The sequence below is a fragment of the Gopherus evgoodei genome, unplaced genomic scaffold (genome assembly GCF_007399415.2).
Source record: "Gopherus evgoodei ecotype Sinaloan lineage unplaced genomic scaffold, rGopEvg1_v1.p scaffold_37_arrow_ctg1, whole genome shotgun sequence".
Classification (NCBI taxonomy): domain Eukaryota; kingdom Metazoa; phylum Chordata; order Testudines; family Testudinidae; genus Gopherus; species Gopherus evgoodei.
In genome coordinates, this window is record NW_022060049.1 from 1,361,361 (window position 1) to 1,432,293 (window position 70,933).

The following is a 70,933-nucleotide window of genomic DNA, read 5'->3' on the forward strand; positions in this document are numbered from 1 at the left end:
GGCTTGATGGTTGGCCACCCTGAGCTGGAAATTCACTGAGGAATAAACCTTCTTACCAAACATATCCAGTCTCCTGGCATCCTTGTCTTTGGGGGTGGGTGTGGGTTGACTATGACGTTCCTGGTGGTTCACTGATTCCACCACCAGGGAGTTAGGTGCCAGGTGGGAATACAGGTGCTCATGGTCCTTAGCTGGCACGAAGTATTTCCTCTCCACTTTCTTGGAGATGGGGGCCAAGGAAGCTGGGGTTTGCCACAGCATAGTCGAGATATTGGCTACCCCCTCGTGGAGAGGCAGGGCCACCCGGCCTGGTGCCGAGGACGAGAGCACATTAAAAAGAGAGTCAGACAGCACCTCCATCTCCTCAGCCCGGAGCTGGAGATTGGATGCCTCCCACTTAAGGAGCTCCTGGTGAGCCTTGAAGTCCTCCTGTGGGACAGGCGGCGGTGCCGTTATGGCCTCCTCTGGTGCTGGCAAGGAGACTGGCACGGTGCCTAGGGCGTCGCGGTGTACTGGTGGGTCGATGCCCAGGTCAGAGTTTGGGTGCGGTGCCATCGGCTCGAGACCTGTTGACTTTTCCCTCTGCTGAAGAGGGGAGGCTGAAGGAGCCTGAGACGCTCCAGCCGCTGAGCAAGATCTCGCCTGGGGAGGCATCTGCGGACACGGTGCCCATTGACACCACTGCTCCTGCCACAGTATGCCATGCCACTGACCAGCTTGGGGGCTGGGTGGCGCAGTTTGTTCTCGCTGAGCCGCATGACTTGGAGACTGGTGGCTGGGTGCTGATGCTGAGGTCACTGTTGACCGTACGGTACCGTAAGAGTAGCGAGAGTGACGGTGCTTGCGACGGTGCCTTCCATGTGACCAGGACCTTGACGGTGAGGATTGGTAACCGTCCAAGAAGCTGCTCCTGTACTCGCCCTGGCGGCTGGAGCTATGATGTGCTGGTGCCAGTGGACTGCGAGAGGAGTCCCATGTGCGATGTCTGGTAGAGCGAGAACTCGAGTCGGAGCATCGACGTTGGTGTGAAGGAGCCCTGAGGTTCCCGTGCAGGCGGTGAGCCGGTCAGCCTGAGTGAGGTTGAGGGCTGGCATGAGCTGCGGGAAGACCGTGTCGAGCGAGTCAGCAAGTGGCCCTCGGAGCGGGGACTGTGCCATGTCGGGGAAGTCTCTTGTGGCAGCTTCCCTCGAGATCGAGGGCCCGTCTCGGGCGGTGCCCCAGGTACTGGGAGGGTTAGGATGTCATGTGTGGCCTGTGCAGCCTCTGGTGTTGACGGCATCCTCACCACAGGGGAGGCACGTTCAGACAGAACTGGGCTGCTCCACTCAACTCGAGTTGGAGTCCTGGGTCCCTCCCGAGGGGGATCGCAGGCAGTCCAGCTCGGGTCCGGCCTCACCCCTTTCCTTCTTTTGGCGCAGCTGAGTCTTCCCTTGTTTCTTGGAGGGAGCGCGGTGCCAGCTAGTGGAGGGGACTTCACGCCGCATCAAGGACGTGGTGCCAGGCGCCAAGTCTGTTAGGCGTGCCCGTGCCGATTCCATTAGGAGAGCACAAAGCCTAATGTCCCTCCTCTTCTTAGTTTGTGGCTAGAATGATCTACAGATCCTGCAGTGCTCACTTACCTGAGTTTTGCCCAAGCAGCGGAGACACTGAGTATGCAGGTCATTTCCTGGCATAGAACTGCAACAGGAGTCGCACGACTTGAAGCCTGGGGCACAGGGCTAACTAACTTAAGAAACTATTGGAACAACTGTACTACTAAGGCTAACTAGAGAAGCTGCAGCAAGGCTGGAGCATGAAGTTCTGACTGACCTTCACTGGTGGCAAGAAGGAACTAGGGGGGGGGGGGTGTGCACGGCTCCCCTTATAGCGTGATATGGAGGTGCCACTCCAGGGGTCACAGTGGTGTTCCCCCCGTACGGGCACTGCTAAGGGAAAAACTTCTGGCACAGGTGCACATGGCAAGCACACACCCTACTGTGGAATACACCTGAGAAATCACTTGAAGAAGAACTGCATTTTCTCCCTCTGTCTGTCTCCCACCCACGGCAGCCCCCAGCTGGGTTGGGAAGCAACCGCCTGCCCTCCCTCCCGTGAATGAGCCAGGGGCACTGGGCTTGAAGGGGTGCTAGCCTAAACGTGGCCTAGGCCAGGCCCGGATGATCACAAACAGGGTGCACCCAGCCAGGCCATCCCTGCGCCAAACCTGGCTCAGCCCAGGCCCCAACCCACAGCTGCATGGCCAAGTCAGTGCCCTCCAGCCCCTGCCCTCCCCAACTGCTTGCAACAGCAGTGCTGCTCTCCTCCCCTCACTGGCCTGGCTGGGACATTGCAGGTCTGGGCGGGGGTAGGGGGTAGGTGGCGGTTCATAGACTCATAGACTTTAAGGTCAGAAGAGACCATTATGATCATCTAGTCTGACCTCCTGCACAATGCAGGCCCCAGAATCTCACCCACCCACTCCTGTAACAAACCCCTAACCTATGTCTGAGTTATTGAAGTCCTCAGATTGTGGTTTGAAGACCTCAAGCTGCAGAGAATCCTCCAGCAAGTGACCCGTGCCCCATGCTGCAGAGGTAGGCGAAAAACCCTCAGGGCCTCTGCCAATCTGCCCTGGAGGAAAATTCCTTCCTGATCCCAAATATGGCAATCAGTTAAACCCTGAGCATGTGGGCAAGACTCACCAGCCAGCATCCAGGAAAGAATTCTCTGTAGTAACTCAGATCCCACCCCATCTAACATCCCATCACAGACCACTGGGCATACATACCTGCTGGTAATCAAAGATCAATTGCCAAATTAATTGCCAAAATTAAGCTATCCTATCATACCACCCCTCCATAAACTTGTCAAGCTTAGTCTTAAAGCCAGATATGTCTTTTGCCCTCACTACTCCCCTTAGAAGGCTGTTCCAGAACTTCACTCCTCTAATGGTCAGAAACCTTCATCTAATTTAAGTCTAAATTTCCTAGTGTCCAGTTTATATCCATTTGTTCTTGTGTCCACATTGGTACTAAGCTTAAATAATTCCTCTCCCTCCCTAATATTTATCCCTCTGATATATTTATAAAGAGCCATCATATCCCCCCTCAGCCTTCTTTTGGTTAGGCTAAACAAGCCCAGCTCTTTGAGCTTCCTTTCCTAAGATAGGTTCACAGGCAACTAGAGCCACTCAGTGACTCTGTGCATCACCAAAATCTCCCGGGACCTGGGTAAGGCAGGTTTAGTCCTTGGCACAGCACAGCTCACAGGCCTGGAGCCTCCCTCCCACCTCCTGGGGTGCGTGACCATGTGTGGCTGGCTGAGTGCCCCCTGGGCACCAAGGGAGCAGGGGATGGGCTGGGGGAGGGCAGGAGAGGCCACAGCCTGCAAGCAGGTGGAGAGGAGAAGTTAGACAACCCCCAACCCTCATGAGTGATGGGTCTGATCACGTGCTAGAGTCACCCCTGGTCTGGGCCCTGATCCCCCATATCCCTCCAGGACCTGGGGCAGGTCCTTGACGTGGCATTGGTCTCTCACTGTCTCCAGCTGGTAGGGGGTGGGGTGGGGTTGCTGATGGCGCTAACCCCCATGCTCAGTGACTACAGAGGCAGGGCCAGTCTCCGAGTTAAGCCGGGGAAGCAGGGTGTGGGAAGGGTAGGAGACTAGGGCTCTTTCACAGCCCCTCTTTGTCTCCTTTCACCCTCCACTGCATCCCCAGCTGCTGGCACAGGCTAGAGGGTGCCAGAGGGAAAGGCCTGGCCTGGCTGGCGGGACAAGCCTACAGCAGCTGCTCACACAATGCAGGTGCCAGCACAGGAACAGGGCCCCAAGGGCTTGGGGGCCAGCAGCAGCCGGGGTGGCAGGACCCTGGGGCAGCTCTAAGCACAGGAGGATGGAGGAGGTGGGGGTTGGGGCAAAGGCCAGGCCCTAGAGAGGGAGCAAGGAGGCAGGTGTTCTGTCCCAGATCTAAGTGGGAAGCAAGGGCTAGTGGTTAGAGCAGGGGCTGGGACGCAGGGTGCTGAGTTCCAGCATTGATTCTGGGAGGAGCAGAGGCTGAGTGGGTATGGTTCCCTGTGGGGGCCAGCCTGGGGGCTGGGCCCTGGTGCTCGCTCAGTGCCCTAACATCACACTTCATGGGGACCCTATAGCTGGCTTGGGGGGACTCCTGGGGCTTCCTGCTGGTCCCTCTGGCACACAGACCAGAGAGGCAGAACAAGGGAGTCGGGGCAGCGAGACATGGGGAACTGTGGGGGCACGGCTGAGTGAGCCAGCACTGCACCAGCAGGGGGTGTCCACAGGCCAGAGCGGAGCTGCCCCCAGACCCTGGTACAACAGTGAAAGGAGCAGCCACTGCCCCACCCTGCTCCCGGATGCAGGGAGGCAGCGCTGGCAGGTGACTCGGAGCCAGGTGCCTGGGACCCAGGGGTGGCTCCAGGCCCCAGCACGCCAAGCATGTGCTTGGGGCGGCAAGCCGCAGGGGGCGCTCTGCTGGCGCCGCGAGGGTGGCAGGCAGCTGCCTCCGGCGGTTTGCCTGCGGCGGGTCCACTGGTCCCGCAGCTTCAGCGGACCTCCTGCAGGCAAACCGCCGGAGGCAGCCTGCCTGCCGTGCTTGGGGCGGCAAAATCCCTAGAACCGCTCCTGCTGGGACCTGCAGCAGGGCCGGAGGGGGAGCTGGGGAGATCCTGCTCCCTGGGCCCTCAGCCACACGCCCCGCCCTGTCCCTCCCTTCGTCCACCTGTGAACAGCAGCAAAGACCTCAGCCAGCCTTTGGCTGGCCCAGGCACACGTCCAGCAGGGTAGTAGCCGTAGCCGGGGGCAGGGCCAGCACTGACTGTGTGATAATGGGTGGGGGGGGAGGGGGGCTCAGAGCTGCGAACAAACAAACCCCCCCCCCCCCCGGCAGGTCACTCCCAGTAAAAGAGGTCACTGCCTTTACCTGGGGTCACTCCTGCCAGCGCTTGCCCCAGCACAGCCCTGCCGGCGGGTAAGAGGGAGGGGGCCTCTAAGGCCCATGGGATGCAGGGGGTGAGGGTAGGCTCAGGGCTTGATCAGATCCAAGGGGGCTGGAGCTGGCTGCCTCAGATGGTGCTGGGGCTCCAGGTGCTCAGGGGCTGGCTCTAATGGGCAGGGGCATTTGATCCAGGCCTATCGGGGTGGTGAGCCCATCCTGCGGGGCCCTAGATGCAGCCCGGCTCTGCCCAGCTGCTAGAGTGACCAGACAGCAAGTGTGAAAAATCGGGACAAGGGGTGGGGGTGGGGGTAATAGGAGCCTACATAAGAAAAAGCTCCAAATATCAGGACTCCCCTATAAAACTGGGACATCTGGTCACCCTACCTGCTGCTGACCAACCCTGGATGGGCCTCCTATGCAGTCCTGGCTCCACCTCCACTTACTTGGGCACTCTGACTGCAACTCCTCCTAGGACCCCTCCCCATTTCTGGAGCTGAGGTCCCCACTGGAGGACAGCCGAGAGGCCAGGATGCCAGGCTGTGGTGGGAGGGTTGCAGGGAGCCAGGACTGGGTAAAGGGGGATGACATGGGGGCAGAAGGGGGGTTTCTCTTTAACCCTTTGCAGACTGGACAGACACAGCCTGGGGCTCAGTGGCTGGCTCACATCCCCCCAAAGCCAGATGCTGGTAGCAGCCTCTGTGCGCCCCCCATCACTGGCAGAGGGGTGACAGGAGGGAGAGGTGGAGGGGCTGTGCTTTGGGTCCCAGGCAGGGGAGGTAGGTATGGCTGAAGCTGTTAGATAATGGAGCCTGACTCTTCCCCTATACCATCGGGGGCAGGGTGGCCATGGGGCACAAAGGGTGACAACCCTTGATGCTGTGCCAGGGGGAGGGAGCCTGACCTGCCCCCTTCCCTAACAGCCAAGGAGCCTGGAGGTACTGCCCCCCCCCCCACCAAGAACCGACACCGCAGTCAGGAGTAGGGGGGAAGGTGCCTTGTTGAAAAGAGCAGGTGGAGCTGGGGGCAGCGAGCTGTGGGGGGTAGAGTCTCTGGGGGAAGGGGCTGCTTCTAGGCCTCTTTGGGGGTCAGCTGGTCAAGGGTTTGGACGTCATCCAGGAAGCGCTTGGGGGTCAGGATGTGACTGGAACCTGGAGGGGGAGAGAGGTCGTTGGCAGCGGTGGGCACAGTGGGGCAGGCATGAGGTTGGCATCACCCTCTCCCCCATCCTTGCAGCTGGACCCTGCTCTAGTGCAGGAGGGGAGGGGCTGTCTCCTGCCCCCCACGGCCTGGCACCGCACCCCTAGTGCCGCTGTACCCTGCATGGCCAGGCAAGAATCTACTCACTGACAGCGTTCCTCACCCTTGGTGTGTGGAGGGCGTGAGTCATATCCCTATGGGCGTTACTCAAGGTGTCTCACTGGGCCCCCACACATGCTCCCTAAGCAAGGAGAGCCCTGGGGAGTCAGGGGCCAGGAGATCAGGAGGCTAGATACAAGCCATGTGGGGCTGTGGGCAGGTGGGGCAAGCACATCTGTTCCCAGGTCCCTTGGTGTAGGAGGACAGAGGGTGACATGGGCACCCTGTGGGTGCTGGGCAGGCAGTTCTAGGGTCTCCCCCTCCCAGAGGGTCCCGACTGTCCCTGACTCAGGCATTCCAGCCACCCTCCCCCCAGGACTTACCCCACTCACCGATCACCACCTCCCACTTGCCCTCACTGGCCTGGGTCACTTCGTAGGCGCAGCGCATCTCAGACATGGACACTCCATTCAGCACGTAGATGATGAGGCACGGGCCCGTCGGGTACTCGACCGCTGGCTTGTTCTTGTGCCAATGCCTGAAGTAGGGGCTGGGAAGAGAGAAGGGCAGTGTGGATACCAGGGGCTCGCTGAGGGAATGCCAGGCAGAGGGGTGGGCACTGCCCACAGCCAAGAGGAGCAGTGTGGATACCAGGGGCTCGCTGAGGGAATGCCAGGCAGAGGGATGGGCACTGCCCGAAGCAGGCACTGAGGGAGAGAGGGGCAATGTGGATACCAGGGGCTCGCTGAGGGAATGCCAGGCAGAGGGGTGGGCACTGCCCGAAGCAGGCACTGAGGGAGAGAGGGGCAGTGTGGATACCAGGGGCTCGCTGAGGGAATGCCAGGCAGAGGGGTGGGCACTGCCCGAAGCAGGCACTGAGGGAGAGAGGGGCAGTGTGGATACCAGGGGCTCGCTGAGGGAATGCCAGGCAGAGGGGTGGGCACTGCCCGAAGCAGGCACTGAGGGAGAGAGGGGCAGTGTGGATACCAGGGGCTCGCTGAGGGAATGCCAGATGGAAGGGTGGGGCCTGGAGGAGGCTGGGGGGCAGGCCCTGCCCAAGGCAGTGGGACAGGAGCCCCAAAGCAGCCAAGAGGGAGTAGGGGAGGGTGGCACCTGCCCTGGGCTGGGGATGCTGTCTACAGCCCAGCCAGTCCCTTCCCTCCATCCTGGGCCCTGGTGTGTTGAGGGACTGCTGGGGGGCGGGAGACATGGTGAGAGGGGTCCAGGGCTCCAGGCTCTTGGGCATCCCCTCCCCTGTAGAGGACAGGGTCCTGGCCACGCACAGAGGCTCCTACACCCTCGGGGGTGGGGGAGTGTCAGGGCTCTGACCCTGGCTGGGCTGTGGGGGGCAGTCTTACCTGACAGCAGCCTGGGAGCTGGCTGTAGGGACCAGATCCAACATGAAGGGCCACAGCTTCTTGTCCAGTCTGTCCTCAGTGATGTCCTGCGGATGGGGGGGTGAGGCAGTGGGGGAGGACAGGTCAGCAGGGGCCAAGCAGCAGTAACCTCGGATCTGGTGGCCAAGCGAGACCCCTTGGGGGGGAGGGGTTGGGACAGCACCTCACTGAATGATTGACAACCTCTGGGGGGGGGGCAGCCTGGGGCCCCCTTTCCAGGGAGGGGCATGGGGAGCCAGCAAAGACCACGCTGACTCCTCCTGTGATGCCCCCACATCTCCGCACATCCCCATCAGCTGCTCAGTGCCCTGCTGTGAACTCCCCACTCATCCATCCTTATGGGGAGGGCAGAGACATCTTGCAGCTGGATCCGGGGCCCCGCACTTGGGAAGGGGGGAAGCAGGGGGCTGCCCTCAGTGCCCCTTCCCTGCTGCGGGCAGATCCAGGCCCTGCCTCTTGCCCCATGAGGTGTGTCCTGGTCACGCAGAGGGCCCAGGCTATGATACATCCGAATGCCACATAATAGGGGCTTTTACATTAATCCGCTGGGTTGACTTGTACAGGGAAGCTTAAGGCCTGACGATCTGCGGTTGGCGCGGGGGGGGGGGGGGCGCCCCTGATTGGATTAGGCATGGGATTGAGGCTACCACACCTGCCTGCCCCAAAATCCCACAGGAGGAACCATCACAGCGCTGGAGCAGGGGCCTGGGAGCCTCCTGCCTGTGATCTTTCAGGGACAGGACTCGGGCAGCGGGGTTAATTCTTGGCCTGGAGGAGCCCCAAGCCAGTAGGTTGAAGGCAACTAAATGTGCTCCCCTCACCCCCTCGAGGAATGCCCCACAGGCAGGGCGATGAGGGGTTCAGCCACCAGCAAGATTGGAGGGGAAGAAGTGACCATGTCACCGCTCACAAGCTAAGCAGTTTTGGGCCCAGACAGCGCTTGGACAGGAGACCTCTAAGGAAAAGCCAGTGGAGGGGTGCTAGTGAGTCAGCAGAGGTGCTCTATGATGCCAGTGCGGCACTAGGGGGCGCTGTACTGCAAGGAGTGGGCGGCAGGGGCTCAGCAGAGGGTGCTCTCCCCTGGCAGTCAGTGTTGGCCCCAGTGCGGTGCTAGGGGGTGCTGCACTGCAGGGAGCAGGGGTGGGGGGGCTCTGCAGGGGGTGCTCTCCCGGGACAGTCAGTGACCAGTACTGTGTGCAGGACTTCATCCTTCAGATGAACAACAAACAGCTGCTCCTCACTGGAGTTTAGGCCAAGGACCCTGCTGGCCATTCAGATTCCAGTGCCAGTCACGACAGTGTGCTGCCTGGACCCCTGCACTTCCAGCCCCACACACTGATCCCCTCCTGCCCTAGATTCTCAGGCTGTGCGGCTGTTAACAGCTGCCTGCCACTCCTCAGGAAGAATTCAGCCCCAGTGAGGGACCCCTATATAAACCGCCCGTGCCCCACCCCAGAGGTGGCAGCATCTCAGCACCGGGTAACAACTCCCCTGCACTCTTGTCTATGATTTAAGACCCCTAAGGATGGCAGCAGGAGAGGACTCTCTGATGAGCCTCTCACATGGCTAGATCCTTGCGCAGATACAGAAATGTGGATGTGCATCAGCCTGGGATCCACTAGCCGTCTTTTACCTGTATCCGCATCCTCACTGGCAGCAGCAAGCCCTCACAAGGGCTGGGGGGCGGGGAAGGGGTCCTGCAAGGAAGAGGCAGTGAGGGTAGGTACTGGGGGTAAGAGGCAGGGTGGAGGGGGCAGGGTCTTGAGGGGAAGGGGGAGTGGGGGGGTCTTGAGAAGGGGCAGCGTGGGGGCAGGGACTTGAGGAGAAGGGGCAGCATGGAGGGGGTGGGGGCTGAGGGGAAGGGGTGTCTCATCACGTGCTGCTCCTGGGGGGTTACGAGCAGCGACGACACATGTCAGCAGCAGAGCGTGTTGCATCACAGTGGGGTGGAGGGGTGGGGTGCCGAGGCCCCACCCACTCCAATCCCAAATCCTGCTGCCCAGGAGCTGGAGGGGACACTGGTGCTGCTCAAGCTGCTGGACAGGAAGCAGCATGGCGAGGCGAGTGGGTGCTGGACAGCCCCGACTCCGACCTGTCGCCCAGCCGCTGGCCCTGAGCGTGCTGTGTCCCCCGGGCTGCCTGAGCTGGACGCCACAGGTCAGGTGCTGCTGGGGAGTAGAGCCCTGCATGGTTGTGTCTGCAGCCGATGCACTATCCGCAGAAATGGTGCACGGATATGCAGGGGTCTACACATGGCTGACCTCAAACCAACCCCTCCACCTTGGGCCCAGCCTGCCAGGTGTGACCCCCACCCCCAAGGCCAGGAAGCAGATGGCCAGGTACCTCCATGACGTCCTTGAGCCTGGGGGTCCAGCAGGAGAGCCGGTAGGTGGACTCCAGCCACAACTTCCTTTCGGGTCGCAGCTGCCCCCTCTGGAGGAGGAAGGGAGAGGGGGTGAGAGGCAGCAGGCAGGGGGTGCAGGGTGGGAACGGAGGCAGACAGGGAGAGCGCGGCCTACCTGAGTCGCTCCAGCCGGGCTGGCAGGGGAGAGGCAGAGAAAAGAACAGAATGGATCACTGAGCAAGAGAGAGAGACTGATGGGAGGACAGAGCTGCTTCCCCTTATTCGCCGCAGATGCTCAGGATGGCAGTGGTCACCAGCTCCAGCTCCCTGGCGATCTGAGGTCCTGACCCCCAGGGTCCTCTGTAATGGCAGAAGAGGTCATCCCAGATGGGTCAAGTATCAGAGGGTAGCCGTGTTAGTCTGGATCTGTAAAAGCAGCAAAGAATCCTGTGGCACCTTATAGACTAACAGACGTTTTGGAGCATGAGCTTTCGTGGGTGAATACCCACTTCCTCAGATGCATCTTCCTCACATGCATCTGAGGAAGTGGGTATTCACCCACGAAAGCTCATGCTCCAAAACATCTGTTAGTCTATAAGGTGCCACAGGATTCTTTGCTGCTTTCCCAGATGGGGAGTAACTCAGGGGTCACCCTCATATCGGGAGGTTGTCACCCACTGTACAGGGACAGAGGTCACCTCTGTGCTGGGAGTAGGTCACTGCTATAGGGGGCACCCCAGGATGGCCTGGGTTCCCCTGTGCAGCACAGCCAGAGGCGTAGCGAGCGCCCTCCGTACCCTCCGACCAGAGGGGGCCCCGCAAGGAAGGGGGCCCCTAAAAGTGGCAAAAAAAAGTAAGGTATAACTAGGTAAGTGACATTTGACGCTATTGCACAATCCATGTCGGTTTTACTGACAAATCCGTGAAGTCATTATGATACATCATAATGCTATTGGCTACATCAGTTGTCTGTCGGTCAGTTTCGAATTTTAGTTGGACCCATTCAAAGAATGTATATTTGCGTTCATAATGGCGGTCGGCGGATAAATGTTATTAATTTAGTTGTTTAGTTTTTTTTCATTTCTGCATTGTAAGGGGCCCCGGACATATGTTTGGAGGGGGCCACGTTCTTTGTTGCTACGGCTCTGCACAGATCTGCCCCCTGGCATGGGTACAGCTGCTGGCCCCTGGCCCCAGTCCCTTACCCCAGGCGTGAGGGAGGTGCCCAGGAGCTGCATGTTGTGGATGATGTCGCTCTGCTGCTGGATGTTGGCATGCTGGATCAGCTTGCTGAGGATCTCCTCACTCACACCTGCATGGGGAGAGACAGGTCAGCACTAGCACCCCTGGGATGCACCCACAGCCCAGGCACATTCAGTCCGTGGCCCCAGGAGTCCCAGTTCCCTGATCAAACTCTGAGATCCTGCTCTTCCCACCCCTCTCAGAGCTGGGGGCAGAACCCAGGAGTCCTGGCTTCCAGCCCACCTCTAACCACTAGATCCCACTGCCCTCCCAGAGCTGAGAATAGAACCCAGGAGTCCTGGCTCCCAACACCATCCTCTCTAACCCCTGGGATCCCATGCAGTTAATGATCAAATTTAGGTTCTTGCTGCTCCTCTCTCCACAGGTTCTCTCGGGCGCTGGGGGCAAAGGTTTCTCTAGTTCCCCCTGGCAGTGCAGCGGGAGCCTCCCCTCTCCATAATCTGGGCTCCCCCTTCTGTGGCCAGCCAGGTGCAGTGTCAGAGCCGAGGCCTGGCTCTTTAAGCCTGTGAGGACTTGAGCTGGAGGGAAGGCAACTCCCCCCAAATCATTTACTGCTGCTTAGTGCAGAGGGGGAGGCCTGGCAACTCCACACACCCCCTGGCCAGGAAACTGGGCAGCCAGAGGAGCCACATGAGGGCACCTGGCCTGGGCAATGGGCACGGGGCAGTACCTGAGCAGGGTTACAGGAAGGGCCCCGGAGCAGGGCCCTGCCCCACTGAGCCAGCATGGGGCAGGAACTGATGGGGGAAGAGGGACTGTGCCAATGTCAGGGTCAGGGAGGTTCCCCAGGCCCTGGTGAGCTGGGGGAAGGGGCTGGATGCAGAAAGAAGCAGGGAGCTGGTCCAAGAATGGCACAAGGGGTGGACAGGGAACTGGTCGCAGGGGGCTCAGAGGCAGAACATGATATCTGAACAGCCTGCAGGAAGGGAGAGATGTTCCCTCTCCCTGCAGAGAATGGGCCGGGGGCTGCTCCGGGTGTGTGTCTCCATTTCCCCTCCCTGCAGAGAATGGGCCGGGGGGGCCGCTCCGGGTGTGTCTCCATCCTGCCTCCCTGCAGAGAACGGGCTGGGGGACTGCTCCGGGTGTGTGTCTCCATTTCCCCTCCCTGCAGAGAACGGGCTGGGGGGCTGCTCCGGGTGTGTGTCTCCATTTCCCCTCCCTGCAGAGAACGGGCAGGCAGGAGCGTGGAGGGTGGACACTGTGTGGGAAGGCAGCAGCAGGGAGCAAAGGCCGCATTGTCCGGCTCGCAGGCACCGAGAGGTGGGCAGAGGGGAGACAGGGCCGTAGAGCCTGGCTGGACACAGGCCCCGGGAAGCGGTTGGCCAGGAGGCGCCCTGCATGGCTGGGGAGGCGTGTCAGTCTGAGCAGTGCTATTCTCCCAGCCCCACAAGCCTGAGTACCGCCTCTAGGAGCACCCCCTGCAGCAGCAGCCCCCGCCCCCAGTGCTGCCCCCTGCAGGCCTGTGGCGTTACCGTTCTTCAGGAAGATATAGAGCAGGATGATTCGGAGCTTGTCATAGGCCTGCACGCTGGGGTCCAGCAGGATGGGCATGATGATCTTCATGGGGTCCTTGATCTTCTTTCCATCCATGTCAGTCCCCATGGCCAGGTCCTGGGGGGGAAGGGGAGCGCACACACAAGGCCCAGGTCAGGCCGCTCTGCTTCCTCCCATCCTGGCAGCAGAATGGGAGACACGATGGCCCCACGACCCACAGCTCGCCTACTCCCTGTGCCAGGGCCTCCTCCTCCCTGGGGTCGGCTCCCCATGGGGTGAGCAACGGGTCCCCAGGGAGTAACCCGAGCCCCATGTCCCTTTTCTGCACCCCCTGTGCTGCATGGGGGGGCTGGCCCTGGCTCCAGCGAGCTGCGGGTCTGAGACCCCTCTCTCCGGGCTGAGTCCATGAGCCAGACTCTGCCCCCCAGCCAGGCTCTTCCCACAGACTCTTTTGGTTACATGCTTCACTGGGGTCTGTACAGCACCTGGCACACAGACCCACCTGCTCCACACTGCACAGCTTCTGTTCACCCAAGGACTACTCCTTTTTCAGAGATATTGGCTAGTGTCGTTCGGTTGCACAGTCCAAGGAGCAGTTACATGCCTTTTGGTTACATGCTTCACTGGGGTCTGTACAGCACCTGGCATAATGGGGGCCTGGCCCATGACTGGGGCTCTTGGGTGCTACCATAACACAATTCATGGCAGCCCCTCTTGATTGAAAGACATCAGCAAATGTCTCTAAACCCAGACAGTGGCAAAGCCCAAATCCTAACTGGCCTCTGCCCTAAATCAGATGCCTGCATGTGCAAATGGGCCAAATCCTGAAGGTCGTCAACTCAGGATGTTCCTCTGTTCTGCTACAGACACCCTATCCAATAGACTGGCTCCCAGGGGGTTGTCTGGGGAGGGGTGGCCTGGCAACAAAGGCACCTGGTTGAGATCTGGGATCACCGGGGGAGGCTGAAGCAGGTGACACCAGGGCTGGAAGGTTACAGAGAGCCAGAGCTGATCTATTTTGTGTCTTTGTACATTTTCACCAGCTAAAGAAGCTCCCCAGAGCTCCCCCACCCCCAGTTGCTGCAGGATCTCAATGTGGTGAGGGGGACCCTGTGACCTGAACCTAGACAGACCCCGAAGGACTCCCAAGGGACAGGTGAGCTGGTGAGCGACACTGCGGTTGGGGGATGGTTGTTTCCTTTATGATCTGGGCTCTGTTAAGTGAAAAGCAATGGGACTAGACCCCTGCACATGCTGTCCATGTGCTCCATGCTACACTGACCACCTGACCCCTGGAAGAGGGAACCCAGCCGGCCCACATCTTCAGGGGGAGTTCTGGGAGAAGGGGGTTTTAAGCTGTGGAGCTACTTGGGGGTCAGTGCTGGGCCTACGGCCTAAGGCAGGTGGGCTGCGGGGCTCCATTTCTGTGAGGGGGTAACAGACAGAGTCAGTGCCCAGGAAATGGGACCCCAAAGCCTTTGGGGGGTGGGGGGGGTTAACAGCAGTCCTCCACCTGCTGCAGTGGTCATCCACACCCCAAAGTCTAACCCCTTCCATCAGGGGTATGGTGTAGTTCAATATGGCCACTTCCCATGGCCAAGTGCAATATGAGGGAGAAAAGGGGGGGACCCAGGCCCACCCGCTACTCCAGGTCCCGACCCTGGGACTCTCTAACAGCAGCCTCCCTGCCCTCCTTCTCTCCCCTTGCTTGCTGTCTGGTCTCCCTGGGTCACTACACCTCTAACCCTTTGCTTTAGGCCCTTCCCTCAGGGCCTATAGCCTAGCAGTAGGGTGACCAGATGTCTCAATTTTATAGGGACAGTCCTGATTTTTGGTCTTTTTCTTATATAGGCGCCTATTACCCCTGACCCCCATCCTGATTTCTCACACTTGCTGTCTGGTCACCCTACCTGGCAAGTAGCTGGCTAGAGTTCGAGTTCGAGTTCGAGTTCCCTGCCCCTGCCCCTGCCCCTGCCCCTGCCCCTGCCCCTGCCCCTGCCGGACCTCCCCTGTTGGATGTCTGGGAGGGACAGCCTGCTCCTTTCCTAGGCAGCCTTTATATATGGCTGAGCCTGGTCCTGACTGGCCGCCACTTGCTCAGCCCTCATTGGCTCTCCCACAGTCCTTCCCTGATTGGCTGCCTCTTGAAGCAGCTGCTCTGGCCTGCCCTACCCCAATCTCTCATAGGGGTGGGACAGCTGCCCCACCACAATTACCTTACAATATGGGCTACAGCTATAAGTGAGGTTAACACATACAGCAACTTACAAGCATTCCATAAAGTCTAAACACAGAGAACATTTTTATAACCATGTGACTGAGGTCCCGGGGGAGGGGAGCATGCTGCAGCTACTCAGTTAGGGCAAACTGCAAAGAATGGGGCAGACAATCCCCCAAATTAGCAGTTATTCTAATACTTAGATTCACCAAGCCAGCAACAAAACAGCTTCCCCAATACCTTACTGGTTACCCAGAAGCCAGAAATACAGTTCCCTTATAGCAACCCAGCCTTGAGCTTCCACCCAGGCAGCCAAGTCAAATATGATGAGAATTACTGAAAATTTAGTTCGTTATATAAAAAGTTTTATCAGTCCTAAAGGATCGAGCACATTACCCACCACGTTAATGAATATTTCAGATCTTACTCAAATCCATGCTAACAGCCAATTCTTATGAACTAAACTAAAATGTATTAAAAAAGAAAGAGAAAGTATTGGGTAGAGATCATTATACATACAGATATGAATAGAGTTCTTAAGTCAGTTTCATAGCAGAGATGGTGAGCTTTAGAGTTGCAAAAAGTACTTTCAGAATTAATCCATAAATTATAGTCCAGTGTCCAATAGACCTTAGAATTGTGACTCAAACTTCCCCTGACGAAGCTTAAGCAGATCTGAGATGAGAGGCTCAGGGCCCTACAGTTCTTTTTATAGTTTCCTAGCAGCCTCTTGACAGCGTGCAGTCCTTGGCTGAATAATAGGCAATTATCCTAGCTTTGAGTATTCCCTGAGCCTCACCGATAATTAGCTACATGGATTAACAAAAGGCAACGGCCCATCGTCAGCCATTCACAGGTAGTTTACTACAAACTTCAGAGAGAAATAAGGACAATGATATTACTACATTCACAGTTCATCTAAATGTTAACATTTCCTTTTGATCTCTGAATTAACAGAATACAGCGATAGACAGGAACCATTTGGTTACATTGTCAACCTCTAACAATATACATGTAATTTGTAAACACACAAAAAACACAGTAATTATCCACTAATATGTCTTTAAAGGTTGAATCTGGGTCAATTAGCCTGCTAGTTGTGTAACCCATTCTGGCCCTGTGTGAAAAACCCTAATACCTAGTTTAACAACACTAACAGCCAGGTGAGCCAGACTGGCTCCAGCTGTCTTTGTCAGGCTTCAGTTGAGGCCTAGAGGCCTTGACATGAGCTGACACTTGGTCTGCCAGCATCACAGTCTGTATTCCCAGACAGTGTGATCCCGTCTGTTGTAATTTTCCTTTTTTTATACCTCCAAGAGGTTTCAGTTGTTTGCAGTTCTCTCTGATGGTTTTCCATGGATAGTCTTAGGATGGAGCAAGGCCGGACAATGGAGCCTTGCATTACATCACCGACTAACCAGGGCAGGTATAACTCCCTCCTGCTTGAACAGGCCATCACTGAGACATATTATCCCTGGTGACTGACTTTTACTCCAAGTTTATACAGCATGTTGTCAATATAAAAACATCATTCCTTAAATATTACCTGTACATATGTATGTCCTTTAATGAGTACGAATCTTGACAAGTTATGAGCTTTCTATAGATACCTTATACATTACTGTTTATGAGCAATATCCTGCAAGTCTTGGTTGGTGTAGAGAGTTTGTCGGGTCAGAGGTGAAAGATGTTTGCAAAGAACAAAGGACCCTTTGCCAAGGAGTCTCTATGTCACACCTCCCCTTTCATTATTACCACCCCTTGGTGCTGCTCGTGTAATTCCACTAGCAGCCATTTCTGTAAGGTTTCTGGTATCATTACTCATAGGCCCCATGGCAAACAACCATTCTCCGTGGATAACTCCACTTTCCTGAAATAGCACGGGCCAAGCTGATTGTGTGATTTGGCCACCCTGAAAGTGCTTAGTGTATCGCCTTAACTAAAGCAGGGTCTGTGCTTGTTACCAGAGCAATTTCCTGAGCTGTAATAGGGAGGTGATGTAGGAAAGAGATTGTATCACAGGGTTTCCCACTCTCTTTCTCTGTGTAAAGAAGCAAATGGGACAGTGCATCAGATGGGTGTATGTGTGACACTATGTACCCCGGGGGAACACCCTGCACCCCCATGTTCATCCTTATAGGATTGTGCGGTTTATTCTACCTGACGCAGTGTATTTGGTTGAAGCGTGTCAGAGATTCCCCTGGGGATAACAAGCCTGGTACATATCAATTTCTTTGTTAAATTGATGAACTCATATAAGCTTGCAGCGTCCAGCAGGCATAACTGGACACTGCAAAATGGAGGTTCCTAGGGTTGTGTTTGGGACCAGAGATATTGGCTAGTGTCATTCGGTTGCACAGTCCAAGGAGATGTTACATGCCAGAGGCTGTGCATGAACAGCCCCGGAGTGGGGGTTATCACAGCAGAGCAGGGTGAGGCTGGCTCCCAGAGTCGAGGATTGGAGTGACCTAGCAGATCACTGGTCCAGATAACACCAGAGGGGAACATCACAGTATGATAAACATCATGCTGGTAGGTAGCTGAGATCACAGCCCATCTCTGAAGCTTAGCTGCCTCTAGCAGTGAACACCTGCCTTTGGGCCTAGGGTTTATGATCAGTGATGAGGTCAAATGTGTCTAAATAGGCCCTCATGGAGTTTAAGTCCCCCCCCAATGGTGCCGAAAGCCTCTTTTTCTATTTCTGAATAGTTTCTCTCAGCCTTTGAGAACATTCTGCAGTGAATGCTCTGGGGTTTTCACTCCCATCTTTACCAGTGTGTGCAGTGACAGCCCCAGCGCCTACAGGAGAGGCCTCACTCACAGACCAGCACTAGGGGGATCTCAGACTGAAATGTTCCAGGAGCCTGGAACGACTCCGCTTCTTTTTTGTGACCTCAAAACCCTTGTTTTCCTTTTCTGTCCAAACCGGCTTCATGTTTTTCCTTAACAGCATGGACATCAGACTGCTTAATGTGGCTACATTTGGAAGTAGCCTTCCACAGTAGTTTAACGTGGCCTGAAACAATCTATGCTCCAAGACATTCTGTGCTAGTGGTGCATTCTCAGTGGCTTCTCTTTTAATAGGTTTACCCTTCTCCACCTCTACAATGCTCCAAGTGAGTAACCCGATTTTGAAACATGTTCACTTATCTTTGCAAAAATATAACATTAGAGTTAACAATCTCTGTAGAACCTCCTCTAGCCTTTCTAAAAGTTCATAACAGACATCACCATTCACCCCCTGCAGCGCCTGACCACTACTCTTTGATACACAGCAGGTGCACTCCCCGCAAGGGGTCATAAGGTCATCGTTCACACCCAATAGCCCCTTCTGTGGCTTCACTGTCAAGTATTTTTTAATCTGGTTCCAGCACCCCCTGCTGGTAGGCTTGAGACAAGTCTATTTTGGAAACATCACTCCTGCTGCCAGTTCTGCAAATAAATCTTGTTGTTTAGCAATTGGATATGGGTCCTCTTTCAGCCTGGGGTTTATGGTGATGTTATAGTCTCCACACATCCTTATGTTGCCATCACTCTTTGGGGTTCACACAACTGGGGCAGCCCATTCAGTGAATTTGAACTTACACCGTTTTGCAATTTCTCCATTTGGTTTTCTTCTGTCTGTCGCAGAGCATATGGCACAGGTCTCTGTCACCAATCCACAGGACCAGTGCTATGAGCCCAGCTTTGCAACAGTCTCTGGGAGAACTCTTTCAGTGAGCCAGATCCCTTAGTGGCTTCACTCTTCCTCCAGGGAAAGCACATGGCTTCACCACCTCCTTAGGCTGGACCTCTGGGCCTTCAGCACCCTGCTTTGCACTGAGTGCTCCACTCAGCAAGTCCAACTGAGGCAGATAGCTGAGGGGGACTTGTACTATCTTAGGGAGCAATGCTTCTCCTCCACTAGCATCCGCAGGGACACCCAGCCCGTGCTGTCACACAGAAGAGTTTATTAGTTGGCTGGAACACAGCAAAGGAAGTCCTTGGTTAGCACAGAGAAAAGGAAGTTACAGCAGAGTCCATCCTGGTCAGCACAGAGCCCAAAGTTCTGTGTTTCCAATTGCTCTGTCCCAGTTCAGGTGTGTGACCAGAAGCCCTCAGAAGCCAACACTTAATCACCCCCGGCACCTCCCCAGTCCTTTGTTCTCCAGCTGGGCAAACACTGCTTGCTTCCTGCAGAGAAGTGAGCCATCCATGGTCATTGGTATCAAAGTCTCAGTGACTGGGTTTGCCATTGTCTTCTTGAGAACTCCACTGATATGGGACCCAAGCCCCAGACAACTAGGAGCCATTCACACCAGAGTCTCTGAGCCTCTGCAGAGAGCAAACAAACCTTTTTACCCCTTAGGGTAACTCTGAAACTCATAGGGGAAACTGAGGCACACATAGGCTTCATAAAATATATTACAGAAAATTCCCACTTTGTCACAGTCTAGCCTTCAGGAGTTTAGAAATGGCCTTGTCAGATGCAACCAGCCTTGCTGCCGTGCCTTCTACCAATCCCATGTCTGTACTACATACAGCTTTGTAGTTTTCCTTCAGTTCCTTCTCTCTGTCTGGCATGTGGTGCACCACACTCCAAGCTAGTCAAACATTGGAGACTCACTTTCTGCCCATCAACGGGGGACCATTTCCTTCTGTTACAATTAACTCTAATGGGGAACAGCTACTTTTATATTGCAGTGACTGGGAGACTGCCTAATACTCCTGTCTGCCCATTATTGTAATTCTGCAAAAGCACCTCAGTGTCTTTCAATCATCCCCTGGGCGATTTGTAACCCCCTGAGTGACCACAGGCATTGCCGCTCCTGTATCTAGTTCCAGGGTCAATGTCACATCATTTCCTTTTGCATTAAGATAACAAGGGAGATGATATGACCAAGCCTGTGTCATTATCATCCTCACCTCCTGCAGAAGCCCTTCTTCCTAGCAGGGCCGGCTCCAGGCACCAGCCAAGCAAGCTGGTGCTTGGGGCAGCAGATTCCAAGGGGTGGCATTCTGCCCAATCCTTTTTTTTTTTTTTGAGCTTCGCCACTTCCGCCGCCTCTGCAGGTTTTTTTCTTTTGGTTTGTTGCTCCTGTCACCCTGTAGGGGGTGGTGGCGTGTGTCACGGAGTCCCCGGGCGATGCTCTGGAACTGCTCCCCACAAGCCAGGCAGGACTTTGGGGAGCCTCCTCTCCCTTGGAGCAGACTTGTTCAGGGCAAGAAGCTCACACGTCTTCACCTCTTGGGTCTCTCCTTGGAGCATTCAGCATCCTCCGCCCCTCCGTGCACTTCCCACAGCGAGTCCGCCCCAGTGGGGTCCTGGGGAAGCCACCGGGTCCTGCACCCCCACTTCGCAGTCAGACGTGACTCTCAGCCAGCCAGTAAAACAGAGGTTTATTCGATGACAGGAACAGGGTCTAAAACAGAGCTTGTAGATACAGCGAACCGGACCCCTCGGCCAGGTCCATTCTGGGGGTCAGTGAGCCAGACCTTACGTCTGCACTTCACTCCTCGTCCCCAGCCAGCTCCAGACTATCAACCCCTCCAGCCCCTCCTCCTCTGCTCAGCCCCTTTCCCGGGCCAGGAGATCACCTGATCTCTTTATCTCCAACACCTTCAGTTGGCACCTTTGCAGAGGAGGAGCCCAGGCCATCAGTTGCTAGGAGACAGAGGGTCAGGCATTTAGGTGCATTGGCCCTTTGCTCTGCCAGATACTTAAGAACTGCCATGGGGATACTGAGGCACCAACACAGTATTCAGAGAAAACATTAAGAACATTCCTAGTTCATCACAGCGTGGAGAAGGGGAGCTGCTGGGAGTGGTGCCAGGTGTGCAGCAAGCCCGGCACACAGACCATGTCCTTCTCTGCCTGCCCACCGGAGCAGCGCGGTGCCCTCCCAGCAGGTGGTGCAGCAGGAGGGGCCGCATAGCGAGCGCCCCGCTTAAGGAAGCTCTGGCCGCCCCCTTCTCTCTCCTCCCACTCCCCGCTAGCTGGGGTGTGCACACCGCTGCCTGGGGTCTGCAGGGCTGGGAGTCCCCCTGCACCCGTGCTCCCGCCGCCCCGCAGGTATTTTTTTCCTTTTTGTTTTCTTGTTTTTTCTTCCCTTCGCTGTTCCAGCTGGCCAGCAGGCAGGTTTGATTCGTGCCCCCCCATTGCTCCGACCAGCCAGCAGGTTTCCCAGAATTCCCACCCTCCCTTTGCTGCTCCAGCCAAGAGACAGGTTGGTTTCCCGCCCCCACCGTCGCCTTTGCTGATCCGGCTGCTGCGCCAGTGTTTTGGGGTTTTTTCGCTTGGCGCGGCAAAAAAGCCAGAGCCGGCCCTGAGCCCAGGTCACAGAGAGACAGGGCAGGGCGCCGGGATCACACAGGCACATATAGCCCGGGTCACACAGACAGGGCCGGCTCCAGGCCACAGCGCGCCAAGCGCGTGCTTGGGGCAGCACGCTGCGGGGGGGCGCTCTGCCAGTTGCTGGGAGGGCAGCAGGCGGCTCCAGTGAGAGAGGCCTGCATGCCGCCGTGCTTGGGGCGGCGAAATTACTAGAGCCGGCCCTGCTTCCTAGTCTCATGGGGCCAGGCTATTTTCAAATGTTGGGGCATTTTTCTTTGTGGATTCAAAAAGCGTAATCTCCATGGCTCCCTCTAGTGGCAGTTTCTCATTATACACAACATTCAACTGTTTCTTAATTCAGGTTTCAGAGTAGTAGCAGTATTAGTCTGTATCAACAAAAACAATGAAGAGTCCTTGTGGCACCTTAGAGACTAACAAATTTATTTGGGCATAAGCTTTCATGGGCTAAAACCCACTTCATCGGATGCATGGAGTGAAAAATACAGTAAGCATTATATATGTGAACATATGGGAGTTGCCATTTGGGGGTTCAGTGCTAACAAGGCCAATTCAATTAAGATGGAAGTGGCCTATTCTCAACAGTTAATTAATTTTGTAGCGCTAAGGAGGCCAACACAATCAAGGTGTTTTTAACAGTTGATAAGAAGGTGTGAGTATCAGCAAAGGCTGGAAAAAAATTAAGCAGTTAAACACTGTAAAAATTTTTTAAAAAAAAGTGTTATAAAAAAAAATCTTGGTTTCTTTGCAGCCATTCTGAAGGAAAAAATGGGCCTTTCCCCAAAGGAATGTCTGTAAATAAGCCAGGCAAAAAAAAAAATCTAATTGAAATCATTTGACTATGAACAATTTAGTCAAATTCGCTAAAAAACATAAGGGGTTTCTACTGGAACTTAACTGCCCCCAAATATATACAAATGTACTCTATGCACAGCTGTGTAAAAATTAAAGCAATGTAAAAATGTTTTTTTAAAAAGCATGTATAAATATATTGTGTAAATATGTAAAGTGTTTAGGACCTAAACCAACACTCCTGATTTGTCAAACTGTTGATTTGTAGGTTTAAAATAAATTGGTTTTGTTTTTAAATAATGCCACTAAAATCCATTTGAATCTTTCATTTGAAGTTGCAAAACCAAGAAACACTTTTTGCTATACATGGGTAACCAGTGTTGTTTGGGTTTGGTATTTAGCATTTAACCCTTAAGGTACCTTAATGCTTTATAAGTTTAATATCTTTTTAAAAGACCAAAGTCGTGGCTGCAGCAGGGCAGTCAAAACCGAAAAAATTAACAAAAAGTCTAAATTTGTTTTTTGGTAGCAAAATGGCAAATAAAAGCTGTAGTGTAAAAAAAAAAAAAAAGACAGTGCCCCACACTGAGCCTTAAGGTGGCTCTGTGTAATTAAACTGTCACTTTAATAAGGGTGCATAAAAACTCTGTAAGCACAAAAAAAAACCCCAACCCCCCATAAAACCCATTTCCACCGTATGTAAAACTAACTCACCCATTGTGGAAACTACTAAAAAACCAAGCAAAAGAAAAAAGAAAAAAGCAGAACTCTGCTTTAACCCTGCTAAAACAGAAAGCTCTCACAGCCCCAGCCCTGCGTTTCCCTGGTGAATCACAGTCGTTTGTTCGTTTGGTGGCTAATAACATGGCAGTGGCTGCCACGCTACTACAAAATATTTAAAAAGGGAACCGACATGAATGTCCGGAGGTCACTCTGGAGTAAAAAATTTGCCTTGGTAAAGGCATCCTCACTGGAAAAATTAAATACTGTGGCCAAGAAAAGCATGCCTGGTTTACTAATGAAAGTGCAATAATAATAATAATAATAATAATAATTTAAAAAATCTGTAAAATATGCTGCCGTTAATTTAGAAGAGGAAGTTATTCAGGGACATTTAGATCATGGATCGACTCAGCATGTCAAGCTCCACGCAATTTATCAGGTTTTAAGGGAATATAAAAATTCCCCACAACCCCTATATATTTCTGCTAACAGTAATTTTTATGTAAAGGAAATACAGTTTTAAATACATAATTGGTATAAAAATGGGTAAAAAGCAGCAAATAAAAAGAATATTGCATATTCAAAAAAATATTTATTTACCAGTGGGTAACAAAAAACCCTAAACAGTTAAAGGTACGACATGTAAAAGCACACAGTAAAAAACCGGGTATAAAAACCACCTGAAATAATCAGGTAAATACAATAGTTCAACAGCATAATATAGCAGTTGTAACCAGAAATAAATAAATAAATAAATAAATAAATAAAAGTCTGTGCTAACACATCTAAGCTAACAAATAGCACATAAACGACCCTAACCAAATTTAAAACAAACAAATAAACAAAAAAGTTGCTTAATGTAGCCCATCAGTTAATGAATAAAAAAGTAAAATGGACTTTAGAAAAGCTAAAGCAAGTAGCAGACTGGGAGTGTATGGTGGATGATGTTAAAACATGAGTGCGAAATTGTGAGCCATGTGCTCAGGACAAGACTTGAACTATGCACTGATAACCCATAATGCACCAACGAAGGCTTGGGCTGTAGCACAGAGTTCAAATTAATTTTATGAATAAATTGCCAAAAAGTAAAAGAGAATGTCAGTATTGATTGGCAATAATTAATTCCTTTTCAGAATGGATAAAGGCATTTCCTACGAAAAATAATAGCGCCAGGGTAGTGGCCAAAAAGTTTTTTTAATAAAGTAGTATGTAGATATGGCACCCCAAAATAATAAATCCTGACAATGCAAGAGCCTTTGTAAAAAAAAGAAATCTTTGCACCAATAATACAAGCCTTGGAAATCAAACAAAAGCTCCATATACCATCCTGGCCTCAGTCCTCAGGCCAAGGAGAGCCCATAAACCGCACTATTAAAGAAGCGCTCTGGAAGAAATCACACAGAAAAAGACTGGCTGGATAAACTGCCTGAGCAGTAATAAACTAAGAATAAAAATCCAACCCTTTCAAGTTCTGTTTGGACACACAATGCACCTAATGATTGATCCTAGTTCCATAGTATAGGGCCTAGAAGAGAGCTCTGGTTTGATTATTTTCAATGGCTTAAACAGTTACAAGAAAATAAAATCACCCTCCAGTGTAGGTTAATCAGGCCATCAAACACATACACAACAAAATTCAGAAACAAAGGCCTACAAAGGCAGCCTTGTGGGAAACAGGGGACCACGTCACGTACCTTAAAATGGGAAAAAGGGGCCACTCACTGGAATCGAAATGGATGGGCCCTTACTCCCCAGCGGGCTGCCTTAGCCCCTTGGCACACTGCATCGAAACAGATGGAAAACTGAAATGGGAACGTTTCACAAATTGAACTGTTTACATAAACACTGATTTTGAATTGGTTGCAGAAAAGGACATCCCAGAACCTGAGCATGAAACGTTACTTAACCACCACAATTTTAATCCACAGAAAATGAGACTCCAGTGTAAGGCCTGGCTTTACCTGCTTCTGGGAATTTTCAGTGCCCAGATAATTAGAGCGATCATGGGAGAAAATGCAGCCTTCCTCATAAGCCAATATTTAAGGAATAATTTACTCCCTGCCAACCAATCATGGATTCCTACCCGTGATCTGGTGGTCCTCATGAAATAGTATAATAAAAACACTAGCCGACCCTTAAGACCCTTATGAAATACCAATATGTATGCCTGGGAAGGGGAAGTGGGACTTCAAGTGTACCTTATAAACACCACAAAAATACCAAACCACTGGGAAATAGGGGTTAAAATAGAGGGTCCTAATGGCAATGCCACCTGGAGTTCCAGCTATCCACAACTACTAATCAATCAGTGAGCCAAGCCTGTTAAGACAGGAACAATGTGGGGTACTGTCCAATACCCCGTGGTGAATTGGACCTATGGTTCCCAGATACATGCACCAGAATCTGGACCAGAGACTAAGCATTTAAAAAAGGTTCCCCAATTAAAATAAATTGTTTTGTGACTCAAAGTGATCCAGTAAAAGTCTTGTTAAATCCACTATTAGTAACAAATAAAAATTGGTATGAATTGAACTCTGCTGAATGTGTCTAAATTGGAACCCAAAATGTTCACCATACTCCCTTCCTATTATAATGGCCTGGATAAAAATACATCAACACTCTAATGGCCGAGCAAAACTAAATATAGTAGACACCATATTACGAGGAGTTGGTTTGGGAGCAAAAATTATAAATACTATAAACCTAAAGGTAATTAAGAATAAGTTAAGTTCCTTGTCACAACTGCAAGATAGTTTCATTCACAAACAGGCAGATACTACTGTGGACTTGGTACAAATAGGTCTGGGAAACCTAAAAGCAGCATGGAATATGTGGCGATGGCTGAATACCACTTCCTGGCTCCTGTATAAACAACAAATAAAGTTAGAAAATAAAACTGCCTTGGCCATAGGATGTACTGAGATGAAAATTCTTATATGAGCATCACTTGAACATGAAATGTTTTGGGTAATATCTAAAAATGTAGGGTATTAACACATCTTTTAAAACAACAGAAGAGGTCCTTGCTTGATGCCTACAAATATGAATGGATGCAGCATATTTCCAGCATGGTTAAGCCTGATTTGTTATTAGGTGACATTTATGTTAAAATTACTCCCCAATAGTCTGTGGAGACAGAAATATGGAAGGTAAGCCCACTCCCAAAATCAACTATGGGATCCTCTTGGCTACCCCAGGTTATGGGTAAGTGGGTTGGAAAAGAGGAGAAATTATTGGATGCCCGAGGGTGTACGAAACAGAGCCCTCAGAAGTGAGTGTGCTCATCCTTACCTGTCACCACAGAACCATGCAGCAAGGACACATCATTAAAAACATGTGCTTAGAATGAACTAAAAAAGGTGACTCCATTTTTACAAGAAACACACACCAAAAAAAAAAAAATTAAAAAGCATGTCATTCAAATATCACATGCCAATAAAAACATGCTAAAAATTGCTAAATCTAAAAAAACCGTGACAGCCTATCACTGGTACAATGTTTTTACAAGCTGGTCCCCGACCTCTAAGGGCATATTGTCTATTATGTTTCACCCATTACTAGTTGTGTTAATATTGTCCTGTGTTTGCTTGTTAGAAATGTGTTGTATGTGCTGTTAAACAACAACAACAAAAAAGTTTGTTAAATTACAACCACGAGCTCAAATTGTCTCAGTATATTCCTATAAAACAATTGTATAAAATATGACCCACTCAAGAATTGTTCTCGAGGGGTCAAAAGGGGGACACGTAGTAGTAGGATTTTATGTTCGTATTTTATATAATTTAGAATGAAGAATAAAGAATAATAATGTAGCATGTATTAAATGTATTGGTGTGTGATTTGATCATATCCTGCCAGCCACCCTTTTTGAATAACAGAAACGAATGGCCTAATGGGCCAATGGGTAGAGATACATCAACCAGAATCTGTGTCTGGACTGATTTCAGAGCAGAAACAGACCTTTGAGGTCTTGAGACCTTTGTTGTAGGTTTAGCATTTTAGATTAAGTCCAAGAATGCCATGATTGTTTTCTTTTGCATTGCAATGTGATGTTCCTGTTCAAAATATTCTGTGTAAATTAATTCTGTTTTGTGCGTGAATGAGGAATGTATGTGTAAAGAGGTAAGTGTGAAGGCCATCGCTGAACCAGATGTTCTAGGGAGCACTGGAGACAGATACAAGGGCTCCAGGAGGCTGCAACATGCCCCTATTGAAATGTCAGAGGACAGCAGATTGACGCCTCTAAAGATGAGACAGGCACCTGTCAATGGGGACAAAATAGCTGTGATCAAACCGAGCATGGGATAACTCCCTGAGGAACTTGATGAAGGAACAAAATAAAGAATAAGAAAGATAATTAAAAAAACCCAAGCACTCATCAAACAACAATTGATTACAGCATGATGGTGCAAAACTCATTGGTCTCAATGAAAGAAAATCACTTTCTAAACAGGGTGCCTTGCCATGAAACTTTGGGTTCGTCCTGCCAAGACTTCTCTGGAGCATCATTTCGTAACCAACGGAACCCGGCTCCTCCCTACCCTTGATCAACCTAGCTGGCCACTAGATTGATCTGGACTCTGGACTGGTAACTATAGCATTGACTGGAGGGACAATGTGTGTGTGTGTGGTGTGACTGAATGCATATACTAATTGTATCTTCAGTAAATGCATCGTATTGCCTTTTCCCCTAAAAAAAAATCCCATGTGCTTCTTATAAGCATAACACAGACAGGTCAACCACCAACAGTCAGGGCCCCCAGCTGCTGGGCCTCCCTCAGGGCTCCTTCTGCAGAGCGTCAGAGTGCAGGTCTGCTCACTTCCACTGGCCACCTCCATGTTGCCAACACTCTCCACTGGAAACTCATGAGTCAGATCCTGCAAAATCAGGATTTAGTTTAAAATCATCAGAGTTTTTTTTAAATGAAATGTGGGTTCTCTTTACTTCCCTTCTGGTTTCTGGGCCTTTAAGGTGCTCTCAGGTACCATTTCCCTCTGCCACCACGCAGGCTAGAAACGTACTGTTCTAGTACAAGTAGGTACTAGAGGTCAGAGCCTCCCTGCTGGGGCTGAAAAAAAATCCTAAGATTTGACAGCTCTCTCACGAGCTCATGAGTGAGGCTTAATTTTACTTAGAAATTGTCTCACTTGCAATAAATTTGTGAGGGTTGGCAGGTCTGCTACCTGCAAGTGAGCTACTCTGATCCTGTTTTCAGCTCCTCCTCCAGCCTGTGTATGCATTGCAGGTGTGGTGGTGCAGAACAGCCTGTGTCCAGAGCAGCTCCTTAACCCCTTCCAATCCAGTATGGTTTACTTTTTAGAGTTCAGAATGATAACATACAAGAATCCAAAATAGAGTACCCCAAGCAGGCTCCTCCCTCTGGCACAGAAGCAGAACACACCCCTTCTTGCTACAGGCTGGCTCTTTCCAGACTGGTGCAGATCATACACTTCCCTACAGAGCCCCCAGCCTGCAAGCAGGACCAGGAAACCCCCTGAGAATTTAAAATGATAGATCACAATTTTAACACAGTTTTCAATACACTACAACCACTTAGCCCAAAATCCTCCTAGCTTTTCTCAGGGTCAAACATTTTTTTTTCTTTTTTGGCCAACTTGGCTTCCTTGCTGCTTTCTCCATGTTCTTCTCTGGTGCTTCTGCTGCAGTACAATCACTCCCCGGCCCCTGCTTTTCTTATCACCTCCCCACCTCTGTGAAACTTCTTAGACTGCAAGACCCAGCCACTGCCTGAGCTTGCATAGGATGTGGTTGTTCGGCGGTGGTTTTCCATTATTTCAGCTAACATAAAGCAAAGAAGCATTTAATTGCTCCGTCCTTTAGCCTGAATCCAGGGCAGCTGTCACACCCAACACCTTCAGCAGGGTGTGGTTGCCCAGCCCCCAGTGCAACAATGTGCAGCCGGACCTTGCATGTTGGGGATATTCAGCAAAATTATTGTTGTACAAAGAGCAAAAGTCCCAACAATGCAGGTGGCCAAACTCCTTCATGGGGCAAAGCAGGAACAGCACATGACAGAAGGGAGACACATTCTCTTGCACAGTGAGGAGCCAAACCAAGAAAGGAGGTGACACAGCTATACACAAAGAACGAGGAGTACTTGTGTCACCTTTAGAGACTACCAATTTATTTGGGCATAAGCTTTTGTGGGCTAGTGTCCACTTATCAGATGCACAGAGTGGAACATACAGCAGGAAGATACAGAAAACATGAAAAGGTGGAAGTTGCCATACCAACTGTAAGTGGCTTAATCAATTAAGATGAGCTATTATCAGCAGAAGAAAAAAAACATTTTTGTAGTGATAATCAGGATGGCCCATTTCAAGCAGTTGGCAAGAAGGTGTGAATAACAGTAAGGGGATACTTAACATGGGGAAATAGATTCAATTTGTGTAATGACCTAGCCACTCCAAGCCTTATTTAATGGTATCCAGTTTGCAAATTAATTCCAGTTCAGCAGTTTCTCGTTGGAGTCTGGTTTTGAAGTTTTTTATTGAAAAATTGCCACTTTTAAGTCCGCTACCGAGTGACCAGAAAGACTGACGTTCTCCTGCTGTTTTTTGAATGTTATGGTTCCTGATGTCAGATTTGTGTCCATTTAGTCTTTGGCATAGAGACTGTCCGGTTTGGTCAATGTACATGGCAGAGGGGAATTGCTGGCACATGATGGCATATATCTGTCGGAGAAAAACGAGTCCTCACTCCTGAGTTTGAAGCAAAAAGCCAGAGGCATCTTTATTTTCCTGACACTTGCAAGGGGAGAGTACTCACGGGCATGGGTTCCCCTCCCAAGGCAGGTCTCTGTTAGATAAACAATTAAGGCAAGCATTTATATCTTTTGTCACATTGCAGGTTCTCTGACTTTTTGTCCACCAACCATAGTTTCGAGTCGGATGGAGACCACTCATGCAGTTGCTCCAGTACGATCAGGTTAACCAGATCCTCCTTCGTCTGGGCCCCATCTGCCCACTTGTGGGCATATCCCTGGATGGCCACTTGTAGATATGAGACTTCAGGGGTTTTACGCTGACTCCGGAACCTTTCCCGGTACATCTTGGGAGTCAGCCCAAACTCGTGTAGCAGGGCCTTTTTTAATAGTTTGCAGTCCCTTGCCTCCGCCCCTTCCATTTGGCTGTACATCACCACGGTTTTGGGTTCCGCTAAGGGGTGAGAAAATGGAGCATGTCTGCCAGGTCAACCCTGTGCTGCTCACAGGTGTTCTCAAAGGCATTCAGGAAGTCATCTATGTCCTCCCCTTCCTTATGCTGGGCCAGGATGCACTTATCAAAGCTCCATTCAGTCCTGGGTCCCCCATCACTCACCACAGCTAGGGGCTCACTGTTCCTCAGCCTTGCCAAATCCAGCTCATGCTGATGCTGCTTTTTGCGATCTTCTAGCTCTTTCAGTTTTAGCTCTCTCTCCCATTCCAGCCGCCTCAGCTCCATGGACGGGGAGGTCTGCCGGGAGGATCCCCTCCTGGCTGCAGGAGTCAGATGCCCTTGGTATTCGCTGGGCTCCTCCCAGCCCCGCCCCTAGGCATAGGTAGGAGGGGTCTCAGGATGCCCTCAGCAGCCTTTTGACCACTCCCAGCAGGGACAGACACTGGTACCTGCCTTGCATCTGTTGGGCTGCTTCCCTCAGAGACAGGGATCAGCTCATCCGAGCGATCCTCCTCTTCCAGCTGGGCAGTCATCTGTTCTTTGGTGAGCTTCCCAATGCACAGCCCCCTCTGCCTGCACAGCTCCACCAGGTCGCTGTTAAGGCGCTTAGTATATATCTTCCTGTTGGCCTGTGTGCTTTCAGCGTCCCACGGTTTCCAGGAGGAACGCCTAGTGTGCCAGCCCTTCTCCAGGTCACCACCTCTCTCCCAGGGTCAAGCCGTAGACTCCTCTGCCCCTGAGCCTGCTCATCAAAGTCCCCAGGGAGATCCCATTACAGCAACAGTCCTTCTTGCTGGTCACACACTCCCAGGGGTTAAGCGTAGCTCTTCCGCCCCCTGAAATCGCTCCTCCCTGAATCTTCAGCATGCCTGGTCCCTGTCAATCTCTCTTCGTTATACTGATCCCCAGTCGCTTACTGCAAGAAGCACTGTCAACAGGGTGCAGTAGATCTCACCTCTAGCACCAGTTGTGATGGAGTGTGGGGGAGTCAGGGCCCTGCACCCCCACTTCCTGCAAGTCACTGTGACTCTCAGCCAGCCAGTAAAATGGAAGGTTTATTAGACGACAGGAACACAGTCCCAAACAAAGCTTCTAGGTACAAACAGGACCCCTTAAGCAGGTAGGGGGGCAGGGAGCTTAGCCCCAGCCCTCTGGCTCCCTCCATTTCCACAGCCAGCTCCAACCCCCTCCCAAAAAAACCCTTGCAGCCATCTCACCGAGCCTCCCCCTGGCTCCTCCTCCAGTCTTTGTCACCTGGTCCCAACCTCCCTCTTGGCTCAGGTGTCATCCCTACAGTGAAGTCACCCCCATGCTATCCCATCACCAATGCAGACAGTCCCAGTAAAACTCCCCTGCAACATTCCCAGGCAATCCACCCCACTCCCTACTGCATCACAACATACACCAGCCTTGGTAAACCTGAGCAGATTACCAAACACTTCAGGCAAACTGACTGGTGATTATACATTATAGACAAAAAGTCAGAGTTAGTTACAAAATGTGTGTGTGTGTGTGTGTGTGTGTGTGTGTATTAGCACGCAGTCTAAACTCTCAACCTTATTAGACTGAGCAACATCTAGATTAAGCAGCTTTTCTCACTCCACTGGATATTGCAGTTTATAATACACAGGTTTTACCCTTGAAACCTGGGCCAGTCTCCTCTGCTGGAGTCCTCAGTCTTCTTGGTGTCTTTGTTGCTTGCAGCGGTGGGGGGAAAGGGGGCAGTGGGGAGGAGAAAAGGCCAAGCATGAGGCCACTGTATTGTTTTATACCCTTAGTCCATGTGCTTGGAGAACACAAGTCTAGGCATGTCTGGTGGGTATTGCTGAGTCACCAGGCAAGGTAGGGCAATTCCCCTAGTGTGGCCTTGTGCAAGTGAGTCATTGCATTGCAGCTTTCTTGCTGGACAATGACTGTTAATGGTTGTTTGACACCCCCTTGGGCATTAGTTAGTTCCCTTGTCTTTGTCTCTGGAGAGCTAGTATCTGGGCGCTTCCCAAACTCACAGCATATTTTAGTGAAAACCATACAGCCCAATTCTTATAATTGTATATGCGTTAATGACACACATATTCAGATGGAACAGTGGGTTTCAGCAGATCACAACCTTTCCCCGATACCTCACATGGCCTGCTTTATATGAACGATTACAATCCTATACAAATGATGAATGTGGAGGTGTGATAGACCCAGGCCAGTTGGGAACAGCAGAGTAGTTGAAGGGAGATATACTGGCCACTGGATAAGCAGTTTTTTCTCTGAGTGAGCAGAGTAGGGGCTGCTCCAGGCTAATGGGAAAACCTGACTCAAATTAATCTGCTAAGAGTCAGGTGAGGCTGTTAGGCACCTGACTTTAATTAAGGCCTCCGATGCTATAAAAGGGCTCACTCCAGCCAGGCCAAGGGGAGCCAGGGATTGGAAATGCGTGTGGGGAACGGGGAGCAAGAGGTGTGCAAGAAGCTGAGAATGAGTAGGCATACTGCTGGAGCACTGAGATGTACAAGCGTTATCAGACATCAGGAGGAAGGTCCAATGGTGAGGACAAAGAAAGTGTTGGGAGGAGGCCATGGGGAAGTAGCCCAGGGAGTTGTAAGTGTCATGCAAGTGTATCAGGAGGCACTCTAGACAGCTGCAGTCCACAGGGCCCTGGGCTGGAACCCAGAATAGAGGGTGGGCCTGGGTTATCCCCAAACCTCCCAACTCCTGATCAAACACCCGAGGAATTGACTTGGACTGTGCCTTCTACCAGAGGGGAAGGTCTCTGGGCTGTTTCCCGACTCACAGGGTGAATCCATGAGGTGAGCAAATACGCCAATAAGCGCAGGACCCACCAAGGTAGAGGAGGAACTTTGTCACAAGGGGTTACAGAGTGCTCCCCTGGGGTGTAGAGTGTCAATGTGAATAGGGGATTGTGGGGTGCTGGTGTACAGATCAGAGAGTGAGTGTATACAAGCATGTGTGTGTGAGTGAGTGTGCATGGGCCTATGTGTGAATAGGGAGTTGTGTGTGTAAATAACTGTGTGTCTGTGTATGGTTGTGTAAGTGTAAGGGATAGTGGTTGCAGTTACGTATATCACCGAGGCCATGTGTGTGAGCACAGCTGTAGGAGGCTGTGCTCCAACAGATGTGTGCCAGGGGATGGGTCCAGGGACAGAAAGACTTGTGCCAGATGAGCTGGGGGGAGCCCTCAAAGGCCACCTCTAAGCTGTGTCCAGCAATTAATAGGTAGCTAAAGGAGGAGCTGGGGGTGGGGACTCAGAAAGAGTGTGGCCTGTGGAACCTGGAGCGGATCTCAGGAGGGACAGGGTTTCTTTCTCCAATCAGAGCTTTACTACACCAATCCTCTTATGCCCATTGGTCAGGTTTCCCATCACTCATTCATTGGGCAGGGTCAATGCCTAGAACCAAGGAGGCAGGGCAAACTTTTTCTGTGAGATCCTAGTAGCTGCTGATACTTGATTGGCTGAGCATGGCTGGGGCAGGGGGGCCCTGGTAACAGCGCCTGCACTGGGAGCTGGAGGCCAAAGGGGTCAGAGCTGGAAGAGGATGGGGAAGAGAGGGCTTGGGGAGAATGAGGTGCCAGGTGCTATGGGGGGTACTGGGAGTAAAGTGGACAGAGGGCAGGAGGGCACCAGGCACTATGGGGATGTGCTGGGAGTGGAGGGCGTGGGGGCACCAGGTGCTATGGGGATGCACTGGGAGTGGAGGGGGAGGGGACACCAGGCACTATGGGGATGCACTGGGAGGAGATGGGGCAGCAAGAGCTATGAGGATGCGCTGGGAGGGGACAGGGACAGCAGGAGCTATGGGCCTCTGCAGAGAGCAAACAGCCCTTTTCCACCCCCTGGCACAGTGCTGCAAGGAGGAAACTGAGGCACGCAATGTTAATAGAAAATATTTACAGAAAATTCCCACTCTGCCAGAACTAATAATTCATTTCACACAGGGCAGCGACGCTCCAGTGAGTCACTATGGCTACTGGTCACTGCTGACCCCAGCCAGCTTCCAGTTGAGGAGCCCAGGGATTACCGTGTTGATCTAGAGACCTATTGGGTCCATTGCCTATCCTCAGACAGTGGCCTACCTCCCTAAGCTGCAGGGCTGCCCAGAGGATTCAAGGGGCCTGGAGTCTTCGGTGGTGGGGGGCCTCAGCTGCCGAATTGCCACTGAAGACCCGGCACCTTGGCAGCGGGTCCCGGAGTGGAAGGACCCCCCCGCTCCCGAATTGCCGCTGAAGACCTGGAGAGGAAGAAGCTCCGGGGGTCCAGGCCCCGTGAGAGGTTTCCGAGGCCCCCAGAGCGAGTGAAGAACCCCACTCCAGGGGCCCCAAAAAACTCTCAGGAGGGCCCCTGTGGGGCCTGGGGCAAATTGCCTCGCTTGTTCCGTCCCTCCCACCGAGCGGCCCTGCTAAGCTGCTTCTCAGAGGCAGTAAGGGTGGGTTTCTTTGTGTTTAGGAGAGTCGCCTCCCCCCACTCCTGTTCCTCCTGGGAAGTCACCTCTTACAGCAGGAAGCACACCCATCCCCACTGTCCCAGTGAGAAGAGACCATGGTAGCTCTGCCGTTAGACCTCGTACCAGCCTCAAGAGCGCCAGACTGTCCAGGGCAGAATGAGGCACCCCTCCTGCCCCAGCCAGGCTTTAACACAGATCACGCCGATGCTGCCCCCTCTCTCCCCATGTCCTGCTCTGAGGAGGACCACTCCTACCCATGGTCCTCATCTTCCAGCCCTGCTGGGACGTCCACCCTCAGGAGCAATCACTCAGCCTCAGCCAGAGTGAAACAACAGACCAAGGCTCCCTGAGCGAGGACAGCATGAGTCTGGAAGCAGCAGAAACCCCAAGGCCAGTGGGCTTGAGTCAGAGCCCCCCATCACAGCAGGCAGCCAGAGAGCCTTGGCATCCTCAGCCACAAGCCTCCAAGGGCAGAGATGGGAGCCGTGTCCTATCTCACGTCTCTGTGGCGGCTTCTCTCACCCCAGGGCTGGAGTGCGCCTGGTCCACTCCCAGTTTCTCTCTGACATCGGTGGTCGGGTGTCTCCGGTCAGCCTCACACCTCCAAGGCGGGGCGCTAGGATGTGCCTCTCAGCATGTCCAGGTCTCTGGCTCTATCCACCTGAAGCAGGAAGAGCAGAAGAGAGAGGGCAACAGCAGTGAGTGGATTGGGAGGCAGCTGTCTCATATGGAGGACAGGCTGAGAGCCATGCAGCAGCTACAGGGACATGTGCAGTGGGACCTCCTGCAGGCTGTACGGCTTGTGCATTCAGAACTGGCCACTGTCAACTGGCACCTGAGCAGGCTGGTGCAACTCTATGAACATCAGGCTGCAGCTACTCAGGCACTGCAAGGGCAAGGGGCCACTGTACCAGAGGGGAGACACCCTTGGAAAGCAGCCAAGCAGCCCCAGAGCCCCCCCCCCCCTCATCCCAGGGCCCTTTCCAAAGCATTCCAGCTGGTAGGGGTGGGGTGTGAGGCGGGTGTGTGCATCCGGGCCCTGGGAGTGCCCTGGGAGCAGTGCTGGCGTCTTTGGTTGGGATTATTAAACAATAAAGGATTCAGTCCTAGCAACTGATACCCACAGGGCACCATGTACTGCTCACTCATATAAAGAGATACACTGGCCATAAATGTTGGTGCAAAGCGACAGTTCTTGGAACACCGCTCACTCGGTCTCATTGCCTAGGGAGAGAAGGCCTGTGAATCTTTGGGGAGCACCGTCAATACCTGGTTCTGTCACCGCCTGCCCTGTAACCTTGGGGGCCTTAACGCTGTGCTGCTGTGGCTCAGAGTCCTGACACCCATAGCCAGCCCACAAGCATAAAGGTCTTGCTCTGGCTTCCACCAGCCTGGTTGCTTCTTGCAGGCTGATCCCAGAGCAGCCCTCCAGTCGCACATCTTCCCAAATCCATCCACTCCGAGTCTCTCCTACCAGACACTCCGACTGTTCCCTCTGGCTCATCTCCCCTGGTGGCAGGAAACCAGGCCCCGCACACCGGCTCACTTTGGAGCACACACTCCATTCAGTTTGCCCAACAGAGACTGACCTGGGGTTTAAATAAACAAAAAATGTATTTGATGGAAAAATTACAGACTCAAAGATGAATTAGCAGGGGAAGCAACGTATACAAGTCACATCGAAAAGAAACAGAACTGCACAACTGCAAGCTTTCCCTTTTCAGGGTCGATAAACCCCTTTTCTGTTACAAGTTCCCTGTTGCCTTTGGACTGCTTCCCAGTATATGCCCTGTCCCAGAAGGAATTTGGTGCGTGACAGACAGCTCCCGCCAAGTGACCATCCCTCAGTCTCTGGATAAAAATGTCAGTTTCAAACTTCCTTTTAAAAAGGCTTTCCCCTCACACCCACCTTTTTTTTTCTTCCTGGCATGGTGATCCTTAGCCATTCAGGGGGCAGGGGGATGGTCACTTGAGTTGATGTCACTGTGTCTCTGTGGGTCACAACTGAGAATACCCGATTCAGAACAAAGTGCTGAGAAACAGGGCAAATACACCCCAAAATTGGTGGTTATTCTTCCATAAGATATACCAAACCAGCAACAAAAGTAAACTGTCTCACCACACTGGCTAACAAGTTAGAACTGCAGCCTCCTTAGGTATTCAAGTCCTGAATTCAACACTCAGGCACTAGACTTAATGATGAATGATTATTTAAAATTGATTTCATCCCTCCTGGACGGATTGTGGAGAGGGTAGGTGGAGTGTAAAGAGCTGTGTGAATAATTTTTTCATCCAAGTGCCAACCTCAGCTTCCCTTGTGGTCAGTGCCCTTGCAGAGCTTCAGATGGCACTTCGGCCCAACTCCACAAAGGGACTCAGGCCCTGTGCCCCTGAACAGTGTGATGCTTAGCAAATCACAGGAACTTCCCTGCGATCCACAAGGCCTGAGTTAGGCTCCTATGCAATGAGGGGCAGGGCTTGGGGGCGGGGGGTGTTGCCTTAGCGTGCAATTCACAAAGCCAGACCAGAAGGCAGGGAGCCACCTACACTAGCCAATAAGAGAGGGAGATCTTGATGACAGGATGGGTCCTATGCTCAACCCCTCTCAGAGACAGGCACTTAAGTCCAGGCTGCAGGACTCTGTTTCATGAGCCACAAACAGGAACCTGCTGTCTGCAATCAGCCAACTTGGGTATCTCAGTCAGTTCTTGTGGGAACGAGTTTGGCACCTACCTCGCTTCACCCAAAACTGGCCAGAGGATATGGTGCTGCCACTTGCCATACAACTTTTATCCCAGTGGTTAGAGCACTTCCCTGGGATGAGGGAGCCCCCAGTTCAATTTACTCCTCCTTTCCGGGTGCAGGGGAGAAAGGATGTGGACACCCCACAGGTACATGCTCCACACTTCTGAAGGACAATGAACCCATCAATTCTCACTAGAAAGAACATTTTGAAGATTTCCTTAACCATAATTCTATGGTTGCAGTTGGAGTCCTCGAGCAAATCTCTCAATGACCATTTAGGGATGAGCTCAGAGACCCTCCCAATTTGTATGAGGTACACAGTGCCACCAAGCAGATGAAGAACAAGGCAGCACATCTAGAGGGGATCCCTGCTGAAATCTTTAAAGATGGTGGACCAGAGCTAATTTGGCAGCTTTACCTGCTTATCCTTAAAATCTGGATAAAGGAGGAGATACCCAGTGAAATGAGGGATGATTGTCACCCTCTTTGAAAAAGGGGATAAAGTGGAATGTGGAAATTATCATGGTATCTCCCTCCTAGTCATTGCAGGCAAAGTTCTGGTGCAGATCCTTGCAACCTGCCTTCTGCCTCTGTCAGAAGAAGTACCGGAGTCACAGAGTGGTTTCTGACCATGTCATGGAACTGCAGATAAGATCTTCACAGCATGGCAGCTGCAAGAAAAGTGTTGGGAGCAAAACCGACCACTGTACATGGCTGTCATTGATCTAACTAAAGCCTTTGATTCAGTGAATTGCTGTGCCCTCTGGACTGCACTTTCTAAGATTATATGTTCTGATAAATACATCAAGTGTCCTAAAATTGCTTTATGATACCATGAAAGCAACTGTTCTGAGCAGCACTGTCTCCCAGAGTGAACCTTTCAAAGTACAAACAGGAGTCAAACAGGGCTGTATCATCGCTCCAACCATGTTTGAGGTTTTTATTGGCGTCATTCTTTTACAGAATGGACGGAAAGCTGGTGAGGCATGGCAGACTGAAAGCCAAGAGTAAGATCTCCACAACAACTATTGTGGAACTTCAGTATGCTGATGACAATGCAATCTTCGCCCACTCTGAGAAAGATCTTGAATGTGTTTGCCGATGCTTACACATGTCTTGGTTTCACTCTTAATATCAAGAAGACTAAAGTGCTCTATCAGCCCTCTCCAAATGAGGTATTACATGCCCCATCTATCAAAATCAATGGAGTGACACTGGAGAATGTCAATAATTTCCTCTACCTTGGAAGTCATTTTTCATCCAAGGCAGATATTAATGCAGAAATTCAACATCGCCTGAGCTGTGCCAATGTAGCTTTTTCTAGCTTATGACACAGGGTTTTTGAAGATCACAATGTTCGACAGATACTAAACTTCTTGTTTATCAAGCCGTTATTCTCCCAACACTGTTGTATGGGTCCGAAACTTGGACAATCTATAGACACTACTTGAAAGTCCTTGAGAGGCACCATCGACGCTGCCTTCGTAAGATTCAGAAGATCAAATGGGAAGACGGGCACACCAATATTAGTGTTCTGGAAGAGGCAAAGACCACCAGGATCGAGGCAATGATCATCCGTCAGCAGTTCCGCTGGACTGGTCACATTGTCTGGTGCTAGACCATTGCCTCCCAAAACAGGTCCTGTTCTCTCAGCTGAAAGAAGGGTACTGTAACGTGGATGGACAACGGAAGCATTATAAGGACTTGCTGAAGGACAATCTATAAAAGTGTAATATTGACATTGACACTTGCCCAGGATCATTTAAAATAGAGTGAAGTCCTATGTGATGATCCTCTGCATTTTGAACTTGCTCGCTGAAAAGCTGAAGAGGACAAGAGGCACAGGAGGAAGGAGAGACTGGCTCCCAGTCATGGTCAACAGCCTCTTGCTGATTCTTAAAATATCTGCCCTCATTGTAATAGAACTTGTGGTTCAGGGATTGGCCTTATTAGCCACCTGAGGACCCATAACTCCCATGGAAGATGATCATACCCAGTAATGAGCGATCACCCATCATCACATGCTCTAACCACTGAACTGCTCTGATGTGGGGGTCCCTCAGTCTCTCCTCTTGAAGCTGTTCCACTTTGGCTGACTAATCACAGAGCTTCAGCAGAAGACCAAGGGAGCCCCACATTATATTATCCTGTTGCTTAGTGATTAGAACACACTCCTGAGAGGTAGGAGACCCTTGTTCAAATCTCCCTCTGGTACAGGAGGGAATTGAAACAGTTAGGTGGACAGCTCCACCTCCTCCAGCAGCTGGATTTTGAGTGGGACTTGATCCAGCAGGCAGCATCCGAGCACCCTACCAGATCAGGCCCCACCTGCAACTTAGCTGGAATCCCATCTTCCCCAGGTTTGTGAATGGGGATGGGGAGAAGAGAGGCATCCAGAAGGCTAGACGCTGCTGTGCATATGTCCTGAGATAGAAACACAGATGCTGAGGGAAACTTTACATTTAAAAATTAGGTGCCAAAGGAATTGGAGCGGAAGATTTGTGGATCACAGCAAAGCCTAAAGCTAGAACTTAGGTATGTAAACCTGAGCCATAAGCACCTAAGCACCGTTGTGGATCTGGGCCTTTGTCCTCTTTAGCTTTGAACAGGTGGAACCTATAGTAATCAAGTTGTCTTGATTTGCACCTGTATCTTATGGACCTGAGTGGATGGGGAAGGGGATGTGGTTTTGATATGCAGTGTTTGCTGGCTGACCACCCCTTTCCTCTCCTTGCTTGAAAGGAGCACCTTGGGGAAGGTGATAACTGGAGCGTGCAGATGGTGCATTGGGCTAGGAGTCATACCAGTATCCTTCCCCAAGCTCCGCCACCAACCTGCTGCGTGACCTTGGACAAATCAGTTCCCCATATCTTTTACCTGTCTGCTTCCACCGTGATCTTTGGTGCAGGGGCTGTGCCTCACTGTGGCTTTGTCTGCATGAGTTACGTAAGTTTATGTCGTCATAAGTTACGTTGCTCAGAAGTGTAAAAAACCCACTCCCGAGTGACGTAACTTACATCAACTTAATGCAGTGTCTATAAGGAGACGCTCTCCCATCAGCATAGCTTCCACCTCTCGTTGAGGTGGATTAATTACATCAATGGGAGAGTGCTCTCCCATAGACTTACCACATCTTCACCAGACCCGCTAAATCGCTATCGCTGCATTGATCACAGTTGCGCCGATTTAGCACCATAGTGAAGACAAACCCTGTGCGTCTGTGCATCACCCAGTCCAATGCAGCCCCAATCTGTGTTGGGGCCTCTCAGTGCTACAGTCGTACCAATGGCAACAGGCAACGGACTCTGGGGTGTCCCTTGGGCTGCCTACACACCAGCAGTACATCCACTCCACACAGACTCTGGGCATCAGTAACTGGCACTGTGTAACAGAACCTCCCATTGTACTAAAGACAGCTAAAATACCCGAACATTAACCTTCCATGGAACCAATTCACGGTTGGCATGTATGCTTAAAGAGAAGGAAGATGACAGTGCCTTAACTGTCAGCGTGCAAGAAGGGTGTAAACATAAGAACTAGAGGGGAAATGTCTATGTGACACTCTCACTTTCAAGAGATGATTCACACAATCCGCAACTGTGAGAACCTGTTGCTTATTGTTCTTTAATGATGCGTGGAACAAAACCTTGCTTTGAGACTCAAGCGTTGAGGAGACATGCACATGCAGGCTGGGTATAAACTGATTTTATTTGTAGTTAGACAGGTCCTGCTAGGCTTTCCCAAGATTATATACAGCACTCGTTCCCCAAAGAGCACATACAATAGAAAAGTGATCAGTAAAACCAGCACCACACAGAATGCAAAACAATCCATTTCTTTGTGAACCATGGAATGAGCGATGAACTTGAAATGGGGCAAGGGAAGGGTAACAACTTGACAGAGAGAAATGAAAAAAGGCCATTTTAACTAACTGAATTTTACTTTGTTTACTAGGAAAAAATGATCAGCGTAGTAAAGATTCAAAAGATCTGAGTCTCTGGTTAAAAGGGGCTCACTGTCAACCTGAGGATTTTGAAATTCCAGTTTTTGACAGAACCTCCCTTTATATAACAACATTCTGACTATTTCCATTTTAACTCGAGTTTCTTTTAAAAAAAGACGTGTGAGGGGGAGGGGAAGCTTGCTCCTCTGTTGATGCTTTTAATGCTCTTTTCAGCAAGGAAGAAACTGACAACAGAGGAATAGTGAAACTGACGGCATGGAATTGCTGCACAAAGGAAAGGAGCAGAAAAGAGGAATCTCTTTTCTTTGCTGCTTCCCATCAAAGTTATATTAGGAGTTACTCCCAACTGTCACAGATGCAGAATTTTCAGTGAGATTTGTTTTCAAGCCAGTCATGTCCCTTTCATTAAGCTTGCACTGTGGGGGTGGAATAAGGTATCACAACTCATTGCCTACTGAACGTTTAGGGGCAGCAACTCCTCCAGCAAGACCAGAGGCTGCCAGACATCACATCTCAGCTGTTTCGAAGGTTAAACGAAGCATCAAGTTTCTGAAGAAAACCCCCACTGCTCCTACATTCAGATCTCCTTCACACACTGTAAAGCAACAGCAACAGAGAACATGTTCCCTGTGGCAGGTCACCTTTCAGGCAAGAAGCATGTTAAATCTCATCTGGGGACAGCCTGGCTATTGGCATGGTAAAGAGCCCTTGTGCTGTCTAGTTTTGTGTTTCCATCCTCACCAGGCACTGAGTGTACATGCCGTGGGTTGAAAGCGTGAGCGTGCTATGCTTTGAAAAGAAAAGCTGGATTTGGACCCCACAAAGCGCTTCATTTTAACCCTCAGACTAACTGACCCATTCAGAACCTGCATCATGGGCAGAAGGGGAAGCTTCTGACACAAACTCTGTCCCCGTCCCTCCCCACTAGTGTGTCTCAAACCTGCCTTGGAGGGATCCGCTCTAGAAGGCAGAGGAGTGTTCAGTGCTGGGTTTTGCTAGGACTGTCAGTCAGGGCAGCTAGTTGGAGCTGGCTGAGTGAGTGGTTCTGGGGTGTGGCTGCCTGTCCCACTAAGAACCACGTTGAGTCTGACACACTCAAGCAGTCAAAAAGCAGAAGTCAGAACTGCTGAAATAGGCCAGAGCAGAAGCAGCAGCCTAGGTGTAAAGACGCTGCAGCCCCGGAACCAGCATTTCTTGACTTTAGTTTATTAAACGAGGGAAAATTTCAGTTTTCTCCAATCTTGAAAAACAAGTCACACACCCACCTCCTGTGGGGTAACTTGCTCTCCGATCAGCTGTGGAGATAGGGGGTTAGGCACACAGGGAAAAAACCTCCTGATGCTGCCCCACCAACATATCTCAGCTCTGCACACGGGAGAGACCATCTCTTAGGCTCTGAACTCTGCTCTTGCCTGAGTACGTTTACACACAACAGGGAGGTGTAATTCCCACTCAGGTGGTGATGCACACGCTAGCTCTGTTCAAGCTGGCACACTAAAAACAGCAGCAGCAAGGGCTAGCCACCAGAGTACGTACCTAGGATCTCAGACGGGATTATGTTCTGGCAGGGGCGGCGGCTCAAGCTAGCTGAGCACAATCCTGTCTGAGATCCTAGGTATGTACAGGGTGGTTAGCCCCAGCCATGTGCTACATTGGTATTTTTAGCATGTTAGCTAAATTAGAACTAGCCTGCATATCCCTACCCAAGCTGGGAATGACAATTGCCAGCTGAAGTGTAGATGCAGCTTTGGTTGCCAGTTGGCATCCTTGGCAGAAGCCAAGAATTGAACAGAGGGGTGGGGGAAGGGAAGAGGGGCAACTGATATGGTGGGGAAACATGTTCCACTGGAACTGGGCTGAGGCCCCCTCTGCTTCATGCAGGTTCATTCTGATCTACACACAGGCTACGCCAGACAAGTCACGGCACCCCTTTGAGGACATCCTAGCACAGTCCTTTTAGTTACAGTGCACATGTACAAGAGCAGCACGTCAGCTCCCCCCGCAGTGTGCTCAGCGGCCGTCCAGGGCTTTGTCTCGCGCGATGACGGACTCATCAAATTTGATCATGAGGGTGGTGCCCTTGTGCCAGTGGGCCGTGACTTTGGCGGGGAAGCCGCTGTAGGTGAGGATGGCTTCCACGATGCCAGCTGTGAAGGAGGCACAGTTGAGTGTGCTGTTCTCCTTGGGCACCGAGATGTACGTGTTGATCAGCGGCTCTTTCTCGATAATGTAATAGGTCTTGTCATCATCATTGGCCTGCTCCAGCTTGTCTGCCTCCTTTCCGAACAAGGCCTTCCACACCGTCACCTTGATGAAGAGGAGAATGTTGATGACCTTGGTCTCTCGCTTGCCATTTTTCTCCCGCATGACCAGCACATCCAGGATGCGAGCTCCCACCTGCTGGCCCAGCTCAGAGAGCTTGTTCTGGAGCTCTGAGACGGAGTACACTCGGTTCTGACAGTACTGGACTATCTCGGAGAAGAGCAGAGAGAACGCGCTCAGGCTGACCTCCATCTTTGGCCGGGTCAGAGACCGCTCCAGGATGGCAGATTTCCCACGCGTGAAGCGTGAATCCATTGTCCTAAAGGAGGAAGAAAATATTCAGTTCTGTGGGACAAGGACCATCTGTTATGGAGTGTCTTTGTACTGCCTGGCACTATGGGGTCTTGACCGCATCTGAGGCTGCAAAGTGTTACTGCGATACACATAATAAAAATAAAAGAAATCTGATGAACAAATCTCTATAGCACCTTTAATTCTCAAGCGCTTTCCAAACAATACCTCTGCAGGAATCCCTTCCTCAATGTTGAGAGGCAGCCACCTTTAGGTTAGATTAGAGGAATAGCTCAGTGGTTTGAGCATTGGCCTGCTAAACCCAGGGTTGTGAGTTCAATCCTTGAGGGGGCCATTTAGAGATTGGTCCTGCTTTGAGCAGGGGGTTGGACTAGATGGCCTTCTGAGGTCCCTTCCAACCCTGATATTCTATGCTTATACAGGGCTCCCTGGCCCACTGTGGAGATGCAACCAACCAGGCTTAGAGTGGGGCACAAAGAAGGAGCCATTCAACTGAAACCTCACAGGGGGGAGGACTGAATTTGGGGAACTAAACATTGACACCAGATTTGGAATTTGGCTGAGATGCTGGGGTAACTCCCCAGTAGGGTGACCAGATGTCCTGATTTTGGGTTTTTTTTCTTATATAGGCTCCTATTACCCCCCAACCTCTGTCCCAATTTTTCACACTTGCTGTCTAGTCACCCTATTGCCCAGGATTTATACAACTGCTGGTCCTTGGAGAGACGCTGAGGACCCCACATTACACATGGTGATTAGACACCTACGTCCCTGTGACCCCACCCCATCACCCTGTCCCTGCCCACCCCGGTGTCTGCCTCCAACCCCACTGACCCCAGCACCACGAACCAATGCCAGGGACGGCCCTGCCCCTCCCCCGACGCCCCCGGGGATGCCGCCCCGCCCCGCCCTGGGGCTCCGGCCGGGCACTCACGCGCAGCGCGGCGGGGGCGGGGCGCTTCTCTCCAGGAGGGGGAAGAGGGACCTGAAGCCAATGAGCCGCCGCAGTTCCCGGCCCGCTCTGCGCTTTACGGCCACCGCTGCTGCAAAAGGGCCGCGCTGCAACCGCGAGCAGCCGGAAGAGGCAGCGGGGAGGCGGGGTTTAGTCACCACAGCAACCGGGATTCGGCGTGGAGGCGCAGGGGTCATGTGGTAACGGGCTCAGCCGACGGCAGGGAGGGGTGGTACCGGGGGCGTGGCCTAAAGGGTGGGTGTGGCTCATTATCAGCCGCCAGGTTCTAGGAAGCGGGCGAGACTCCCCTGGGAGGTGTGGCCTAAGGGAAGGGGGTGTGGCTTGTTGCCAAGGGGGCTGGAGTCTCAGCCCCGCTTGGCGCAGGCGGGGGAGCTCTGGCCCCTCTTTGCAGGGAAGCTGTCACGTCACCGGGCTTTGTCATGTCAGTTACATTGTGTATCAGTTATATCCTGTGTGTCAGTTACACCCCGTGTGTCGGTGATACGCTGTGCCACCTTCACTGTGTGTCAGCTACACTGTGTCAGTTACACCCCGTGTGTCGGTGATACGCTGTGCCACCTTCACTGTGTGTCAGCTACACTGTGTCAATTACACCCCATGTGTCGGTTATACCAAGTGTCACCTGCACTGTGTGTCAGCTACACTGTGTCAGTTACACCCCATGTGTCAGTGATATGCTGTGCCACCTTCACTGTGTGTCAGCTACACTATGTCAGTTACACTCCATGTGTCGGTTATACCATGTGCCACCTTCACTGTGTGTCAGGTACACTGTGTCAGTTTCACCCCGTGTGTCGGTTACATGCTGTGCCACCTTCAGTGTGTGTCAGTTACACTGTGTCAGTTACACCCCGTGTGTCGGTTACATGCTGTGCAACCTACACTGTGTCAGCTACACTGTGTCAGTTACACCCCGTGTGTCGGTGATATGCTGTGCCACCTTCACTGTGTTGCAGCTACACTGTGTCAGTTACACCCCGTGTGTCGGTTACATGCTGTGCCACCTACACTGTGTGTCAGCTACACTGTGTCAGTTACACCCCGTGTGTCGGTTACATGCTGTGCCACCTACACTGTGTGTCAGCTACACTGTGTCAGTTACCCCCCGTGTGTCGGGTACATGCTGTGCCACCTTCACTGTGTGTCAGCTACACTGTGTCAGTTACACCCCGTGTGTCGGTGATATGCTGTGCCACCTTCACTGTGTGTCAGCTACACTGTGTCAGTTACACCCCGTGTGTCGGTGATACGCTGTGCCACCTTCACTGTGTGTCAGCTACACTGTGTCAATTACACCCCATGTGTCGGTTATACCAAGTGTCACCTGCACTGTGTGTCAGCTACACTGTGTCAGTTACACCCCATGTGTCAGTGATATGCTGTGCCACCTTCACTGTGTGTCAGCTACACTATGTCAGTTACAATCCATGTGTCGGTTATACCATGTGCCACCTTCACTGTGTGTCAGGTACACTGTGTCAGTTTCACCCCGTGTGTCGGTTACATGCTGTGCCACCTTCAGTGTGTGTCAGTTACACTGTGTCAGTTACACCCCGTGTGTCGGTTACATGCTGTGCAACCTACACTGTGTCAGCTACACTGTGTCAGTTACACCCCGTGTGTCGGTGATATGCTGTGCCACCTTCACTGTGTTGCAGCTACACTGTGTCAGTTACACCCCGTGTGTCGGTTACATGCTGTGCCACCTACACTGTGTGTCAGCTACACTGTGTCAGTTACACCCCGTGTGTCGGTTACATGCTGTGCCACCTACACTGTGTGTCAGCTACACTGTGTCAGTTACCCCCCGTGTGTCGGGTACATGCTGTGCCACCTTCACTGTGTGTCAGCTACACTGTGTCAGTTACACCCCGTGTGTCGGTGATATGCTGTGCCACCTTCACTGTGTGTCAGCTACACTGTGTCAGTTACACCCCGTGTGTCGGTGATACGCTGTGCCACCTTCACTGGGTGTCAGCTACACTGTGTCAGTTACACCCCGTGTGTCGGTGATATGCTGTGCCACCTTCACTGTGTGTCAGCTACACTGTGTCAGTTACACCCCGTGTGTCGGTGATACGCTGTGCCATCTTCACTGTGTGTCAGCTACACTGTGTCAGTTACACCCCGTGTGTCGGTGATAAGCTGTGCCACCTTCACTGGGTGTCAGCTACACTGTGTCAGTTACACGCCGTGTGTCATTGATATGCTGTGCCACCTTCACTGTGTGTCAGCTTCACTGTGTCAGTTACACCCCGTGTGTCGGTGATACGCTGTGACACCTTCACTGTGTGTCAGCTACACTGTGTCAGTGACACCCCGTGTGTCGGTGATACGCTGTGACACCTTCACTGGGTGTCAGCTACACTGTGTCAGTGACACCCCGTTTGTCGGTTACATGCTGTGACACCTTCACTGTGCGTCAGCTACACTGTGTCAGTTACACCCTGTGTGTCGGTGATACGCTGTGCCACCTTCACTGTGTGTCAGCTACACTGTGTCAGTTACACCCCGTGTGTCGGTGATACGTTGTGCCACCTTCACTGGGTGTCAGCTACACTGTGTCAGTTACACCCCGTGTGTCGGGTACATGCTGTGCCACCTTCACTGTGCGTCAGCTACACTGTGTCAGTTACACCCCGTGTGTCGGGTACATGCTGTGCCACCTTCACTGTGCGTCAGCTACACTGTGTCAGCTACACTGTGTCAGTTACACCCCGTGTGTCGGTGATATGCTGTGCCACCTTCACTGGGTGTCAGCTACACTGTGTCAGTTACACCCCGTGTGTCGGTTACATGCTGTGCCACCTTCACTGTGCGTCAGCTACACTGTGTCAATTACACCCCGTGTGTCGGTTACATGCTGTGCCACCTTCACTGTGTGTCAGCTACACTGTGTCAGTTACCCCCCGTGTGTCGGGTACATGCTGTGCCACCTTCACTGTGTGTCAGCTACACTGTGTCAGTTACACCCCGTGTGTCGGGTACATGCTGTGCCACCTTCACTGTGCGTCAGCTACACTGTGTCAGCTACACTGTGTCAGTTACACCCCGTGTGTCGGTGATACGCTGTGCCACCTTCACTGGGTGTCAGCTACACTGTGTCAGTTACACCCGTGTGTCAGTGATACGCTGTGCCACCTTCACTGTGCGTCAGCTACACTGTGACAGTTACACCCCGTGTGTCGGTGATACGCTGTGCCACCTTCACTGGGTGTCAGCTACACTGTGTCAGTTACACCCCGTGTGTCGGTGATATGCTGTGCTACCTTCACTGTGCGTCAGCTACACTGTGTCAGTTACACCCCGTGTGTCGGTGATACGCTGTGCCACCTTCACTGGGTGTCAGCTACACTGTGTCAGTTACACCCCGTGTGTCGGTTATATGACGTGTCACTTGCACTGTGTGTCAGCTACACTGTGTCAGTTACACCCCGTGTGTCGGTGATACGCTGTGCCACCTTCACTGTGTGTCAGCTACACTGTGTAAGTTACACCCCGTGTGTCGGTTATATGCTGTGCCACCTTCACTGTGTGTCAGCTACACTGTGTCAGTTACACCTCGTGTGTCAGTGATATGCTCTGCCACCTTCACTGTGTGTCAGCTACACTGTGTCAGTTACACCTCGTGTGTCGGTTATATGATGTGCCACCTTCACTGTGTGTCAGCTACACTGTGTCAGTTACACCTCGTGTGTCGGTTATATGCTATGCCACCTTCACTGTGTGTCAGCTACACTGCGTCAGTTACACCCGTGTGTCGGTGATATGCTGTGCCACCTTCACTGTGTGTCAGCTACACTGTGTCAGTTACATCTCGTGTGTCGGTTACATGCTGTGCCACCTACACTGTGTCAGCTACACTGTGTCAGTTACACCCCGTGTGTCGGTTATATGCTGTGCCACCTTCACTGTGTGTCAGCTACACTGTGTCAATTACACCCCATGTGTCGGTTATACCAAGTGTCACCTGCACTGTGTGTCAGCTACACTGTGTCAGTTACACCCCATGTGTCAGTGATATGCTGTGCCACCTTCACTGTGTGTCAGCTACACTATGTCAGTTACACTCCATGTGTCGGTTATACCATGTGCCACCTTCACTGTGTGTCAGCTACACTGTGTCAGTTTCACCCCGTGTGTCGGTTACATGCTGTGCCACCTTCAGTGTGTGTCAGCTACACTGTGTCAGTTACACCCCGTGTGTCGGTTACATGCTGTGCCACCTACACTGTGTCAGCTACACTGTGTCAGTTACACCCCGTGTGTCGGTGATATGCTGTGCCACCTTCACTGTGTGTCAGCTACACTGTGTCAGTTACACCCCGTGTGTCGGTTACATGCTGTGCCACCTACACTGTGTGTCAGCTACACTGTGTCAGTTACACCCCGTGTGTCGGTTACATGCTGTGCCACCTACACTGTGTGTCAGCTACACTGTGTCAGTTACCCCCCGTGTGTCGGGTACATGCTGTGCCACCTTCACTGTGCGTCAGCTACACTGTGACAGTTGCACTCCGTGTGTCGGTGATATGCTGTGCCACCTTCACTGTGTGTCAGCTACACTGTGTCAGTTACACCTTGTGTGTCGGTTACATGCTGTGCCACCTTCACTGTGTGTCAGCTACACTGTGTCAGTTACACCCCGTGTGTCGGTTACATGCTGTGCCACCTACACTGTCAGCTACACTGTGTCAGTTACACCCCGTGTGTCAGTGATATGCTGTGCCACCTTCACTGTGTGTCAGCTACACTGTGTCAGTTACCCCCCGTGTGTCGGTGATATGCTGTGCCACCTTCACTGTGTGTCAGCTACACTGTGTCAGTTACACCCCGTGTGTCGGTTATATGATGTGCCACCTTCACTGTGTGTCAGCTACACTGCGTCAGTTTACACCCCGTGTGTCGGTTACATGGTATGCCACCTTCACTGTGTGTCAGCTACACTGTGTCAGTTACACCCCGTGTGTCGGTTATATGCTGTGCCACCTTCACTGTGTGTCAGCTACACTGTGTCAGTTACACCTTGTGTGTCGGTTACATGCTGTGCCACCTTCACTGTGTGTCAGCTACACTGTGTCAGTTACACCCCGTGTGTCGGTTACATGCTGTGCCACCTACACTGTCAGCTACACTGTGTCAGTTACACCCCATGTGTCAGTGATATGCTGTGCCACCTTCACTGTGTGTCAGCTACACTGTGTCAGTTACCCCCCGTGTGTCGGTGATATGCTGTGCCACCTTCACTGTGTGTCAGCTACACTGCGTCAGTTACACCCCGTGTGTCGGTTATATGATGTGCCACCTTCACTGTGTGTCAGCTACACTGCGTCAGTTTACACCCCGTGTGTCGGTTATATGGTATGCCACCTTCACTGTGTGTCAGCTACACTGTGTCAGTTACACCCCGTGTGTCGGTTACATGCTTTGCCACCTACACTGTGTGTCAGCTACACTGTGTCAGTTACACCCCGTGTGTCGGTGATATGCTGTGCCACCTACACTGTGTGTCAGCTACACTGTGTCAGTTACACCCCGTGTGTCGGTGATATGCTGTGCCACCTTCACTGTGTGTCAGCTACATTGTGTCAGTTGCACCCTGTGTGTCAGTTATACCATGTGTCACCTACACTGTGTCAGCTATACTATTTCAGTTACACAATGTGTCAGTTATACCTAGGGTGACCAGATATCCTAATTCTTTAGGGACAGTCTTGATATTTGGGGCTTTGTCTTATATAGGCGCCTATAGGCCCCTCACTCTCTGTCCCAGTTTTTCACATGTGCTACTGTGGTCACCCTAGTTATACTGTGTGTCACCTACACTGTGTGTCAGCTATACTATGACAGTTACACCGTGTCAGTTATACCGTGTATCACATGCACTGTGTCAGCTATACTATGTGAGTTACACACTATATGTCAGTTATACCATGTGTCACCTACACAGTTACACAGTGTCAGTTTGTTACACTATGTGTCACCTATGCTGTCACCTATAGTATGTCACCTACACTGTGTGCCTGTTACACACTGTGTGTCAGTTACACTGTATGCCACCTACACCATGTGTCATTTACACATTGTGTGCCAGCTACACTGTGTGTCAGCTATGCTGTGTGTCTTGTTAAAAACTAAAATTGTTTTAAGAACAAAAATCTTGGAAAATTGATTTTTCTCCCCCTCCACCAGTCAGTGGTGTTGCAGCATGTCTAGTGATTAACACATGGGAATGGGGTGTTCAGTGTCCAGCTCTCGGAGGGGAGTGGGCTCTAGTCATTAACATGGAGTGGGGCAGGACTCCGAGGTTCAGTCCCAGCTCTGGGAGGGGAGTGGTGTTGAGAGGTTAGAGCACACAAATTTGAAAACAGGACTCCTGGGGTTTCAGCTCTGGTTGGAGATGGGGTCAGTAGTTAGGTCTAGAGCTGGAGAAGGCACTTTCATATGGATGGTGAGGAACTGTTCTAAGTTAGCAAGGAAATGATTATGCGGAAGCCTTTCACAGCTGTAACTTCTCTGATTCTGCAACACCCATGACTGTCACCAAGCGCAAAGGCAGAACTTGTGGATTATGGGGGCCATTGTGAAACTTTTGCTGTCTAGTAAATGTTTCCAAGGGTTTTTTACCATCTGCTTTGGGGTGTTAGTGTTTGGAAATCAGACAGACAGGATGGAGTGCAGAAAAGAAAGGGATCAGCTTTCCCTACCTCAGAAGACTTTCATCTAGTGGGTTAGGGAGCTGGGAGTTAGGACTCCTCAGGACACCTCTGGGAGGGGAATAGGGTCTAGTGGCTAGAATGGGGGTGGGGGTAGAAATCTGGACTCCTGGGTTCTATTTTCCTGCTCTGGAAGGTGGGGCAGCTAGTTGTCAAAACAGCTAATTTGGAACTAGGATTCTAGAGTTCAATCTCTAGCTTTGTTGCTGACTCCTATTGTGTGAACTCAGGCAAATCATTTCCCTGCCCCATGCCTCAGTTTCCCCATCTGTAAAAGGAGGCTACTCACCTACATTATGATGAGAATGACTGAATAGTTGTAAAGCACTTTGGACTATGAGAGAAAGGTTTTATTCTATAAATGTAAAGCATCACATCTGGGCCTGTTCTTCTAGTCATAGAGGGCTTTGCTGTAATTTGGGACATTACAACCTATGGCTATGTTTACCTATGGCTATGTCTACACTGCCACTTTCAGCGCTAAAACTTTAGTCTTTCAGGGGCGTGAAAAAACACTCCCTTGAGCAACAAAAGTGTTAGTGCTGAAAAGCGCCAATATAGACAGCGCTTTATCGCCGGGAGTGGAGCTGAAACGTGGGCAGTTAGACATACCCTATGATTCAGGCTACATTTTAATCACGGGTAATTTTAGTAAAAGTCATGGATGGGTCAAGTGAAGTAAACAAAAATTCATGACCCGTAACCTGTCCATGACTTTTACTATAGACCTCTGACTAAAACTTGGGTGGGGGGCCGCAGGTGCTGGGAGAGGTGGCCTGGGATCCCACTGGTGCTGCAGGGGGTGCACAGGCAGCAGTGCATGGCCTGGGATCCCCACTGGTGCTGGGGTGGAGAGGGTTGCCGAGGCTGGCAGGGGCTCCCTACCCAGCTTCACGTGTCCCTGCAGCTCCTAGGCTGCGGAGGGGCAAGGGGGCTCTGTGTGCTGCGCCCGCCCCAAGCACCAGCTGCGCAGCTCTCAGTGACTGGGAACCACAGCCAATGGGAGCTGTGGGGGCAGGGCCTGAGGGCACATGGTATGGAGGCCCCTGGCCCCTTCGCCACCTAGGAGCTGCAGAGCCATGCCAGTCAGAGCTTGGGAGCCACCCACCCTGAGGTAAGTCCCTCCCTGCCCCCTCCAACCTCCTGTCCCTAGCCCAGAGCCTCCTCCCATACCCCAAACTGCTGCTGCTGGCCCAGGGTCTGCTTGGCTCAGGCAGTCCCTTTGCCAGCACCAGCCACTGCAGAAGTCACAGAGGTTAGGGAAAGTCATTGACAGACTCACAGCCTAATCTCCAGACAGTGTTGGGAAGGAACGATTCCTCATGGAGCCATAGGAGTCAGCTGGAGGCGTGGAGGGGAGTTTCCAGCAGCTGGCACTGGTGCTGGGTGATCCATGGGCTCTGAGACGTTCTGCTGACAGCAAAAATCTTCTCACCCTTTCGATATCTTAGAAAAGAGGAAGGTAATTCCAAGTATCTCACTCTTATTTAGTTCCATCCCACAGTTACTCCCCCACCCCCACGCTGCTATAGCACCATGGTTGACCTAGCCCAGCTGATACTTTCAGAACAGCCCCCTCCCATTCCATCCCCTCCACTGGTGCCCATAGAGCCTTTCTCAGCAAAAGCCAAACATAAGGGATGTGATCAGGATGTGTCTCAGTAATGGGGTCCTCTTCCCTCACTGACTGACCCATGAGGGGGCAAAGGGGGGGGAAATGAGCAAAGAAAAAACACACACGTGAAAGATGGAAGAAGAAGATTAAAACAAAGCCTTAACCATCCCATCCCAATCACAGGGATACCTTGGAAGTACCCTCCACTGATAGATAGAAGGGCATTTAGGGGAAGAGATGGGGGACCATTTTGGAAGAAGGGAGGCTCCTCCCTATGACTTTGTTGAGCACACCAGCAGCTTGACCTGTCTCCCACTCAGAGTCTGAAAGAGACAGAACCCTGCTTGCTCCTGGATACCAGAGAATTTTCTCACACTGCCTCCAGCCGCTGCCTTGCTGGGGAGGGTGTATAAGGGGTGCAGAGCTCTGAAATGCCTCTAGGGGGGTGCTAGCAGCTGTAGTAAGTGAAGGCCCTGATAAAGGCCCAGTATGAGGCCTGAGGCCTGAACTAAAGTAATGGTCAAGATTTTGCTAACATAAAGCAAAGTGAAGCTGTGAGCCAGAGGCAGGCCCTGCTCACAGAAGCTGGCAAGGAAAGGGCTGATGCTGCAAGAAGATACGTACCTAAAAGGTACTGAACACTAGAGATCAGAACATTCACATACTTGCACATTCCACACAGATAACAAGGAACAGGCCGACCCATCCCAATGACGGGCAAAAGGGTAATATGATGGATAGAGTTGTTTTGATCGAACCAACATGTACAAGGTGAGAGGCGGCACCTTACTACATAGAGGGGTTGTACCTTGCTACGTAGAAGGGTTGTACCTCAATACGTCAGGAGTGATGTGTAACTTGTTTGTACCTGTGTATAAAAATGTATCCCTGGGGCGATGTCTTTGTCCGGCCTAGGGGGCAGTGGAAAGTCCCGCCACTAACTGAGCCGCGTCCATTGCCAACAGGCACTTTCTCGTAGTATGCCCTGAGTTAGGCTCAGAAACCTACAGGGAACTGCAATTGTGTCCGAGCGCAATAAACCTGGCCGACGTGCCTTCGTACCTTACTAGACTCTGTGGTCATTGGGGGTTCTCTTCGGGTCTGTTGTGTCAGCTATCTGCGCAGAGCTGGGGCAGCACACAGAGGGAACACGCATGCAGCCGAGTGATACCAACAAGGAGAGAGCAGAGCACCACACCGGTAGCATCTGACAACAACACCTCTGGCAACAGCTGCATCAGCAACTGACCTTGCTCTGCCTTTCCCTTTCTAGGGCTGTGACTGGGGTCCTAGTGGGAAGCCAGCGGTGGTCACTCAATTAAGGTGAAATGCAAAGAATGGGGCAGACAATCCCCCAAAAGCTGGTGGATATTCCAATATTTAGATTCACCAAACCAGCTTCTTTATTACCTCACCGGTTACTCTGAAGTCCAAACAACACAGTTCCCTTAAAGTGATCCAGCCTCAGGCCCCCATCTATGTCCCCATGCCAAATATGAAAGCTTATGCTCACATAAATTTGTTAGTCTCTAAGGTGCCACAAGTACTCCTGTTCCTTTTGCGGATACAGACTAACACGGCTGCTACTCTGAAACCTGTAAATCTTATTTCATCATATAAAAGAAAAAGTTCTACCAATCCCAAAGGATCGGACACATCACCTCCCAAATTATTGAATATTTCAGATCTTACCCAAATACACTCTTACAGCCAATTCTTATTAACTAAACAAAAATTTATTAAAAAATAAAAGAGAGAGAGTATGGTTAAAAGATTACTATATGTACAGACATGAGTTCAATCCACTGAGGTGCAGATTCATAGCAGAGGTGGGGAGCTTTGTAGCTGAAAATAGTTCTTTCAGAAATAGTTCATAGGTCATAGTCCAATGTGCAATTCTCATATTCAGGATGTACCAGCATAACTGGAACCTCAATCTTGCGACTCAGACTTCCCCTGATGAAGTGTAAGCCGATCTGAGATGACAGAATCAGGAACCAAAGATCATTTATATAATTTAATGTCTTTTGACAAGTTGGAGTTCCTCAGGGAACAAACAGCAATTAGGAGGACTTTGAAGGAGGTCCATCACCCGTACTTAGCTATACAAATTAACATAAGGCCATTTGCTTGTTCCTCCACCATTGACAGTACATTTCAAAGAGAGATGAATAACAAGATAGCCCATGTTTACAATTCATTTCAATGCTAGGATCTTCTTTTGATCTCTGAACTGTCAGAATACAGCACAGAGTGGGACTGATGATTACATCCTTGACCCTTCTCACACGTATGCAAATACACAAAAACACAAACATTATCTCCCCACATGTCTTTTGAGGATTATTTATTTTGCAGGATGTTTAACCATTTCTAGCCATGTGTCACACTCCCAAAGTGAGACTGGTGTGGAAAGGCAAAATTAGAGCTTCTGGATACTGCTTAACGACCTTCCAACATTGATATGACCTGTGTTTACATTAAATTCTTTGTAAGGCCAAATTATTGATGTCTGCTTTGGCCCCAGCCAAAATCTTAGTCCATACTTTGCGTGATATAGCACAGCCAGAGGGCAGCAAGAGAGTGATCAATGGGAGATATGTAAGCCCCAGGATGATGAGGGGTTTTAACATGTTGGAGCAGAGAGCAGTTTGGAGGAGTTGAAGCGGAGGGGTTTGGTGTTGGAGCAGAGAGCGGTTTGGAGGAGTTGAAGCGGAGGGGTTTGGTGTTGGAGCAGAGAGCGGTTTGGAGGAGTTGAAGCAGAGGGGTTTGGTGTTGGAGCAGAGAACAGTTTGGAGGAGTTGAAGCAGAGGGGTTTGTTGTTGGAGCAGAGAGCAGTTTGGAGGAGTTGAAGCAGAGGGGTTTGGTGTTGGAGCAGAGAGCAGTTTGGAGGAGTTGAAGCGGAGGGGTTTGGTGTTGGAGCAGAGAGCGGTTTGGAGGAGTTGAAGCGGAGGGGTATGGTGTTGGAGCAGAGAGCGGTTTGGAGGAGTTGAAGCGGAGGGGTTTGGTGTTGAAACAGAGAGCGGTTTGGAGGAGTTGAAATGGAGGGGTTTGGTGCTGGAGCAGAGAGCGGTTTGGAGGAGTTGAAGCGGAGGGGTTTGGTGTTGGAGCAGAGAGCGGTTTGGAGGAGTTGAAGCGGAGGGGTTTGGTGTTGGAGCAGAGAGCAGTTTGGAGGAGTTGAAGCAGAAGGGTTTGGTGTTGGAGCAGAGAGCGGTTTGGAGGAGGTGAAGCGGAGGGGTTTGGTGTTGGAACAGAGAGCGGTTTGGAGGAGTTGAAGCAGAAGGGTTTGGTGTTGGAGCAGAGAGTGGTTTGGAGGAGTTGAAGCGGAGGGGTTTGGTGTTGAAACAGAGAGCGGTTTGGAGGAGTTGAAGCAGAAGGGTTTGGTGTTGGAGCAGAGAGTGGTTTGGAGGAGTTGAAGCGGAGGGGTTTGGTGTTGAAACAGAGAGCGGTTTGGAGGAGTTGAAGCAGAAGGGTTTGGTGTTGGAGCAGAGAGCGGTTTGGAGGAGTTGAAGCAGAGGGGTTTGGTGTTGGAACAGAGAGCAGTTTGGAGGAGTTGAAGCAGAGGGGTTTTGTGTTGGAGCAGAGAGCGGTTTGGAGGAGTTGAAGCGGAGGGGTTTGGTGTTGGAACAGAGAGCGGTTTGGAGGAGTTGAAGCAGAGGGGTTTGGTGTTGGAGCAGAGAGCGGTTTGGAGGAGTTGAAGCGGAGGGGTTTGGTGTTGAAGCAGAGAGCGGTTTGGAGGAGTTGAAGCGGAGGGGTTTGGTGTTGGAGCAGAGAGCGGTTTGGAGGAGTTGAAGCGGAGGGGTTTGGTGTTGGAACAGAGAGCAGTTTGGAGGAGTTGAAGCGGAGGGGTTTGGTGTTGGAGCAGAGAGCGGTTTGGAGGAGTTGAAGCGGAGGGGTTTGGTGTTGGAGCAGAGAGCGGTTTGGAGGAGTTGAAGCGGAGGGGTTTGGTGTTGGAACAGAGAGCGGTTTGGAGGAGTTGAAGCGGAGGGGTTTGGTGTTGGAGCAGAGAGCGGTTTGGAGGAGTTGAAGCGGAGGGGTTTGGTGTTGGAGCAGAGAGCGGTTTGGAGGAGTTGAAGCGGAGGGGTTTGGTGTTGGAGCAGAGAACAGTTTGGAGGAGTTGAAGCGGAGGGGTTTGGTGTTGGAGCAGAGAGCGGTTTGGAGGAGTTGAAGCGGAGGGGTTTGGTGTTGGAGCAGAGAGCGGTTTGGAGGAGTTGAAGCGGAGGGGTTTGGTGTTGGAGCAGAGAGCGGTTTGGAGGAGTTGAAGCGGAGGGGTTTGGTGTTGAAGCAGAGAGCGGTTTGGAGGAGTTGAAGCGGAGGGGTTTGGTGTTGGAGCAGAGAGCAGTTTGGAGGCGTTGAAGCGGACGGGTTTGGTGTTGGAGCAGAGAGCAGTTTGGAGGAGTTGAGGCGGAGGGGTTTGGTGTTGGAGCAGAGAGCAGTTTGAAGGAGTGGAAGCGGAGGGGTTTGGTGTTGGAGCAGAGAGCAGTTTGGAGGAGTTGAAGCGGAGGGGTTTGGTGTTGGAGCAGAGAGCAGTTTGGAGGAGTTGAAGCGGAGGGGTTTGGTGTTGGAGCAGAGAGCAGTTTGAAGGAGTGGAAGCGGAGGGGTTTGGTGTTGGAGCAGAGAGCAGTTTGGAGGAGTTGAAGTGGAGGGGTTTGGTGCTGGAGCAGAGAGCAGTTTGGAGGAGAGCAATTTGGAGAAGAGCTGTGGTGGGCCAGAAGACCAAGACCCTAGGTAAAGGGGAACCCGGCTTATGCAGAGCAGAGGGACTCTACAGATACATGGGGTTGGGAGAAACTTGGCCCAAGCGGAGAGAGGGCAGGAAGCCCCACAAGCTGAAGGGCCGGAGAGGGAAGTAGCCCAGGGGAAGGAATCACTAGTTCAAATGCTTTACTACTATCCCTAGGGCCCCTGGGCTGGGACCCAGAGTAGAGGGCGGGCCCAGGTCCCTCCCTCACCCCTCCCCTTTTCTGGAACACTAGTGGGACAGTTGATACCCCAGTTCAGGGGTGAGAAATGGTGCCCTGAACCCCCACAAGAGGACAAAGCACGGGACCCATCATAATAGTGCCAGCAATTTGCCACATTTTGAAACACTTTAGTGATTCCAGGGTTTGGTCTATGTGTTGACTTAACATAGCCATTAATGTTCTTCAGAGAGCACTAGCTCTGGCATGCAGCCAGGAAGGCTGTGAGGTTTTGCACGTCATTTTGCCCTTTTGCACAGTAGTTCAAGCTTGTAGTGTTCTTACTGCTGTGTACAGTTTCAAGATTAGATACAGGCACTAACTGTGAAATATTAGTATCACAAGGCTTTTTAACATAGTGTATTGTCATGTAGTGAAACAGTATAACCATCAAGGCTTTTACAACATAATGAGTTCTTATGTATAACCCCCAACATGTTCAAAAAAATATGCACACTGTACATTTTTACAGTTCTTGGTGTCAGGACCACAATCACAAAAGTTAACATTGGCATTAATATTAACATAAAATTCATTGTAGGTGTACATTCACAATCATTTTTGTTATGCCACGCCTTTGGCTCAATACCATTGGGGTTTTGGCATTTTAGGGTTAACGTGTGGCTTTCATTAGCATGATAATTTTTCCCCGTTTCTCCCTGTTCCGAAGGGTCAAAATCTGAGCTCTTTTGCTTAACAGAATCCATTGGCCGACTAGGTGTGTCCTTTTTGCTAACAGCTACAGGCAAGTCTTTCTCCCCACAGTCAGTCAGGTAATTTGCATCTACACAGACACTCGACTGTTTACCAGTTTATCAGTTCCAAGGCTGGACTCTGTCTTAAAGAGATTCCATCCATTTTCACTAGCATGTTAGACTCAAGGTTCTTTTGTCCTTCCATTACCAACCTCTGCGTCCACATGGAATCAGATGTCAAGTCCACTAAGAGACTACAAGTTCTATCCAAAATATCTAGAGATGAGTTTGCCTGCTGTCCCCTGCATCCTTGTGGGTTCAGTTATAAGGCTGTTCTGCTCTGAAAAACCAGTAACCTGATTTTTCCTCACTACCTGAGTCACAGACTGCTTACTTAAAAAATCAGCATGGAGTCATTCATGTTCCAACAGCATTGTCTCCCCAACAAGCTGGTTAAGTTTATAGGGCCCTTTAAACTCCCTAACAATTTTTATTCCACCTAAAATCTTCTCAAAGCTATCCACACTGGATGTTTTCAAAGCAAATTCAGTGGATTCATTTTTATTTGAAAGACTTTGGCCATTAGGCACCAGCACACTTTCGTCAGAAGAGGGATGCAGTTGTTTACTATCAACACTGGCCCATTAAGAATCAATGGGAATAATTCCTTTTCACAGACTTTAAAGACTTCACCAAGAAATTCCTTTCCTTCTGCAACATCATGCATTGCAACAGATTCTTTCTGAATTTTATTTATGTCCAGAACTGAATTTGGCACAACAGACAAATCACCAAACTCCTTGTGCATGTCACATACATCCAGAATCACCTCTGGCCCATCAGAAGGATTTTCACACAACCCCCTTTCAGGTAAACTACTAGACTTCATAATCAAAAGATTAGAAGCATTCTCTTTCTTGTTACAACTTTCCACACTGTCAGTGGGTAACATAGTCAAATCACCTTCATGTTTTCCTTGTGCCATAGCTATGATATCACCCTGATCAGACAAGGCTGTCATATCTTTACTCAGCAACACACTAGCAACAGGCAAAATAGAAGCACTAGAATCGCTTAGTCTCTGGGAGCTATTTGTGACTGGATGCAACATAGTTGCAATGTCATCTTCCCTAGTAGACACAAATTTATGACCGCTTCCTTCCTGGGCCTTAGATGTATCCAGAACCAACTTTGGTCAACTGATACATTTTCAACCATCATAGGCTGACAGGCTTCTTCTGTCTGCTTTACAAACATAAAAGAGCTGGAGAAACATTCCCCTTTGATGAGTTTGCCTTGATGGCCTGTTTTGCTTAGCAATAACACAGCAAGGCCTACTGATTAATTTACTGGCTGGGGTAGACAGGCCAGCACAGACCATCTGTGTGACCTTGCTAGATAAGAGAATGCTTGTAGAGGCTGGGAAAGAAAAATGCTTACAGACACTTTTTAAAGTAACATGTATTCTTTTTTGTACTAAGCATAAAGTTATCAAAAAGTAACAGTTGTTCTTTGTTTTGTATGCTGGAAACAAATGCTGGAAAGGTACAGTAATAACGCAACGTAAGTAATAACGCGACGGAATAGCTAATAAAAAGCAGTTTGAATTTGTGAAGGGGGGCTGGTTCTGTATAAAGTAAGATGGGCAGTTCTCTGTTGTATGGCATGCTACAATAAAGAACTTGATAGTGGGATTCTTGCTGGTCGTTGCCTGTCTCTTTGCGGTCGGACAATGAAAACTGAGCCATCTGGGATAAGAGAGATCCTCGACACCTTTAACAGAAAAACAGCTTGGGATATCCTTTCCTTTGTCCCAGCACACGTAGCTATTCACAGACAACTGCCAGAGATTGGGGTAGCTCCCTTCATGGGCAAGTCATTACCCCTAACAGACAAGAATATTTCCTTCACTGTCACAATTCTCCACACTGGTAACAGGTAAGGCACATGAATACTCATGTTCCATTAACCTGGCCTTTCCAAACTGCTGATTAGACAAAGCCATCCACTCAGAAGGCTGCCTATGCTCATCTAAACGTTCTTTGACTTCCACTCCCTTAACAGATAAACTGCTGTTTTCCACAAATAGTGTCTTGTTACACTGAGCTACTTTAAGCACATCACTTTTATCTGGGTCAGACTTACTTTCCCAAGCTTTACTAGCTAACAATTTGTCATTCACCAAGAATGTCCCCCTTCCTTCCTCAGTTAGGGCTTTAACCTGATTATCAACTTTAATCTGCTTTAGAGAAACATTTCCCTGAGCCCTATCTAATGTCAGATTCACTTTCGAGAGACCCAATAGACACATAGAAATTTCCTCCACATATGCACTGCTTCTTTGCACAGATAAACAGCCATCTTCCTCAGACAAACATTTGGAGAAACCCTCCATAGGCAAATCCTTGCCCCTAGTAGACACAGGTTCAGAACTATTTCTTTCCTGTGACTGATTTATGTCATCAACTTGATTTAACAAAGTTTTAATATCATCCTCAGTCAAAAGATCCTTAGGCAAGAACTTTCTTACACCAGCTATAACTTCATGTTTCTATTCAAGATGGATCCTTGCTAAAGGAACACTTACAGTAAACTCAAAGAGGATTACAATATTCACACTCTTGTCTGGTAAATAATCTTCCTCTTTGACAAGAAATTTGTCCTAAAAACAGTTTTACCATTGACTTTTACATTCTCTGCACAAGTTATGGGGTTCCCTTCACCCAAGCTCGCAGTAAAAGTATTTACATAAAAGGAGGAAGTACTGAGGTAAATTTGGTTACACACAGACAACTGCTTAGAGTCAAACAACATAGCAACATTGTTACAAAGTGGATAGATTCTATCCCCATCTCTGTTGTTGAGAGGCGCGGGCTTTCCCGGGATGATACAATTCCTGTTGTTCCTTTATTCTTTTGAGCTGAAGCTTCAGTCTGTCCATTTTTGCCTTAGCTTCCAGTTCCTGCAGTCGAATATTTGCCATTCTTTGTTCATGTTCAGAACACAGGCGTTCTCCTTCAGCTGCTTCTCCTTTTATAGCAGCTATTTTTTGTTCATGTTCAAACTGCTGCTGGTTTCTCACCCCCGGCATTTTTGCTGAGTCTGCTTTCTTATCGCTGGCAATTAACTGATTTTTCAGTTCCTGCTCTGGGGCGTTTTTCTTAAAAGATGACCCCCTCTGTGAGCACAATTCTTCCAGGCTTTTTCTGTCAGGATCCTGATCATGGGTCACGCACTGTAACTGATTTTTAGTCCTTAAACTCTCCAATATCAGCATTTAATTTTGACAAGCACACGGTTCTGATCCAAAAACTCAATTAACCTGTGGTAATGTGTATCCAAGCAGGCCTACATCACGGTGACTGGGGCCTAGTGGGGAGCCAGCTGTGGTCACTCAATTAGGGTGAACTGCAAAGAATGGGGCAGACAATCCCCTCAAATCTGGTGGATATTTAAATACTTGATTCACCAAACCAGCACAAAACAGCTTCTTTATTATCTTGCTGGTTACTCAGAAGTCCAAACAACACAGTTCCCTTAAAGTGATCCAGCCTCAGGCCCCCATCCACATACCCATATCAAATAAGATGAAAAATTCTGCAGATCTTATTTTGTCATATAAAAGAAAAGATTCTACCAATCCCAAAGGATCAGACACATCACCTCCCAGGTTGTTGAATATTCCAGATCTTACCCAAATACACACTTACAGCAAATTCTTATTAACTAAACTAAAATGGAGTGGGTGTGGTTTACATGTACAAGGTGGGGTTCAGTCTCTGCACCCTCCCTAGCTCTTCCCCTGCATCCCCCTTACTCCCAAGGAGCTGGGTTTATGGGTAAGTGGCCCCATGGAATACCTGTTTGTCCCACGGCTGGTTTCTTTCCAGAAGCACCCAGAGGGAGAATGCTGCATGCTGAGGAATCACTCTCTTCTGTGCACTGGGATCGATTCATCCCCTTCTGTAGAACTCAGCCTTCTGCAAATGAACATAGTTATCCATGTGATGGGAGATCCAGGTTGGCCAGATCTGAGAGCCCAGATAAATCCCAGATGAGTTTGTAGGAATGTGACAGACTCAAGGGCCAGGTCCTGTATTTGGCTGGACTTTGACTGAGTAAAGAGTTGCCATGCTATGGGAGATCAGAGGCCTTAATCATGAGGTGTTTATGATAACCACAAACCAACAGGCTCTAATCTAAAAATTACAGAAAATGTAAGTAATAGCAAGGAAATGCATTAGATTATCTTTTGTTTTAACTTGTGAATTTTTCCTATGCTAAGAGGGAGGTTTATTCCTGTTTTTGTTACTTTGAAGTTGAGCCTAGAGGGGAATCCTCTGTGTTCTAAATCTTTTTATTTACTCTGTAAAGTTATCTTCCATCCTGATTTTGCAGGTGTGATTCTTTTACTTTTTTAAAATAAAATTCTTCTTTTAAGAACCTGATTGATTTTCAGTGTCCTAAAAAACAGGGATTTGGTCTGTGCTCACTTTGTTAACGTATCGGTTGGTATATTATTCTCAAGCCCCCACCCCAGGAAAGGGGGTGAAAGGGCTTGGGGGGATATTTTTGGGGAGATATGGGTCCAGGTTGCCCCTCCCTGAATGTTTATTTAAATCACTTGGTGGTGGCAGCAATGCCGTCCAAGGACAAGGAAAGGAATATGTGCCTTGGGGAAGTTTTTAATCTAAGCTGGTGGAATATAAGATTAGAGGGTCTTCCATGTGGGTCCCCATATCGGTACCCCAGAATTCAGAGTGAGGAGGGAACCCTGACTTCTCCCCTCCCACTGCTCCAGCCATTGCCCTGTAACTGAAAGCAGAGGAAATGTGCTCACTACACATATGCTTCCCCTTCTGACAAGTGTTCCACTCTGGTTTGAAGCCTGCTAGGTGCAGAGAGGAACTTGTGGCCCTGGAAATGGGATGAGTCAAGTCAGGCTGGAATGACAGAATGGAAAACCACCTCAGCCCCTGGGATAGCAGCCAGCTGCACACAGAGGGGTGGCTTCAGCACAGATGTCAGATGTCTTCTTGCCAGTGAGATGCTGCCTGGAATGTGGCCAGAATCTGGCACCCACTCCTAGCCCTTGATTGAGACTCTGAGTAATGTTCTTCCTGAGAAGGGGATATGAAGGGCTTGTTTATCTCACTACATCAATGATGGGTCTGGAGACGAGATACAGAAGCAACTAAACTTGAGGATTTGTCTGAAAAATACAGTATGGGGCAGTAGGGACAGAGGTTAGAGCAGGGACTTGTAGCCAGAATTCTTGGGTTCTATTTTTAGTTGGTGGGGGGAGTCTAGAAGATGGGGAGAATGTAGACAATGGACTCATCCCCTCTTTTTCTTCTTTGCTATGTACACAGGAGGCCAGGAGTATTTGAGGGGATTGTTTTCCACACAGGGAGGACAATGTGAAAATTACTGCAACATTCAATACGTCCCAAGAAGAAAACAAGTCCAAGTTTGCCCTTTGCAGCTCGCCTTTAAACACACTTTCCCCCCCAAACACTTCCCCCAGGATCTCCGCTAGACACTTCTGAGGCCTGGACAGGGCCAGTGCAAGGATATTTTCGCCCTAGGCGAAACTTCCACCTTGCTCCCACCCACCTCCAAGCATCACTTATTAAAAACTTTAAAAATGAATGCTGTATCATATGTTCATTAGAATTAATACACGTTCCGTTGAAAAAGTATTAATTTAATTATTTAGTCTAGATATTTAATGAAAATGAATGAATAACCTGACAGTGTTGACATTGTTATTGTTTTCACTTTGCACAACATAGCACGGGATCCTAAAATAAATCATATACCTTAGACACAATACACTGTCACAAAGTAACATGTTATAATTTATTTTTCTGCACTTTCAGTTTAGCAAATTTAGAAACAAATTCCTCCAAGTCAATGCTGCGAGCAACAACATGTTCTATTGACAAGGTAGATAGGCCAACAAGTCTTTGTTGCAACATTGATGTTCGCATGTATATTTTTATCAAATTGAGCTTCGAGAAGCTTTGCTCACCACTGGCCACAGAAACTGGGAGAGTCAAGAGGATGCAAAGAGCAATAGCTGTGTTGGGGACATGCTCTGTCAGTTTATTTGTGCATATGAAGTTCAATACATCTTGCGGTGATGCACTCTTTTGGACTCGTCGTGCAATAGCTTGCAATTCATTGCACAAGTGAAAGGCATCGATATCTTTGGATTCACCATGTTGCAAATCTTGCTCCAGATTCAAGCAATGTTCCATAATTTGCTTTGGTGTTGGATTTTGCAGACTGTAAACATCATCTAGGAAGCCATATACGGAACTAATTTGCTGTATCAATGTGAATCTTTCTTCAGCTGAAGGTATTGCTGTGTTGATGACTGCAAAGTAAAAGTTCACTTTGAATTTTTCTTTCAGATTATGAATAGGTTCGTCATCTGTTTCATATGTGAACTGCTTCCTCTTTTTTCTAATACGGATTGGATCTGGTTCCAAAAGTGCTGGGACATCCAACTCCTCTGCAAGTTCACCTGCATCTCCCAATGTTTTCTCAAAGTCTGCGTCACTTCTGCAGCCTACAAGAAACTTCTTGGTTTCTACAAGCCCCAAGTCACAGTGCAATTGCAACAGGGTAACGGGAGCGTGTCGCCAGTCTGTCCTGCGCCCAGACTGGGGCATTGAATGCTGGGCTCTCGCTCTGGCAGGGGGGTAAGGGGCAGGCAGGACCGTAAGGCAGAGAGTGTGCGGCCCTCACACCAAAGCTGGGGCACAGGGAGGTGGGTTAAAACAGCTTAGCTGCCCCTCCATGCAAGAGAGTCCAAAGAGCTGCAAGCTGTGGCCTTCCTCCCTCCCTTCTCTCCCCAGGGAGCATAGCCTCTGCCCTGGAAAACCTGCAGCCTGCTCTCTGAGGAGCATGCCATGTGCAAGCCGGCCCCAGCTGCACTGCACTGAGAGCACAGCTCAGCCCCAGCTAGGGTGACCAGACAGCAAATGTGAAAAATCGGGATGGGGGTTGGGGGTAATAGGAGCCTATATCAGAAAAAGACCCAAAAATCAGGACTGTCCCTGTAAAATTGAGACACCTTAGCCCCAGCAAGGGGTCTTACACCTGCCCCCGCCCCCAAGCTGCTCCACTCTCCTTCTGGCTCTTGCTGTGCAATCTACTACAAGACAGAGGAGCTAGTACTGTAAAATGTACTTACCAACACAGCCATTTGTACAATTATTGACTCACAGTCGAAGGACTTCACATGGCAGGAGTCAGAGAGTAATTGGGACTTCCCAATGGCAGCCGCTTTAACCCACCTCCCTGTGCCCCAGCTTTGGTGTGAGGGCTGCACACTCTCTGCCTTACGGTCCTGCCTGCCCCTTACCCCCCTGCCAGAGCGAGAGCCCAGCATTCAACGCCCCAGCCCGGGCGCAGGACGGACTGGCGACACGCTCCCATTGCCCTGTTGCAGTTGCACTGTGACTTGGGGCTTGGAGAAACCAAGAAGTTTCTTGTAGGCTGCAGAAGTGACGCAGACTTTGAGAAAACATTGGTAGGTGCAGGTGAACTTGCAGAGGAGTTGGATGTCCCAGCACTTTTGGAACCAGATCCAATCCGTATTAGAAAAAAGAGGAAGCAGTTCACATATGAAACATATGACGAACCTATTCATAATCTGAAAGAAAAATTCAAAGTGAACTTTTACTTTGCAGTCATCAACACAGCAATACCTTCAGCTGAAGAAAGATTCACATTGATACAGCAAATTAGTTCCGTATATGGCTTCCTAGATGATGTTTACAGTCTGCAAAATCCAACACCAAAGCAAATTATGGAACATTGCTTGAATCTGGAGCAAGATTTGCAACATGGTGAATCCAAAGATATCGATGCCTTTCACTTGTGCAATGAATTGCAAGCTATTGCATGACGAGTCCAAAAGAGTACATCACCGCAAGATGTATTGAACTTCATATGCACAAATAAACTGACAGAGCATGTCCCCAACACAGCTATTGCTCTTTGCATTCTCTTGACTCTCCCAGTTTCTGTGGCCAGTGGTGAGCAAAGCTTCTCGAAGCTCAATTTGATAAAAATATACATGCGAACATCAATGTTGCAACAAAGACTTGTTGGCCTATCTACCTTGTCAATAGAACATGTTGTTGCTCGCAGCATTGACTTGGAGGAATTTGTTTCTAAATTTGCTAAACTGAAAGCGCAGAAAAATAAATTATAACGTGTTATTTTGAGACAGTGCATTGTGTATAAGGTATGTGATTTATTTTAAGATCCGTGCTATGTTGTGCAAAGTGAAAACAATAACAATGTCAACACTGTCAGGTTATTCATTTAATTTCATTAAATATGTAGACTAAATAATTAAATTAATACATTTTCAAGCCAAACATGTATTAATTCTAATGATCAATGCCACATTATGCAGCATTCATTTTAAAAGTTTTTAATAAGCGATGCTTTGAGTGGGGCGGGCGCAAGATGGAAGTTTCACCTAGGGCGCAAAATATCCTTGCATCGGCCCTGCAGGAGAGCAATTCATTGGGAGAATAGTTCTTACCTACGTCCTCCCTACAGTCTGCGATCTGCAGCCTGAGCCTGCGTCTATTTTTAGGCACCGGCTTTCTAGCACCCCCCAGATCTCAGCGCCCTAGGCGGCTGCCTAACTTGCCTAGTGCTTCCACCAGCCCTGGGCCTGGAGGGCCTACCATTGCATTGTGTTTGGTGAGTCTCAGCTGGATTGACTGTGACCTGCTCTATACCCAGAACTGATGATGGCACAGCTGTGTCACTGAGGGGGATACTCTGTTTGCTGAAATAGTTATACTGCTAATACACCATGTTCCAGCTGTGTCCATTCCAGGCAAGACAAGAAGCAAGCTGCTGCATCTGCACAGGGAGATTGGGCAAACGTTTTTAACACTAAGGCTAGTTAAGCACTGGAAAGGTTTCCAAGGGATGCTGTGGAATCTCCCTCACTGGAGGTGATTAGACAAATACCTGCCAAGGATGGTCTAGCAGGAGGCTGGACCAGATGACCTCTCACGGTCCCATCCAGCCCTGCATTTCTATGATTCTGTAACAAGATCCAATCACCGGAAGCTGAGGCTATGTGCATTCAAACTGGAATTAAGGCAGCAGGAATGTTTGACAGTGAGGGGAACTAACCACTGGAACAAAATCTCTGGCCATTGTAAAATCAAGATTGGCTGTTTTGCTGTCGTTCCAACAGGAAATAATTCAGAGAATTCCTATGCCCGAGGCTGTTCAGACTAGGTGATCACAGTGGTCCCTTGAGCCCTTAGAGTCTCTGGTCATAGGACTTCCCTGAAATAATTTTTCTTCCTCCTTGTAACAACTTTTTATGTACTTGAAAACTATTTTCATGTCCCCTCTCAGTTTGGTCTTCTCCAGACTAAACAAACCCAGTTTTTTCAATCTTCCCTCATAGGTCATGTTTTCTAGACCTTTAATCATTTTTGTTGCTCTTCTCTGGACTTTCTCCAATTAGTCCAGATCTTTCCTGAAATGTGGTGCCCAGAACTGGACCCAACACTCCAGCTGAGGCCTTTATCAGTGCAGAACAGAGTGGAAGAATTACTTCTATTGCTGTCTCATTATTAATAATCGTGTTTATTACCATAGTGCCTGGGGACCAACCAAGAACAGGGCCCTGTTGTGCTAAGTACAAACAGAGGAGTAGTCAGTTCCTGCCCTGAGGAGCTGATGCTCTCAGTCAAGTTGGTGCTGTTGAAAATAAACATTGTGTGTGTTTCAGAAGAGTTGGTGGAACTGAGCAATGGCAGTAATTGTCTGCTGGAGGATCCGGGAGCCCTAACAGTCATGGAGAGAGCTGGCCTGGCTCAAAGGGCACAAAAGGAGCCCAAAGCAGCATTGATACACTTCCTCTGATACACTCCTCACACTCTCCCCTCCTTCTGTCTCCACTTCTCTGTCTGCACAGGATGCTGCTGATTTCTTCCAAGAGAAAATGGACAAAATATGTGGCCTTCTCCCTCCTTTCCCCACTACCCCCTGTAACTCTCTCCTCCTTCTCTCCAGTCACAGAGGCAGAAGTTTCTCACTGTTCTCCTCCTTTCACCCCTCCACCTGCCCCAGTGACCCCATCTAAAACCTGATCTCCCTTGCACCCATTCTCATCCCCTCCCCCATGGCTATGGTTCTTCCTGTGGCTCTGCAAATGCCAGAGGATCGTGTGTCCCACAACTTCAGCATTCATGAGATCATTGCAGTGCTGGGTGGGCTCCATGCTTCCATCAGAGATGGCGGACAGTGGAAAGTGCTACGTGGGTTTGTGGGATTTTTTTTTTAAAAACTGCAAGAATTAGGGGATACGGATGGCATTATGAGATAGAAAAAGTTGCATGCTGGGAACTTGACCCCTAACTTCCAGAGATCCCTGGGTGACACATTTCTACCCCACAACGCATTGCAAACATTTCTCAAAAGGCATTACATTGAGCGGTGGCCCACTGGAATACTTATCCATGGTGCACCTCACTTTGCATCAGCACAACCACTGCTAGTGAGTATGTGAAGCACCAGTGAAAGTAGCCAAGCATGCACCCACCTGAGCTATAACTTTGGCGGTTCTATACCAAGTTAACTTGGGTTGACCAAAGTCCATAGTGTAGACATGGCCTTATACTTAGATTGGACGCTCTTTGGGTCAGGAACTGTCTTTGTTCTGCATTCGTACGGCATCTAACAGAATGGGGTCTTGGTCCATGTCTGGAGCTGCCAGGCACGACCACAGGACACAAAATAAACAAGGCTACGATTCTGGCATGGAAATTTGTAGTAAATTTCACAGCAGAGATGAGAGGGGAAAATGAAAAGTCATGGAAAGGTCCCTGACATTCCCTTCTGGCCACAGGTTGGCCATGTGTTTTTATCTTCAAGGCATTGCACAGGAAAAGGCATTTCCTTTGCTTTTTGCAGTGACCTAAATAAAGTCTGTGAAATCTTGAAAGGAGCTGTGGGGTGGGGGAGGAGGGGAGTTAGGTTGGAGAGTGAGCCCAGTTCCTGTCCTGTGGAGCTGGGCCTGGTTCTGAGGGTTGCAACCTGGCACCACTCAGGTCTGGTGCACCTGCCAATCTTAGATGGAGATGGAGGGGCAGCTGGGGCAAACCTCGGTGGTGCTGTGACCTTGTGCACCAGGGTGTAACATCTGCAGCAGTAGGACAGGAACTGCAGCTGAGGTGGGCTCACTTGCCAACATACACACACACACCCTGCCCCCCGACATTTCCAAGAGTTCACAGTCTTTATTTAAATTCACAGTTTCTGTGACCACTGTGATGCTGAAAGGCTGGATTCCAGCTCTTGCCTGGGCTGCAGGCATTAGCTACGAACTGACAATTCATAGCAGGAGACCAGACCAGGTCACCTGCATGTTAGTTTTGCTTAAAATAGGGATTAGTCTAATACGAATGTGTTCAGTGTTTAGGCTCTGTGAAATGCTTGTAAGTTGCATCATGCATCAATCTCACTGGTAATGTCTATGTCCCATGTTATAAGATAAGATTTCAGTGTTTGTACTGTAACTGGAAACCCACCCCCTCCCAGCGAGGAGAAAAGCATTACCAAATAAGTGTGAAATATTAGTTTGCTACACAAGGTGTCATTTCCTGGCCAGCACAAGAAGGCTCAAAGACACCAGACAAACCATTGTGGAACATCAGAGGACAAAAGACTTTACTGATTGCTTCTCCCTTCCCCCCCAGTGCACATGAACTTATCCCATCACCTTTGCCTGCCTTGTACAGGAGGTCAGACTAGATGATCAGATTGGTCCCTTCTGACCTATGAGTCTATGAGTCTAACTGTGGGGGAAGGGAATAAAAATCCCTGACAAGAAGAAACAGCGTCTTTGTGGCTGTTTGAATTCTGGGTATGGCTACACTTGAAACTTCAAAGCGCTGCCGCGGGAGCGCTGCTGTGGCAGCGCTTTGAAGTGTGAGTTGGTCACAGCAGCAGCGCTGGGAGAGCTCTCCCAGCACTGCACGTACTCCACCTCCTCATGGGGATTAGCTTGCAGCACTGGGGGTCGTGCTCCCAGCGCTGCAGCACTGTTTACACTGGCGCTTTGCAGCGCTGTAAACTTGCAGTGCTCAGGGGGGGTGTTTTTTCACACCCCTGAGCGAGAAAGTTGCAGCGCTGTAAAGCGCCAGTGTAGCCAAGGCCTCTGAAGGGCCAGAGCTTTAAACTGAAGCCAGAGATGCCCAGGGGCTGCCTCCTG

General features: G+C 50.3%; 2 protein-coding genes across 2 annotated transcripts; both read right to left on the reverse strand.

Moving 5' to 3' along the window:
- Positions 1-5,988: 5,988 nt before the first annotated feature.
- On the reverse strand, positions 5,989-31,638 carry LOC115642070 (syntaxin-binding protein 2-like). Its single transcript, XM_030545451.1, has 7 exons — positions 31,605-31,638; positions 12,703-12,841; positions 11,173-11,279; positions 9,967-10,056; positions 7,585-7,670; positions 6,619-6,776; positions 5,989-6,078 (listed from the first exon to the last, which is right to left on the reverse strand). The coding sequence occupies exons 2-7, from the start codon at positions 12,830-12,832 to the stop codon at positions 5,999-6,001; spliced, it is 651 nt and encodes a 216-aa protein (XP_030401311.1). The 5' UTR covers positions 12,833-12,841; positions 31,605-31,638; the 3' UTR covers positions 5,989-5,998.
- Positions 31,639-40,853: 9,215 nt separating this feature from the next.
- TRAPPC5 (trafficking protein particle complex 5) lies at positions 40,854-44,781 on the reverse strand. Its single transcript, XM_030545453.1, has 2 exons — positions 44,637-44,781; positions 40,854-43,709 (listed from the first exon to the last, which is right to left on the reverse strand). Exon 2 carries the CDS (start codon positions 43,703-43,705, stop codon positions 43,139-43,141), a length of 567 nt encoding a protein of 188 aa, XP_030401313.1. The 5' UTR covers positions 43,706-43,709; positions 44,637-44,781; the 3' UTR covers positions 40,854-43,138.
- Between the last annotated feature and the right edge of the window lie 26,152 nt (positions 44,782-70,933).

Coding starts and splice junctions, on each gene's coding strand:
- LOC115642070 (XM_030545451.1), bottom strand. CDS start 12,832: ATGGGGACTGACATGGATGGAAAGAAGATCAAGGACCCCATGAAGATC. Junction 11,280..12,702: donor CTATATCTTCCTGAAGAACG/GTAACGCCACAG, acceptor CTCCCCATGCAG/GTGTGAGTGAGGAGATCCTC. Junction 10,057..11,172: donor GCACCTCCCTCACGCCTGGG/GTAAGGGACTGG, acceptor TTCCTCCTCCAG/AGGGGGCAGCTGCGACCCGA.
- TRAPPC5 (XM_030545453.1), bottom strand. CDS start 43,705: ATGGATTCACGCTTCACGCGTGGGAAATCTGCCATCCTGGAGCGGTCT.